Source organism: Blennius ocellaris (genome assembly GCF_963422515.1).
Source record: "Blennius ocellaris genome assembly, chromosome: 11".
In the NCBI taxonomy this organism is placed as follows: Eukaryota; Metazoa; Chordata; class Actinopteri; order Blenniiformes; family Blenniidae; genus Blennius; species Blennius ocellaris.
This window is the reverse complement of record NC_137660.1, coordinates 5,569,228-5,633,999: the sequence shown is the minus strand read 5'-3', so window position 1 is coordinate 5,633,999 and position 64,772 is coordinate 5,569,228. Positions and strand designations below refer to the sequence as shown.

The 64,772-nt window shown below is 44.0% G+C and overlaps 3 protein-coding genes across 4 annotated transcripts; 2 read left to right on the top strand and 1 right to left on the bottom strand.

Annotated features, from left to right (window-relative positions):
* Positions 1-11,895: 11,895 nt before the first annotated feature.
* Positions 11,896-21,382, top strand: LOC308136968 (uncharacterized protein; the record flags this gene model as incomplete). The annotated part of the gene is made up of 13 exons (XM_080505524.1): positions 11,896-12,060; positions 12,153-12,209; positions 12,866-12,952; positions 13,047-13,148; positions 13,243-13,422; positions 14,372-14,462; positions 14,557-14,654; positions 15,237-15,440; positions 15,581-15,691; positions 17,774-18,008; positions 18,395-18,583; positions 20,466-20,626; positions 20,828-21,382. 13 exons carry the CDS (start codon positions 11,896-11,898, stop codon positions 21,380-21,382), a joined length of 2,235 nt encoding a protein of 744 aa, XP_080361650.1.
* Positions 21,383-30,544: 9,162 nt separating this feature from the next.
* LOC308136288 (GRAM domain-containing protein 4-like) lies at positions 30,545-56,148 on the bottom strand. 2 transcript variants are annotated; one of them, XM_080504566.1, is made up of 20 exons: positions 55,989-56,148; positions 46,536-46,825; positions 46,347-46,452; positions 44,893-45,013; positions 44,750-44,817; positions 44,501-44,633; positions 44,382-44,407; positions 44,125-44,216; positions 43,944-44,035; positions 43,711-43,759; positions 42,666-42,737; positions 42,540-42,583; positions 42,182-42,291; positions 40,983-41,137; positions 38,578-38,725; positions 37,813-37,906; positions 36,091-36,181; positions 34,154-34,222; positions 33,070-33,224; positions 30,545-32,660 (listed from the first exon to the last, which is right to left on the bottom strand). In XM_080504566.1, exons 2-19 carry the CDS (start codon positions 46,719-46,721, stop codon positions 33,120-33,122), a joined length of 1,761 nt encoding a protein of 586 aa, XP_080360692.1. In that variant the 5' UTR covers positions 46,722-46,825; positions 55,989-56,148; the 3' UTR covers positions 30,545-32,660; positions 33,070-33,119. The 2 variants fall into 2 exon arrangements, with proteins under 2 accessions (XP_080360692.1, XP_080360691.1); XM_080504565.1 differs by having other exon boundaries at positions 46,536-46,773.
* An 851-nt stretch (positions 56,149-56,999) lies between these two features.
* On the top strand, positions 57,000-63,260 carry LOC308136846 (cytosolic 5'-nucleotidase 1A). The gene is made up of 6 exons (XM_080505376.1): positions 57,000-57,154; positions 57,789-57,902; positions 57,998-58,133; positions 58,213-58,335; positions 58,421-58,533; positions 61,664-63,260. Exons 1-6 carry the CDS (start codon positions 57,119-57,121, stop codon positions 61,901-61,903), a joined length of 762 nt encoding a protein of 253 aa, XP_080361502.1. The 5' UTR covers positions 57,000-57,118; the 3' UTR covers positions 61,904-63,260.
* The last annotated feature ends 1,512 nt before the right edge of the window (positions 63,261-64,772 follow it).

Here is a 64,772-nt window from a genome sequence, read left to right as displayed (position 1 = left end):
ATTTGATCTGGCCTCTATAATCTGCTGGGCCCTCCCATCTGTAACACCTGAAACCTGATTGAAACAGGCTGAAATCCTTTCCAGAGAAAACCTCCACGAAATTGAAAAGATGAAAACCAACGTAATGCCTGTAATGTGTATAACATAGATCAGTAAAGTCCCATTCTATTTCTCCTGCATCTGAGTGTCTTTCTCCCCGTCGGGGGACTCATTACATTGTGGTGGACGGCAGCCCAGTGTTTTTATTCCGTCTATAAAAAGTAGCATCAAACATAACAAACAACGCTGCTACAAGAAGTAGGAAAACATGAAAAGTGAGATTCGGATGAGTCCTCGTGTTGACCTTTTGGAGGCAGGCTCGAGCTAGCCACCATGCTAGCCACTCCGAGTGGGTGAAGCAGAACAAGTACCTTTTCCTGCAGCTTTAAAAAAAATTTACTATATATTTTCTAGCGCTTTACAAGTATACATTAATTAATGCACTTGACAAGCTTATTATCTTATATTGATGCAATAATATCCAACTTTTAAGAAATTAACCATATATTTTCCCGGACGTCCAAATGTATCTACGGTGGTATAGCTCAGTCGGTAAGGCAGGCGTTTCCCGTACCGCATGAGACGGGATCGACTCCAGCTATATCCTACCTTTTATTTTTTTTAATTGGTTTTTGATTTTGATTTTTGGCAAGTTTTACAAATATATATTAATCAAAGCACCAGACAGTCTTATTATCTTATTAGCTTACTAAGATTTCAAATGTAAGCTTTAAGGCCTGAAGCTAATACTAGCTTCAATGCTAACTCCATTGATGTTAGTGTTAGCTTCTATGCTAACTCCTTTAGCTTTATTTCTGACTTATTTAGCATTAGTTCTAACTTATTTAGAACTAACGCTTTACAAGTATACATTAATTAAAGCACTTGACAAGCTTATTATCTTATATCGACGCAATAATAATCAACTTTTAAAAATTTAACTATATATTTTCCCGGAGGTCCAATTGTATCTAGGGTGGCATAGCTCAGTGGGTGAAGCAGTATGAGACGGATCGACTCTGGCAGCCGGTGGCTAAAGTCAGGAATAAACCCTACCTTTTTTTTTTATTATTGGTTTTTGATTTAGATTTTTAGCAAGTTTTACAAATATACATTAATCAAAGCACCAGACAGTCTTATTATCTTATTAAGATAACTTTTGTGTGTGTGTGTGTAATTTAGTTTTTTAACCTTTCATTTCCCAGACAAAACTGGCCCCTTGTTAGAAGCACAAGGCCTGTAGCTACGTTTTCATGTTTCATGCACAGCTGGGTTGGTAGAACAGCGGTCTTCTGATTGTAAGGTTCTCAGGTCAACGCTCTCCTCTGACCGTTCATGTGAACCACCATCACTGAACCCCAACATTTAACTGATCGAGCCGTCGTCTCGCAGTCGGAAGGTTCTGGGATCGACAGTCTCCTCTGACTGCCGAGGGTCACCTGATCGTCTTTTCCTTTCAGAGTCGTCGTCGGGAGAACGTTCCCTGCCCCGCCACTCTGCCCGTTCTCCTCCATCTTTCTACCATGAGCAGGACCACGACGCTCCACCACCGTGAGGCTCACCAGCAGCAGCGGCATCCCGCCAGGTCCTTGGAAGACCTCGTCCCGCATCTCACCGGGAAGCGAAACCTCAACCTGCCCAAAGCGCGACTGCGTCACGACGAACAGATGGAGCAGGGTCCTGTGTGGGTCCACAGTGGTAAGTGGTGCATTGCTAAAAAAAAAAAAAAAAAACTGTTGGAGGGAGATTGAATGGATCTGCTGAAATGAGTAACTATCCTGACATTTCTATCAACCAGCACAAGTTTATTCAAAATCACAGTTATTTATAAACGTATAGAAATTAAACTATCCTTGCTCATTTGTACCTTCCTAAAACTTCAAATCCTTCTCAAATAAAGGTCGTGTAGATTGAAGTTTCATATTATCTGTTTATATAGTTCATGTATTTGATACACTAAAGGCAATAAAACTGCATAATAGCTTCTTCAGATGTCATTTTATGCTGTCTAAGTTGACAACAATTTGCTCAGCCTTTTCCGAAAGAAGTCTTAATTCAATTAAATTAAATTAGTCCTGTTTTCACACTTTTATCCTTCCATTTAGAGATTACATTACTGATTCCATATTCTTATATCACTTGTACTTCGGTTGGAGCAGAGACTTCTCTAAACTTTGCGTTTGGGAGGTAAAAAGTGCAGCTCTCACAATAAACACTTTGTCTCCACTTTGACTAACTAGATATATTTAGCATTTTGCTTCCATCACATTTTGAAATTCTTTTATACAAACATGCATGGGAGGAAATAATACATATCTGTAAATAATCATAAATCTGGATTTAAAACAATCCAGTATGGCGTTCCCCAGGGATCCATCCTCGGGCTGCTCCTCTTTTTCTTGTGTATAAATGACGTGGTAAATCCCTGGAACATGTTACACAAGTGTTTTACAGTCGTCAACATGACAACGACAGACGACCAGCTTCAGCGTGTTTGAAATAGTCTCAGGAGGCCCTTCTGTTTGCCCACTTTGGATTTGTTCTCGTTTGATGAAAAAACGCAACTGTGTCCTTCAATTCCTATGAATTAAATTAAACTTATTAAAAAAAACATCTGATGTCTGTAATTCCTCCTCTCATCTCAAATGGATCAGACAGTTAATGACCTTCCTTCAAGGTGCGACTGTGTTAAAATATGAACCTTCGTGGCGGTGAAAAGATGCAGAGTTTACCTGAAAACACCTGCAGAGCGACTCACCGGTGAGCAGCTGGAAGCAGCGACGATCCTCGCTGGTGATGGTCTGATCAGGTGAGGAGGAATGAGGAGGTGGAAGTTGCCCCGGTCCCCAGATAGGGTAAGAAAGAGAGAAAAACACTTTGCGCGCAGCTGCGCACCGCTGGATGGAGGAAGAGGAGGACCCGAGCTGGAGGCGCGCAGCGCGGATGAGAGGACGGATCCTGTCCGGGAGGAAGCGAGCAGCTCCGACTGGGAGTGAATGAGGCTCTAAAACAGAGAGTCAGTGGAAAGATACGGAGAGCCGCTGCTGGAGTTTCTGCCTCTGACCGGACTGCTGCCGCTGCACGACTCACAGAGGCGAGACAGCGACACCCAGTGGCCTTCGGGGAGAACGCAGGCTTTTTCAAACCCGTGGCTCTTCAAGTTCAAAATAGGATTTTGTAAAGAGACTTTGTGTCTTAATTGTCTTTGTTTCATTTGATTGAACGTTGACTTTCCAAACTTGGTGTCACATCCAAGGTTTGCGAAAGATGGGTCTGAAATGAGTAAAACTGCTCAAAGGAAATTATGGGGATAAGAAAGGATTGGGAAAGAGAGAAAATGTGAAAAATATGTATTTATAAGAAAGGGAAAATATAATTTTAAATGAAAAAAAATAGTTTTACCATCTGATATGATAACAGGTGTGTTTGAGCAGGGAAACATCTAAAATGTGCAGGACCGCAGCCCTCGAGGACCAGGATTTAGCTGGGCTCCTCACGGGACTGTAATCTCTCAGCAGGCTCATGCCCAGCCCAGCTGTGTATTATTTCAGTTTTAATAAATCCTCAGTTTAAACCAGGGTAACCCCTGGTTTAAACTGAGGATTTATTAAAACTGAAATAATACACGGCTGGGCTGGGCATGAGCCTGCTGAGAGATTACAGTCCTGTGAGGAGCCCAGCTAAATAGTGGAGCTTCTCAACCTCAAGCACCTCCACCTGGTGACCACAGCTGCTCCCAATCCAGACCATTACTCAGCCGACCCTCCCGTCTCTGAACACCACCGCCTGAAACATGCTGCAGAGGAGAGGAAACACACCTGCTGCACTCTGACCCTCCTGGGAGGCTGCAGAGGAGCAGGGCGCCATGGGCCAGAGAGCTCAATGGTGAGAAAGACAATGGCTGAAGGAGCGAAAACAACTGCAGGAGCTAAAAAAAAACTAAATAACAATAAAACAGGTCGAATACCTGAAACAAGTAGTATAAAAACTAACTAGAAAATATGAAATCAGAAGAAAAAGAGGTGAAAAGGCCAGCAGATGGCGCTCTTGGTTTTATGACTGGTAATACAATGTGCTTTCAAAAGTTTGTTGAGCAGACGGCGCCATCTCGTGGCTTCAGAAAATCAAGACTGGTTGATGAAGCTTCATTTGGCCATCACGAGTTTCAGGCCTCCGAGTTAAAGAAAATAAAAGTCCACATGAAACCATTCAAAACAAGACAAAATGCCTTTAATTGTGCTCAAATCCAGCAGATTTGAATCAAACTCTTCTTTATATCAAACATGTGAGCAGCGACGTGAAGAAGCAGACGAATGGGGTCTGACGCAGGACGGATGAGAGACAGAATAGACGTGATCGATCAGGATGGTCGAGTTTCTTTAACAACCGGTGAAGCGGGAGCTTTTTATTTTGTTGACATGTTCAGAGCCTCGTCTGAAGACGTGTTGCTCGTCACCAGCTGACTGATTTTGACGTTTCCTTGTTCTGTTGTGTTGTTTTGTGTTCTTGTGAGTCTCTTTTCCACATTCTGGTTGATGTTCCTCCTTTCTGGTATTAAAAGATCTGCCCGTTTCCCCAGTGTCTGTTTTTTGCTGCTGTGTTGGTTTTCTATGATGGGGCTCAGGTTTTTCTTTTTCTTCTAAAATAGATCCGGACAAGGAGCGGTTCAGAACTTCAGAGGTGAACAAACACAAAAGATGGAATCATGGAAATCAGAAGACAGACGACGACGAGCGAGACGAGGGGGACTTCACCCCCCCACACTGCGGGGACGCCGTCCTGCAGAGACTGTCCAGTCAAGTTACCTCTTGACTTGTTTTACTGTTTTACTTAAAGAAAAGAAGATTCATTGTATATTTACAGTGGACGTTTAGATACTGTCTGAAAATGCTCCAATTAAAACATTTGAAAAGAAGTCAAGTTAACTAATGACCTCAAAAAAACAAACGGCTGTCGTTGTACTCAATAAAAGATTCGAGACCCTAATTAATATCCATGGCTGTCCGGGTCATCAATGAAGAAGTTGTGTATCTAATTCCAAAATAAATGGCTGTAGCCCATTGAAAACAAATGTGGCAACTCACAAATTAATTTAAAGTGTAATGGTCGTGCTTGAGGTGAAGTGTGAGGTAATGACGCCATAATTAATATTTCCAATATTTTGTTACCCACATCGCATATCTCGAAAATACAATAATTGTTATTATAGAAGGAAACGTTTACGTTTAGAGTCTTAATTCTATTATGGGACAATAACAGAAATGTAAAGTCTGTTATTTTAAAATAGTTTAAGTGTTGAACATTTGAATTAAATCGAGGAAAATTATATCATTGGCAAAGATTTTGCATTCTTGACTCAAAGCTACAGCTGAGAGTTGGCAAACAGGAGGTTTCCATTATAATTATCAAAATATTTGAGAAATCACTTCAGTTATCTAAACCAGTGTTTTTCAACCACGGTGCCGCGGCACACTGGTGTTCAAGCTTCAAGGTGTTTTATTTGTCATTTCAACAGTAAAAGCCAGGTTTCACAGTGTAATTAAATTCTTACTTTGCCGTCTACCCTGGTGCCGACATACATAAATAAATAAGTATATACACAAGAAAATAGAATAATATAAAATAACAGAGCAGTACAAAACAGTGCAAAATATTAGTCAGAATTCAGAAGCTGTTCAGAAGTCTGATGGCAACGGGGAAGAAAGAGTTTTTGAGTCCATTCGTTTTGCATTTCAAGCTTCTGTACCTCCGGCCTGAGGGCAGGAGCCTGAACAGTCTGTGTTGTGGATGGGGGGGGGGGGTCTTTTAATACAGAGGCAGCTCTACTGTGGACCCTGTGCTGGTAGATGCTCTGCAGAGAGGGCAGTGGTGTTCTGCTGATCCTCTCTGCAGACCACTGCGCTCCGCCACAGTAGTGCTGCCGTACCAGGCTGTGATGCAGCTGGTTAAGGTGTCTCAACCACACAGCTGTACAAGTTCCTGAGTATCCTGGGAGACATGTCCAATTTCTTCAGCCTCCTCAGGAAGTACAGCCGTTGTTGGGCCCTCTTGACCACCTGTGTGGTGTTGAATGTCCAGGTGAGGTCCTCTGATGTGGACACCCTGCTCACCCTCTCCACCTCAAGCTCCCGGATAGACAGTGGATGATGAGGTCTCCTCTCCTTCCTCCCGTCCACTATCATCTCCTTTGTCTTGTCTGTGTTAAGGGAGAGGTTGTTGTCCTCACACCAAGCCACGAGACCAGCCAGTGGCTTGGTGTGAGGACAACAACCTCCCCCTTAACACAGAGATCTAGTCAGGTGTGCCATGGGAAACTATCTAATTTCTCATTTTTTCTAAAAAAAACATTTACTCTCACAGCCGCTGTCAGGTGCAGAGTAATCGTGTATAAATACTGTGGCGAGCGCCAGAAGAACTGCTCTGAGCCGAAATTCTATTCTGCCAACTGTACACTAGAGGCTCTTGTTTTGACATGAACACACGCAACCGGAACTTCATCACAGGATGAGACTCCACACAACACATTTGTCACTCATGGTTGCACACCAACACCCAACAAACCAAACCAAACTAGACGAAATAATTAACTACAACTCGTAATATAAACAACCCACCACTGCCTGTCCGAGAGAATAAAAGCTACCTAAAAACCACAAATAATGTCAGTCATCGTCAGAATCAGTCTCTGACATGACAACATGGCAGATCTTTGCCCGCAAGCAGGGGAGCAAAACAAACCAGATTTCACCAAACTGAACTACGTCTTCAACTGAGATCTGTCTGGCAGTCGCACTTCACTGCTGGTTGGTCAACAGGCACCATCTTCCCAACCATCAACTTCCACACAGCTTTTCTTATTGAGCCACAGACAAAGATGTCGCCTCACTGAATATCGCTTGGTAAAATATCGTTGGGAGATGAGCTATTTGTAGAGATTAAAGGAAAGGTTTTACAAATTATAACACTGCCAGAGTTCATAGATGTAGTTGTTCCGTCAATTTAAAGAGTTTTGTTCTTATTTAGTGATCATTTGTGTGGTGTCTACTAACATACTATTTATCTTTGGTTTTTGTTCTAGTTTTTTTAAGTTTGACGTTGACGTACCACAGATTGACGAGACGAAGACTGAGGGACGGCGGGAGACATGAGGAAGAGGAAGAGGAAGACTGCAGCACAGCCCAAACGTGTCAGCAAGGTCAAAACTTCCTGCTTCACTTGTTGGTAAAAAAGAAACTATAGTTTACCTTTAAGAATGACTAAATGAACATATTGATGATTGACTGCTGATATTGTCAAGAGCTTCAATGCTTCACATTTGGGTCACTTGGATCATTTTCTCATAAATCTGATTGGCAAATAAACATTGATGTCAATTTTACGATGCAACAATTACAACACTGCCAAAGGTGAAGGGATGTGAACAAGTTGTGTTGTAAATGTAGTTAGTTTCAATGTCCTTGTTTACTCGTCTCATCGTTGTCAAGCATAAATGTGAACCAGGACATCACCTGTTGATAAAACTCGGAACCCGGAAGACAAGAGAAGAAAAACACCTCAACAACATCGTCATTAACTCTCTTTACTGCCACGATCAACTAAGATCTTCTTTTGAGATTTTGACAAAACCGATAAAAGACGATTTTTGACAAAAACGATAAAAGACGATCCTGTCAGAGAAAAGTCTTCCTTGACTTCCTGGCAAACTGTGAGGGTTTTATGGTGGGTGAAAGTCCACAGCCGCCATAAAGGCGCCGATAAGCCGGCGGAGCAGCGACGGATCATCGTCAGAGCGACACGAAGCAGACATGGAGGCCGTCTTCACTGCCAGCTCCGTGCTCGGCCTTCTGCTGCTGGTCTTACAACAAACCTCCACAGGAGCTGAAAGTGAGTAGAATGTCTCCGTTTGTTTTCATATTCTGTGTTGACACAAACAATATCGTTGTTTTGAAAACACAGAAACTAAACCGTGAAGTCGAACACATTTGTTACGTACGTTAGAGAATCCAGTCAAATGGGAGGATTTCATTTAATTCAAAGCTGGAGAAGAATCACTGAGGACGTCTGTCCGTGTTCTCCCACTGTGCGAGAAATCAAACAAGCGGGGACGTCTTTCTCCTGTTCATTACTGTTTTTAAGAGCCACTGTGACGTGGATCTCCCGTGCTTCTGTTTGATGCTTCCCTCTCTGACTGTTATGAAACATAGTACAAAATATTCTGCTGGCCTGTTTCTCGATTATGGTGTGACAAGGACCAGAGTGTCGGTGAAATATATGTAAAGTACTTTTATTGTGAGCTGGAGCCTCTTTGAGGGAGTGTAGAGCTCAGTCGTCAGGCAGGACGGGATGACGGATCAAACCACTTATATGGTGTTGAAGACCAGCCGACTCATCCACAGTCTCCAGAAATGTTGTTTTTTTGTTTTGTTCCTGCTTCCTGAATGAAAAGATGTTATCAGGGGGGTGGAGTGACGATGTTCTCAGCAGGGCGTCTTTGTTCCGCTCAGATGATAAAACGAGAGGAAACAAGTGAGGGCAAGAAGGACCAGGAAACCTTTATGGTCCCAGAATTCTCTGAGCAGAACTCCAAGATCCATGACTGCTAAAACAACTGGAATGACTGATATGTGTGAAACTGTAAAAACAGGATAAACTGAATATATCTCTAAATCTTTCCAGATAGAATGGTTAAAACTGATAAATGGTTCTAACAGACAGAGCTGCTAAAATAGCTCAAACCGCTGAAAATCTACCAGCCTCTACAGCAAAGTGTCCAACATTTCTTGTGATTGTTTTTCACTTTGCCTCGTCAACCTGCGCCCGAATCAGACGCTTGGGTTTGGAACGTTTGGTCCTCGGGCCAAATGTTTGTCTTGTCGTAGTTTAAGAATTCAGCTCGCTCCAAACAAATAAGCAGGACATAAAGTGTGAAAATAGCAATGAATGCTGCGACACATAGCTGCAGTTCTACATTTGTCCACTGGAGGTTTCATTCTAAGCAGAGGTCAAAACACCAGGAGTGACCAGCAGATGGCAGCACCATCAGAGGTCAGTGACATAAACATGGCATTATCACAAGCCAAATTAGCTTCAGCATCAAATCCATACCATGAAAACTCGAAGGCTGAAATTCAGACGAGACAGCTTTTTTTTCTTCAATCGGAAATTTCTGGTTGTTTAGATTTTGTATGTAAATGTGAATATTTTCAGGATATTTTTCATCCTGAAATTGTGTTGGCGTCCTCTCCAACAGCAAGGACAGTTAAAAGTTTTGTGATATCGCTGCTTGTCAGCAACACGTTCATTTTCACAGAAAGTCCTTGGACCTTGGACAGCTTTTTAAAACGCCGGTGACGCTTGGTGACGCCGCCCAATAACCTCAGTCAGTCTACCAACTTCTCTTCCCTCTCCGCCATGCTGTGGATCTTAACATCCTGGGTGGTTGCCACCATGCTGACATATTCTGCCACACAGCTGGTGAAATACAACCACTGCTGCGCTGCAGATTGCGGTGAGAACATTAAGCTACTTGGATCCTACGCAGACCATGATACATCCACAGAAGAGCCCACTGCCAGTTTTTTTATTGCCAAGTTGGGAGCAGGAACTCTACGCCATCCTTCTGGTGCGCCGGTCATACTGTCACGCTTCCATCAGAGCGCCACCTGTTGGAAATAATGCACCTGGAAGGATCACAAGGCTGCTGCATGCTAAGTGGGACAGAAAACCTGGAGTGGATTCCACACTGCTCAAACCTTTCTAAAAGACTCTCCAACATCTCTCACCTCAAAATGGAACTTTTGTTTGGATCTTCACACTCCTCTTATAACCAGAACTCTGTCTTTTTCACACTCAGCGCCCTGGTACTCCTGCGAACTGCCGTGACCTTGAGTGGCGTGCTGAAATATCTGCAAGCAGCTCTTTTCTACAGTAAATCATGTCCTCAAAACTTAGTCCCAAACACACTTGGAATACTCAGAGGAACAGATTCCTCACCTTTTGTAAAACCAAGATCGACAGCAATCACACTCATCTTTCCAGTAATCCAGCTCCAGCTCTGAGATCGTCCTGTTCACAGCCCACAGTCCTTCACCCTCTTCTGTGCTTCCTGGAAGTCTCATGAAACCTGGACCCCTTACCCACAACAATGATTAAATCAAACCTCCCTGCCATAGCACCCTCGTCACAACAATAATAAACCTTTCCCTACAGTCTGGCCAGGTTCCATCTGCACTCGAAGCAGCGATTATTAAACCACTGCTGAAAAGAACCTTCTTTTGACCAAGAAGTGCTGGCCATCTCCCACTTCCCTTCATTTGTAAGCTGTTGGAGTAAGCAGCTGCAGCTCAGCCTCAGGAGCATCTTCATCGACACGGTCTTTATGAGAAATTACAGTCAAGTTTCCAGACTTCCCACTACACGGAGCCTGCTCTGGTCCGTGTCACCAATGGTCTTCTAATGGCAGCTGATGCTGGCTCTCCTTCCCTCCTCATCCTCCTCAACATGATAGCAGCATTTGACATTGTGGACCTCATTCTCCTGAAACGCCTCCACAAAGACATTGGACTCTCAAACTCTGACTTGGCTTTGTTTGAATCCTACCTGTCTGGGAGGACCCAGCTTGTCAGCATGGGTACTATAAGGTCTCACAGTCTTCAGGTTACCTGCGGTGTCCCCCAAGGGTCTGGACTTGGCCCATTTCCATTCATCATCTACATGCTCCCCCTTGGTCATGTTATCGGCCAGTATGGACTTTCAACTGCTATGCTGACGACACCCTGCTATACCTGAAAAGTGATTCATTGTGTTCAACTGCTCTATCATCGTCATCATCATCCTTGTCATCATCATCGTCATCATCATCCTTGTCACCATCATCATCATCACTCCCAACACTGACTGCTTGCCGAGAGGAGATAGAGGTCTGGATGAGTCAAAACTTCCTTCAGCTGAACTGCACAAAATCCGAAGCCATGATTACCTCCATCTTCTTTTTACTTATTTACATTACAATAACCATTCAGGGTCCCCGTCTCATGTGTCTTGGAAAGCATTCCACCACCATCTGGCTCCATCTATGAAGCTGCAGTTCCTGCTGTCCTCTCCAGCCTGGTTGAAGGCCTTGTTCACACTGCAGCGAAAGGCAAACCAACCCTGATGTTCTGCTCACAAGTGACTCATATCCGACCTGCTTTGTGGCCGTGTAAAAGCTCTAATTCAGATTTTTTTCACACCAGACCCAGGCCTCATTTCTATGTTGAACCAATTCAGATATTTTTCTTTATGATATATGTTCTTTATTACACATATAATAGTTTTAGGGTTTTAACATGATTTCTACACAGGCTGAGATTTGGGATGATTTTTATTGAGATGTGCGAGTTTGACCTTGTTTGGGCTGGAAACTGTGAGTCACATCTGGCAACCCTGGTGCTGACTGCCATGGCGTCCATATTTACTTCCATAAAGATGTACTCTGCATCACTTCACACCGTCTACGGGACATGCACTCTGGTGCAGGAAACTACCAGGTCCGATTACGTTCACACGCAGTCTGATCGAAGTCGCATTTAAAATGTAACATGAATGATCATGCAAAAAAACCCGAATCCCAGCAAAAAAATTGTAATTGAGCATCAAGACCTGCAGTTTGAACAGAGCCTTTATAAATAGTGAAAAAGCAGTCCCTTTGTCCACATGGTCCATCAAAAAGCATTTATTGGTGATGGTATTCAAACTTCTCGGTTGGACAAGGTCCTAGAACCAGTGAGAAGGTTCACAGCACTAACAAAGCACAGACAGAAAAGGGACAGTATCATTCATGACAACTCTTTCTGTTCATCAGTATGTTCTGTCAATATGACTGTGGACTTTCGGGAGAACAACATAGTGGGTGCTGTTGTGACGGCTATCACGGTCCAGGACGGAGTTGTCGCTCGCCTAAACCCTGAAACCAACAAACCAGGTGAACCCTTCACTCTAGAAAGGAACCAGCTGATCGCTGAAAAGGTCTTGGACTACGAGGTAACTTCAATCATAACCGACAGCTACAGATTCAAACTCAGTGCTCATTCAAGGTTTGACTTGAAAGTGGGCTTTGTTTTTTTTTTTTGCAGACTAAGAAATCTCACACCGTCAATGTCATATGTGAGGACACAATCAATGGAGGAGAGGTAAAAATGTTACTGAATCCTTCCCCCTGACTCTTGAGATGACAAACGATTCTTTCAGAAGCTCTGCTGGTGGTTGAAGACGTTGTTTGCAGCCATTCAGGAGCTTCTAAAGGAAGTTTCAGATGTTGCTCATCTTCCCCTATATGTTTCTCACTGTCTGATTTCCATCCCTACTGATTTCTGTGGCATTAAAATGTTTATTGGCATTTTTTGAAAATATTGGCAAAATTGCTTTAGTGCTTCTAATGGACAATAGCAAGCTGTTGATAAGGTTGCTTTAAGACTTAAGAATTGTGCACAGGCGCTTTGATACATTTCTCAAGTACTAAATATTGCTGTCCAAATTTTCCTACGAAACTTGTAAAGATTCCGGTTCCTAATAAATCAGCTCTTGGTAGCTGAAGTCATGTTGGACAGGTCATTTGGTTTTAAACGGGAAAAGCAGCATGAAAGTTTGTCACTAAAAACGAATTGTCTGTGTTTTCAGCGTACAATCGTCTTTGTAGTAATTGTGATAAACGTAAATGATAACCCTCCGGTATTTGAGCCCAACACATACACACTCGACATCAGTGAGGTAAGAGTCCTTGTCTTCTATAAATTATGAGACATTATCCAGAACTTTTCAGTCAGTATGAACCTGATCACCCTTCTAGATGTCTACAGTTAATTCACTTGTGGGCAGCTTCCCTGCAAAAGACTTGGATGACTCGCAGCTCACCTACACACTGACATCCGAATCAGTAAGTCTTTAGTTCAATATTCCTATAAACCTCTTGTTATGTGGACTTTGGTCATAGCATCAGGTAAAAGACATGCTTCATTCACTGTCTGCAGAAATATTTCAGACTGAGGGCGCCGAATGCCCCTGACATCTTGGTGAATTCACGACTCGACTACGACACGGGCAGAAATGACCAGCTGGTTCTGACAGCTCATGTGAGAATTCCTTCTGCCTGATTTCACCTATATTTTCAACTCAGAGAAATCGTGTGACTTTAGAGCTATGGTCATCAAACGTGTCTTTTTTCAGGACTCTCCTTTGGTGGGGGGCGAACCTTCTTTCACTGCCACCGCAACCATCAATATTAACATCTATGACTCAGACAACAGGCCTCCGTGGTTCCTGCCATGCACGGTGCATTTACTGGGTCTGGACAAAATCTGCCAGAGTGCTGGATACACCGGCTCGGTTGTCTTGAATGAGCAGCAGGTGAGTCGTTCCCTTTATGGTCTCCACTCTCTGGCCTTCGGTGGCTCGTGTAGCAGAAGTATTCAGGGATAACGACCAGGCTGTTTGGGACATCCTTCCCTGCTGTTAAGTGACCATGAACCCGAGGCAAATATGTTTCATTCAGTGAGACCAGAGCTGATATTAACTAAGTCCATAATGAGAAGTAGTAAGTATAAAGTTCTGCTTGGTTTGCTTTCCCACCAGCAACCAGGACACCAATGCATTGACCCAGCCAAGTAGTATCAACTAAGGACCTGATTTACCAAGATGTTCTCAAACATATTAAAGCGTTACAGCAAACAAATCTGAAATTGCCAACAAGAAGAAAAAGAAACTCAATATGAGAAATGATCTTTTACAAAGTCAAAACTGTATGAAAAAGAAAGGCAAGAAAAGATCACAACTTATTCAATAAAGATTACAAGACTTAAGAATGTTGTTCAACATGGAAAATATACTATAATAAAATCCACAAATAAACGTTGAGATGAGCCAGATGAGGAAATGAGTCTCAATGAGCTGGTTTACTCTCCTTTTCAAAAGTGTCAAAAACAGACACCATGCAAACCTTCTAGCAGATGGCATTGCACATCATACATAGATCTACTACAACAAACTGCTTTCCTTTTATTGCGATCTTGAAAGCATATCCAATATTCCATATTGATGGAGGGGCTATACTAAATTGATTTTATGTGTGATTTTTATGGTGCAACATCAAGTCTGCAGCAGTTTTTATGCATGCAAACCATGAGCTCTAAATTGGCTTTTGATAAAAACTTCTAAGCTGTAATGAGCGTAAATGCTCCTGACTTTGATTCTATCAGTCAGTGAAGTAGTCAACCAGACAATGTCCTACAGCAGACTAACACCTCAATGTTTCATTAAAACTGCTTAAAAGATGTCAGAAACGTTTGTTCCTCTGCAGGCTGGAGTGTTACCGCTGAAACCAGAACCCTTATATGCCATTGATGGTGACTCTGGAATAAATGAGGAGATCAGATATTCATTCCTAAGTGGTAAGAGACTAAAGTCATGCAAAAGAGCCACCTGTTTTCTGAGCAGATGACCTGTTATCTTTATGTAGAAGAACTCTGTCTGTGTGTGTTTCAGGAAATAAAGGCGGCTTGTTCGAGATCAATTCAATCACAGGGAACATCACCATGCTGAAAGCAACTGATGTGCTGGGAACCATCCAATTGACAGTGCTGGTAAACCACTGATTTGATTCAATTCAGTGTTATTTTTATAGCACCAAATACAACCCAGTCATCCCAAGGCAGTTTGACAGAGAAAAAACAAACACTTCTATATGAGCAAGTAGAAAAGACAGTGTAAAGGAAAAACTGCCTTATAAGGAAGAAACCTGTAGAACCAGACTCAGAGGAGGAGAAACCTGTAGAACCAGACTCAGAGGCCAAACCTGCAGAAGCAGACTCAGTGGAGGAGAAACCTGCAGAACCAGACTCAGAGGCCAAACCTGTAGAAGCAGACTCAGAGGAGGAGAAACCTGCAGAACCAGACTCAGAGGCCAAACCTGCAGAAGCAGACTCAGTGGAGGAGAAACCTGTAGAACCAGACTCAGAGGCCAAACCTGCAGAACCAGACTCAGAGGAGGAGAAACCTGCAGAACCAGACTCAGAGGAGGAGACTTTCTGCTGTTCCATAAGGGGTTGGGAGATAGGAGAGTGTAGCGATTCAGACTCTGGTTCAGGTAGGTGTAGGGATTCCCTGCAGGCTTAGAAACAAGACTGCTTGAGGATTCCTAAAACTGAGACTGTTTACTCTCCCAGGCGGCCCAGATGACAAACAGTCATCAATTTGCCACCACCACAGTTACCATCAGCATTCAGGAGAAGAGCCTGCACCGCCCTCAGTTTGAGAAGCCTCAGTACAAAGGCGTCATCAGCTCTGTGGGTAGCATGGTACTGGACGTGCTGAACACGGACATGCCACTCCGGATCATCGCTACAGATGACGACTACCTTCCTGCTAAAGTAAAACACAACAATCAAAACAATCAGATGTGTAGTGATGCATGCTTTACTTTCCCTGTTACCGCATGCTGATCCCTGATGGCTGCTGGAAGCTTTCAGGTGTACGTTGGTGCAGCACTGACCTCTTTATGTTTGAACAGGGCATAAATCCTCACATCACCTACACCATCACTGGGAGCAGCGCCTTCGCCATTATGAACAGCTACGTATTCATGATGGAAAACATCCCCGATGCCACGCTTTCTCTGCAAGTCAGTTTCACCAAACTTCTCAAAGCTAACACAATAACATATGTGGAATCTTTTGCTCTTAAAGGGGTTATATTATGCAAAATTCACTTTCTAAAGGTTTTCCAACAGTAATAATAGTCCAGGAACGACGCCCCAGAAGTGAAGAAATTGTGTCCTCTCTCTCTCCCTGGCTTGTTTCAGTTTTTAAAAAGTGTGTTGCTCCAACCAGCCAATCAGGAATCAAACCCTATATAGTGTCATCAGGTGGGTGTGGGGTGTGGGGTGGGGGGGGTTAGCCAATCACAATCAAGGTCGGCTCCTGCCCTTTGACTCCTCCCACAATCAGGCAGATCTGCTCTGGCACCACGAGAGGAAGTACTTCCTCCTCTTCCCAAGATGGGCGTGTGTGGGCGGAGCCAGTCCAGCTCACACAGACACAGCAGATTCTGAATGCAGCTCCTATGATACAATATTCAGTTATTATCAGTTCAGCAGTTATTTCTTCTCCTATCGGAGGGAGTGCAGCAGTGGCTCTCAAAGTGTGGGGCAGGTCTCCCTTGAGGGGCATCAGAGTGACTTCCTCCCACACCTTCAGATCCACTGAACCAGACATGAACAAATGACGACACCTTGTTCCAGTACAGAAGGAAATGACACGACTGAGCAGATCAACACTTGTTAGTTAATTAGTTAGCGCACCGGCTGATGAGCTTGCAAGGCAACTTGTGTCATAATAGTTATGTGTTTCTCTTCTCTTTCTAATGATCATTTTCTGGTAGACTCACTGAATCCTTTTGTTTATAGGTGACTGCAATAGACACAATGAATGACGAGTCAGCAACGAGCGAGCTCATCTTGGAGGTGAAAGCAGGTATGATTCAAAACTGCAGAACCAACACAGGGATGTTGGGAAATCTGGTTCTCAATCAGATCGTCCAATCAGCATCCTGTATAACATGCGATCCGACAGAGCTGTTGACGGACTCATTTCATCACGTCAAGTGTTTCATTGTCGACGCACTGCCACCTCTGACATTATTTCATTGAGAAGTCAAGTGGAAGAAAGCCTAACTCCTGAGTTCTTGAAGATTTGGTTCTTTCACTTGGAGTTTTGCACGAAATTGGGAAATCAACTGTGGCAGCAAAACTTGAGATTATTTTGACCTGAGTATTTCTTAGCAGAACTGCTGTGAGACCTGCTGTTTACCGTCTCTTTACAGGACAATGATAACTGGAAGTTGCACCATTTTGGGGGTTTCGTTTCAGACAGCAACATTTTTAGAATGATCGCAGTATTTATCATTTTAGAAAGTTGTGTTTTCTCTGTCTACATGGACATTGAGAGCAGTGTGCTTTAAAAGCATTGTGCTCTGTGCAATAATTCAATAGCTTCCTAAAGACATTGATATTTAAGCAGACAAACACAACAAAAGTTTGTCATTTTCACTTCAAAACCCTGGTATCTGGATCTCAACCACAGTGCAGACTTTGGCAGCTTTGACTGATGGAGTCGGACTCACTGCTGTCAGTTGATGCTTTTGACTTTGGATTGCTCTGTGGCCGGTCGACTCCAGCATCACAAAGAGAATCTAGCTCAAACACATCAATATAGCCCCATTTCCACTGCACACAAAGTGCAGGAATGGAATGGTACAATCTGGTACGGTTCAGGTTTCCACCACAAGAATTTGGGTTTTTCCACAAACAACCACTCCTGAGGTTGATGTTTTCCGCCACCCTTCCATTGGGGGACTCATGACTGAGGAGCTGTGTGCTGATTGGTCAGTGATTTACTACACACCCTCAATATTTTAATATGTGGATGTATGAATCCTCTGTTGTTAATATATTCAGTTTTGCACTGGTTGGGTTTTTTTTTTTTGCTGCGCAACTTTCATGTTGGTCCCCAAAGAGCAGACGAGGCAGGGACGGAGACTGCGACTCGGGAGCAGACACTACGGCCATAACCGATGTTCTACAGAGTCCGCTCGTTGCGTCACGTTTCCCATTGCGTCCATACACGCGTCCATACACGGTGCGCCGGGACAGTGAAGCTGTTCCGAGCCTGCGTCCGCGATCTCTTCCCCAACGTGAAAGTTGTAGGTGCTGACCGGCTTTGAGACACCGGAGTGGCTGTGGTGTCACTTCACCGGGGGGACATTTGCTCTCTCCGAGGTTGTGGCTGTCATGTCGCTGGGGAGGCCACTGCACCGGGGAGGCCACCGCACCGGGGAGGCCACCGCACCGGGGAGGCCACCGCACCGGGACGCCACCGCACCGGGGACGCCACCGTGCCGGGCGTCCCCACCGCACCGCGTCTCGCTGAACCAACACGGAAGTTGCAGCTGCTGCTCTGTGGCTGCAAAAAAAAAAAAAGTTAACTAAACAACTAGTGCAAAGCAGAGGATGTAAACAACAAGAACAACAAAAAGAGAGGATGCATAAGGTCCAGATCTGCCACTACTGTTGCAACATCACATATCAGCGGAGCTCTAAACCCCACTTACATTTTAACCTACTTTCTGTGGAGGAAACGCACCAGATTCACTCTGCCTTACTGCTCCGTATCGCTCCGTTCCATCCCTGCACTTTTTGTGCAGTGGAAATGGGGCCTGTCTGTCATGTTCTTGCTCATAAATCATTCCAAATTGCTTTATGAGCAATCTCAAAGTTCAGAGACCAACTAAGTGAAACAGCTCAGCTCAAAGTGTGCTCTCCTCCCAGGTGTCACTTCCACCACTCTGCCACCGAGCACACCAGGCACGACTTCACCCTCCACAGGAGAGTCCACCACCAAAAGTCCCTCCACCACTGCCACTGATGGACACACCAGCCCCAGTAGGACCTCCATCCCCAGTGTGTCTCAGCCCACTAATAATCCCACCCAGTCCACTGCTGGCAACGGTCAAACAGGTGCTCACTTGTTTTGTTTTTGCATTGATCCTCAAAGTCACATGGTCTGAGCTCCTGTGTGTCAGCAGGCACACAGACAACTTTCAGAGCCAAAGTGATGAGTGATGTCGAGGTCATGAGCTGAAGAACTGATCAACCACAGAGCAATGCCTGTGTCAATCTGCAACTCGCCCAGGAGTCTGCTGCCTACAGCGTTAGCTCCTCTCTAATGGCTCCCTGCAGCTTTCATCATTTATTTAACTGTGCATTTTTATCATTTTGTTTTAAGCAGCTTTTGTCTCTTATTGCACAACAAATTTGACTCTTAAATAACTGTCAACTGACATGGCTAACATGTCACCAAACAACAATAGGTCATGGTGGAAATGCTACATTTCTAACTAAATTTTAAGTTGTAATTATAATAATAAAAAAAATAAAATCTAAACAACAATTTAACATGTGGAATGCCTAAAATAGTTCAAATTGCTCAAACAACAATACCAGCTAAAATTGCCGACATGGCCTCCCTTCAGGCCTTGAAGCTCATTTTGACTGTTTTCACTGCTGTTGCTTTTACGTTCATATCTCACTATTTAAAGTGCTTGTCATGGCTATTTGGCGTCCCCTTTTTCAGCACAACCTCACCTACATGATTCTACAAATATTTCTTTATTTTGACCCACTGGAAGAACACACTGAACCGAAAAGCACAAACCCCCCCCCCCAAAAAAAAACCCAAAGAAAATGTTCTGCATTTCTTTCAAATTTGGTGCCAAGAAGATGTTTATCGAAATGATTTCACAACTGTCAGGTCATTACACAAATCAATGTGAAACGTATAAAAATCTACAACAAATTCAATATAATATATAGACCATTGTATAAAGTCACCATTTTGACAATACTAATGATTTTACCTCGAACTCTTACAAAAAAAGTTACAAATTATGTGTGTAAATGAGTGTTCACGCGACCGGCGCACGTTCTAATTAGTAGCGGGGGCACAGGCGGTGCCCCCCGGCTTGTGATGCCAGCTGCTGGGGGGTACAGGTTGGCATCTCTGGCTGTAAAGCTCCGGATAGTGTTTATAAATAAGAATTTCCATGATTTTCTCCACTGTACCATGAATGACGACACATGCAATCGACTTCTCACTAAAAAAATTCCATTCTATGTGACACGCTAAATCAGCGGTGCTTCATGTGCCCAGACACCGGCGAAGTGACCTGTTTTCGGTTAGGGGGTCCAAGAGACCTCCAATGGACGGAAATCCACGATTTGCGTCTGTATTGCACCTGAAAACACGGGATTTCTCCACACATCGAGATCTCTGGTCCTCTTGAGACACACGGTCTTGTTTGTTTATAAATAGTCCAGCGGGCAGGGTGAGAGGACGTGACATAGCGAGCAATGCATTTTGGTTCATAAAGAAACAAAGCAAATCAGAAGAAGCAGACGCAGAAAGCAAGACTTGGAAAGTATCTCGCGGGCAGACGTTGGGTAGAGAGGAAGACTGTCATTGATATCTGGTCTGAATCGGATATATCACGGTTGTCTGTGGCTACGCATTAGCCATGAGCTAACTCGCCTAGCCACCACAGGCTAAAGTGTTGGGACTTCCAGTTTCGGTCCAGACCAATCAATGGGCCGTATTTCTTCTTGACTTGCTCTCTGGTCAGGGTTTGTTTCGGGCGACAGTGCCCCCAAACCAGCAGCTGGTGAGATTGCGTGACGTTTTCCAAGCGGTTTGATCCGGTCTCTAAAGTGAATGTGAATGTGAACGCCAACCAAACCAAATGGGGGTGTGAAAATTCTCAACTGTGGTATTGCTGTATTGACATGTGAGATGCTGCAGGTTCTTGAGGTTGACCCTCATGCACTCTGACCTCAGCCCCTTCAGTGTTCGGTGAATACGGGGCGGGCGACATGGCGGCCCTCGGAGCCACTCTGGGCATCCTGCTGTTCCTGTGTCTGCTGGCCATTGGGCTGCTCATTCGCCGGATGACGAAGGGTACAGCCGACTCCAAGAAGATCTATGAGGCCAGCGTGTTCAAGAGCTCTGTAAGTACATCCATCCACCTCCTGGACTTCTTTCAATGCTGCATCAGATCGGACATGCAAACTCAGCTTGCTAATTTTCAAGCCACTGAACACACAACTTTTTGAAAATGAAGGCTCGTTTTGCTTGATGTCACACAAGCGTTCAGACCAGCAGCTCAGCTTTTTGGATTTTAGCTTCTGTTCTGTGTTCTACCTCTGCAGCTGCATCAAGACAGTCCGAAAGAGGGCATCCAGTACACCAACGAGGCCTTCCAGCACGACGAGGACAAGGGCAACTCAGGGTCCAGGGGTCCCAGTAAGGGTCTTGTCTTGGCTCCTCCTGAACCTATGAAGCCATCGTGGACCGGCCCTACCAAAGAGGCAGTCTTGAAGTCATCCGCGCCGCTACACGCTTTGCTGCCCGACGACGCCAGTGACGCCAGCTCGGACAAGATGGACAATGAAAAGGAGGTGAAGCCCATCCTGACCAAGGAGCGGCGCGTGGAGGAGGGCTACAAGTCCGTCTGGTTCAAGGAGGACATCGACCCCAATGCCAAGGAGGAGGTGGTCATCATCCCTGACAGCAGGGACCACGACAGCGACGACAGTGACGACAGTCATGATGGACATGACGAAGACAATGAGGATGACGGCGACAAGAAAAAAACCTCCAAGGTGACATTTGTTGACAGCGATATGGACAGTGGACTCGGGGTGAAGATTGAAGATCCTGCGGAGGACTCAGACAGCGACGATGGAGATAATATCCATCTTTGAGGGGGGGGGGGCACCCAAGACACCACCAAGCCAAGATTTATCAGAAGTCAGGCCTGGACCACTGAGCAAAGACCTAGAACCCGGACTGAACGTCTCATTAACAGGTTCCAGAAACCAATCATCATTTCATCTCAGTAGCTTCAGGCTTAGCATTCACACCGTTAGGACATACAACCTCACTAAGCTTGAAGTCTCTTTGTAAATATGTCACAATTAAAGAAATTGGACTTTATTAAAGATTATATAAAGACGTTTGGTTTCACTGGAATGATGCTGCTTTTACTGTATATTTGATATGTGGAGAGGAACTGGCAACCGAAGAGCGACAACAAAAATCAAAAAATGACTCAAAGTAAAATGGCTAAAGTGGATCAAATGCTAGAAACTGCTAAGTAGGGCAGAGCAGATCAAATGGATGTTACTGTAAAAAAAAAAAGTATAATACAACTCAACCCCATTTTAATCATTTTTAAATTTCATAATGTCAACAAAAGCTAAATATAGTAACATGATATGTGCAGGTCTTTCAGCAGCATAGGCTTTATTTTGAGGTTTAGCATTAAGTTTTAATGATATTAATTGGAAACTGTGTGTGTGTGTGTGTGTGTGTGTGTGTGTGTGTGTGTGTGTGTGTGTGTGTGTGTGTGTGTGTGTGTGTGTGTGCGTGCGTGCGTGCGTGCGTGCGTGCGTGCGTGCGTGCGTGCGTGCGTGTGTGTGTATACCAACTATAGTGAAAACAATCCTGCATATTTGTGTGATTATAATATCAATCAAATGTTCCATCATTGTGTAATAAGTTAATCGTATCTTATGTGTTTGAATTCATTGTAACGTAGTCGGTGATGTCATGATGCTGTCAAAATTCATGCGTTAAGGCTGATTAATCTGAATAAAAATGTGAACCCACCTGCAGCGCAGAATGACTGACAATTCTTGAAACGTCCCTGGCAACACATTTCAGGCAGTTTGTTGGACGAGACTTGCAAAAGGGAAGCTAGTCTGTAGTGACTCAGACTCTGACTCAGAGTTCATCAGCAAGTTAGCCCTCATTGGATATTTGAGGAAAAAACACTCAAGCTGGAGCAGTCAACCAGCAATTATTTTAGGAGATAAGCCTTAAGCGGCAACAAGAGGTATATTAACCCGGATCACGTCTTACCTACAGAAAACCCCAAACTAGAGAATTTAAAGCTGAAACAACAGGAAGGTAATGATAACCCAAATCCCACTGTGCGGCAAGAAATTAGGAAAATACAGGGTGAAATCAATATTATTTAGACAAAATAAGCTCAGAAGAATTAGTTTTCCTGAGACAAAGATATTATGAGGTGGGGGAAATCTGCAATGTGTCTGGCGTTCAAAATACACAAACAGCAGGAGAAAAGTACAATATATAAAATTAAAAATCCTAAACCTGTACTAGACACCAAAGTGGAAAAGATTCAGGAACTTTTTGATGTCTTTAACAGGCACTTATATTCACAGCCTAGCCCTTTGGAAGGGAATTGCATTGATGTTTTTCTGAGCTTTCTAGTCCCCCCCCCCCCCCCCCCCCCCCCCCCCCCCCTTGTCCTGCTTGGTAGCATGGGCAGGCAGAGGTCAGATCAGTTTCTCCTCTTGCAAATGGAAGAGACTTAGAGTCTCCTCGTAGAGTTTGGGGGTGAGGGGGGTGGGGGGGTGTAAGGGGATGGGTGGGAGACAACATACAATACCATTGTTAGTTCTACATATATTATTTACAGTTACCGCACTGATCCAAATATTTTCCAACTGTTAGATTAAACCAGCCTGAGCAGTTCTATCTAGACAGTAACATGATTTTCTAGATGTATTGAATCAAGTATTAATCTACTTCATGGAGTATTAAATGAAATGGTGTGTTGAAACAGCATTTTGTCAGGGGGTTAAATTGCTAATTGAAGTAGCCACTAAATTAATGTTTGATATCTTAGGCCAATTTGTAACAATAGCTTACAATTACAATCAAAGTGAGGAACAATCGGCAAAATATGCCTTACCTTAGTACGTGAACCTTGAGTTAAGCACATGCACAACCACAATGAAAAGCCATCATCAATGGAGCCCCAAAATCACGAGTCAACATGACCGAAAAAAAGAGATCGAGCTATTTTCCGCCGATTGAGTTGGAGGTGTTGATGCAGGCTCAGGGTGAATATGGACATATTTTCAATTGTCGGTGCTGTTTCTGCAAAGGAGAGAGAATCAGCATGGGTTTGAACATACCGTACTATTCCATTGACTTATCATTTCACTGTGCTCATCATAGTATGAGGTTCTGAATATTAATAGGAACAAAATCTGATTTACATTTAGGTGCAATCCCACAGGATCACACATACTTTTTAAATTGGTCCTAGCTGTTTCAAGTTTACTTCCCTTCGACAACAATCCAATCTGTCTTTGAACAGGTTTTGTATGTTTACAGGTAGCATTTTATTTATTGCTGTAGGGATTTACTACCTCATATGGATCACTATTTATGTTATGGTTGGCTATCGATAATGATTAATAATTATCAAAGATAGTTATTAATAATGTTGTTGAAATGTAATCTGATCTGTATCAGAACCTCGGAGCTCCACCTGTCGTAACAGGAAATGATAGCCAATTCAGTTATATCAGTCTCATAAGATATACTAAACAGTTAATCAGGAATTTGAATTAATAGTTAAATTAATTACAATTACCAGAATTAACAGTAAAGCTTGAAGGATTTTGGAGTTCTTCACACAGAAGAGGTCGACATTTCATTCACCGTTGTGCTCATTAATAAAACAACAAGTATGATTCCAAACATTATATTTATTAACAATGAAAAGAAATAAAACACAGATTCTAGCTACCTATATACAGCTGGGTGTGTGTAGGTGCATGTGTGTGTGTGGAGAGAGACAGAGAGAGAGAGAGTTGGAGGGAGTGTGTGTGTGTGTGTGTGTGTGTGTGTGTGTGTGTGTGTGTGAGACGTGTGATGGAATTACAAAACAAGATGGCAGATCACAAGAAACTACATTCCAAATGGAGGTTGTCAGAGAACAGGAGGTCTGTCCGGAGTCTCGGCCATGTGCTGGAGAACAATGGAACAATAGAAGCTAGCTGTAGCATCTGCTTCCGGTGTGTCTCTGCTAAAGGACCATTTCTAGAATGAGTTTATGTGAATGCGATTTGACTTGTAAAACTTCAGGAGTCGTCAGATGGTGTTCAGTTACTGTGTGATGTTGTCTTTGATGTGATATGTGTAGGATTGTGAGTTAACGAGTTAGTAAAGCAAAGATTAGCATGTAGACCCTGTGTCTGTGGCAGAGCTAACGTTGGTTTACAGGTTGACAACTGCTCCTAATATCATTATCAATAGGACTCAATCACTGTAACAGAATCAACACATCTTCATAAAGTTAAACAGTTCTATCATAGCATCAGGTTGAACTAATCTCAGGTAAAGCCCAGTTGTTGTTACCACTTCCTTGAAGGAGTTCGGTTGTTGCCCTTGCTGGAAGGGAGTTGGTGTCTTCTCTGGTAGTTAGCACCTCCTGCTAACTGTGGTTGCTGGTTCTGCAGGCTGAGGAAAGGAAGATGAAGTTGGTGTTTCAGGAGCTGTCCTTCTTTGCAGCTCCTGGTTGCCCCTTTGTTCAGACTGAGGATCTGGTCGCTCAGGTCTGTGATGGTTTTCCTGCTGGTTCAGGAAAAACACAAAGAAGTTCTGTGAGGCGTCGTTTCCCTGGTCCCGTCCTGGAGGAACCGGGTGGTTCCCTGGAGAGCAGACTCTGGGCGCTGGTCTCCGGTCCTGGGAAGGTCTCCTCGGAGTCTTCGTTGCAAGAGAGGAGTGGAGGCCCCTGCTTGCAGGCCTTTGGTGTTAGCTGTGTGCTAACACTGGATGAGCTGCTCTCCAGTAACTCACCTCCTTGGAGTTTGCTTTGCAAGAGCGAGATGGAGGCTGGCTGAAAGCCTTTTGTCCACGTGTGACTTCAGAGGTGTCAAAGCCTGAGAGCTTCAACCAATCAGTGACTGGCTGAATGCATGGGGGAGAGTCTTGAGCAGAAAGGGGGGGGGGAGGTCCTGGAGAATGTCCCCCCCTTCCCCACTCTAGGTGTGAAAGGCCATCACATTCCTGGGTCAGAATTCATGTCATGACTGCGTCTCATGACAAATGAATATTGTCTCTCCCCAGAAATGAACAAACTTTCTGTGGTCCTGTGAGATCCCAACATTGCTTTATAAATTATTTGTGCCGTCTTAAATTCTACGATGATCCCTAAACTTTAAGGTGTGTAATTTTAAAAACAGGACATTAGTGTGTTCATAATATACTCCCGTACATTATTTACTATACAAATTGTTCTTTTTTGTATTATGCTTTGTGAATGTAAGGTTGTTTTACAGGTATTTCCCCATGCTTCCACACAGTAATTTAAACATGGTTACACCAGTGAACAATACAGAATATACAGTGCTCTGTCATTCACAACGTGCCTTGCTTCCCCATCACCCCAATGCCCCACGCGACTTTTGCTCTCACATGTGTTATGTGGGGTTTCCAGCAGATTCTGTGGTCAAGAATCACACCCAGAAATGTATTCTTAAACACTCTTTGTATTTCAACATTATTTATCATTACTTTTACTTTTCCAAACAGCATAAGTGTGGTTTTATTTAAATTTATTAAAATCGAACCAAGCTTTTAGTCGACTCATTTCTGCTGTGACCGCCTCAAAAGCCACTGCAAATTTTCCCCATCATAAAAAATATTGCTATTATCTGAAAATAACATGAATTTTAAGACGTTTGACACCCTACATATATCATTATTATACAAAATAAATCATTTCCGACCCGGAACCGACCTCCTGATATTATTTAACATATTCCATATGCCCTTGATGTTATTTTTATTATCGGTTACTATTTTATTATAATAATCATACTTGCATTTCCTCATCATTTGCCCATGGATGTGAAATCACATTAAATCACTTAATTCTGACTATATAGGGTTGCTTACTGCTTATGAACATTTTACTCAGGATTTCCTTGACTGTTAACACATTTTATAAGCAGACTGGGATCTGTGCTTTTGTCCGACACAGATACAGTACGACAGAACAATGCTGCAGGTTGCAGGGTCTCTTATAGTCCTGATACTCGGGATGAGCGAGTACACCACTATCTGGATCTGTTCAACCCTCTAAATGATCATTATTCGTATCTGTACTTGGAGTGGGCGGGACCTTACCCAGAAGTGGGTGTGGTTCAAGTGAGACTGGGTGGGGCTTAAATCGATACATCATTTTCACAAACACCTTATCTCCTCTCACTGTGTGCAGCTGTCACAAAGTACTTGCTTCTTGCTGTGACCATTGCACACAGGGGTTAGAAACTGCATTTCCAACAGCAATCAGTGGCTTTGCGATTTTTGTTTCTTGGACACAACTGGCACCTCTTCCTCTTCTGCTGGCCCTCTGTGCTTCTTTCCTGCGGCCGGATCACAGCAGTTTTTGTCCCTCCACACCTTCCCATAGCTTCAGGGATGTCAGTTGTAGGGCCGGGGCACCTTCCAGTCGACGCGTCATGTGAGGTGTCACAAGCTCATTTGAGAGCTCTGTGAGGAAATTCGGGGTGCTGAGCCCTGAAAAAGGAATAGGCATTCAGAGCGGTCACGTCAATGATGTTATACCAAAGCAACATGGGCCACCTCTGAGTCTGGCATTTGCAGGTGTAGTTGGCAACCGTGGTAACCATCTGGTCCATAGTATATACTCCTCTTTTGGTCTGGGCGTAGAAGAGGATCACTGTGGGCTGTCTTCATCCACCATCTTGCTGTGGTGCATCGTGCTCAGGACCAGGGGCCTCATTTATAAACGTTGCGTACGCACAAAAGAATGCGTACGCCACTCTCTACGCAAACCGTGGGATTTATAAAAAGAGAACTTGACGGGAAAATGTGCGGTCCTCCACGCCAACTCTGACCCATGCGTACGCACATAACTGGGGGAAGGAGAAACTGCGCCACTGATGGCAGAAGAAAGAAACGGGAGAAACTGTGTGAAACTGATCGTGTAAAATAAATAGTTATATGACCTCTCATATATGGACAGTGTATTTGCAAGAAGTGGATAGTAAAAAATTTAATTTCTACAATGAATAAACAAACATACTCCCTGGAGTGCACACGGGAAACATATGATTAAGACAATAGTAAGACAACAGTAGGGCAAATGATGTTTGCACTGATATGAATGCAGTGTAATATCCTATATCATATAGCCCATATAGCAGTGTTGGGCGCAGACTGGAGGCCGGCGCTGTACGTGATGGGTGGCTTCTAGGTACGGATAATTAATGTGGAAATCCTGAGACTTGCAATTTTGTACTAGTGTTTAACCTGTTCAGCGACCTTGCAGGCGACAGTGGAGAACCCTAACCCTCAAGCGGTGGCTGCTCACCCCTTTTCCTAACCCACAAGGCGCAGAGGAGAGGACCTAGAATCTGCGCCACAGCCAGGCGCGCAGTATTGTGGTGCGCACCATCGGGCTCCTGAAGGGCAGGTGGCGGTGTCCCCCTCCACCTCCGTCACCACTCCACTCAGGAGGGATTCCCCGATGATCCCCGCCAGTGTTTCCTCCAGTGGGGTGAGCTCTGGATGGCCCGTTCCCCCGCCCGGGGCACAGACGCTCTGCCTGTGTGACGCCAGGTGCTTTTTTGCGTCTACTTTGATGTTGGACCACTTCTTCTTCACGTCAGCCACACTCCGACCTTCTGAGGCCACAGCATTGACACCATCCGCCACATGCTGCCACTCTAGAGCCTTTTTGGCATTGGTGACCCCAACACTGTGTCCACCAAATAATATCGCCTTCCTCTTCTCCACCTCCCCGACGAGAACTTCCACCTCACACTGGGTGAAATTGAGTTTCTTGGCTTTTCTTTCTGCTTTCGGCATGCTTTCCGTCATGAATCAATATTCATGAGAGGCGTTCCTCTGAATATTCATGGCCAAATATGGGCGTGGTATGACCCGTACACAGGTGCGCCACATGTAGAGTGGATTGTGATTTATAAAGGGAAATCGGCGTAGGACGTGCGTGCGCACTGTTTTATAAATCAGGATATTTTTGTGCGTAAGCACTTTCTGTGTTTCGTGCGTACACCAATTTTGACGTCAATCCTACGCACAGTTTTATAAATGAGGCCCCTTAACACAATGTCCCTTTTTTCTCACACAGCTGATCATGGTCATGTTGCCACTGAACCCAAATGCAGTGTCGTGGACTTCTCTGGACGTGGAACCCTTCATGACTGGAGGAATGTCTGGCTTGTTCTGTCGCAAAGTTCCTACAATATTCAGAACCTTCTCCAGGAGACGCTAAGCAACAGGCACACTGGTGAAGAAGTTTTCAGTGGTGATGTTGTGACCTGTGTGCAGGCCCGCCCCTCCCTACACACAGAACACGCGCTGTGCGTAGGGCCCCGCGATCCATGGGGGCCCCCGCTTAGCGCAAGTGAATTGAATTTCCCTCGGGATCAATAAAGTATCATCATTCTCTGCAAATGCGCAAAGGATGCGCGTGCATTTTGCCGAGAGGCGCGTGTAGAGCACCGCCACCAAGTCAGCCTGAGGCAGGAGAGAGAGAGAGAGAGAGAGAGAGAGAGAGAAAAAAGAGACGCTGATGATTGAAAACGCGAAGCGTCACCATCTGACCAATCAGCGGTCAGATGGGCCGGCAGGCCGTTGTTTACAGGGAGAGGGAGAGGGAGAGGGAGAGGGAGAGGGAGAGGGAGAGGGAGAGAGAGTAGAGAGAGAGTAGAGAGAGAGAGAGTTGGCTTCCAAAGGTCAATACGATTCGGGAGCTAGCAAAAGAAAGAAAAAGTCAAGAAGAACAGTCAGAGGCTGGTGCTTCACTTGAAGGTGGGATGTTGTTGAAATAAAAAAGAAAAAACTAAACTGTTCATGCCACAAAGTTTTTTCAGACGTGTGCATCTGTAAAGTTATTGTTCCACTGTTGATCTGTAAAGTTCTTGTTCCACTGTTCATAGAGACTGTTCATTTGATTAGTTAGTAATTGTAATTTATTATTATTATTATTATGTTATTGGAAGGGGGGCCCCAAAATAAAATCCTGCTTAGGGCCCCCACTTGGCCTGTGTGTCTGAATCCACTGGAGAGTCTGAGTCAGTGCTGTTGAATTCCCAGCAGGGGCTCTCTCTCTCGCTGTCCCAGGGCTCCCTCCAGAGGTTGCAGCCGATGCAGACATCACCTCACACACGGATGAAACTAACTGGTCGCTTAATAAAATAGTCCAGGAGACATTTTCTGAACTCAGGCGTGCGGCGCTAATGCCCTCAGTCACAGCAGAGAGAAGACGCCGCCCCTTTTATTTTAGCAGTGACCGCGGGAAAACAACATACATCACATGTGCTCAGTAAGGTCATTACGAGTGACAGACATCGCACTCCAACAAATGCCTCTGACGGGCTCTTCATCCGCCCTGGATCATTTGTATGGCGAGATCCACAGGGATCCTGGCTGACATCCTGGCAGCCATGTTTCTTTTGATAAATTAAAAAAAAAATAGGACAATGTTTGAAATGCACAGAAAACTATAAATGTAAAAAAACTAGCTAGTATAACATTAGCCTACTTTTGAGTTTGCTCGGTCAGCGACAAAGTGTGCGTGTTAGCCAACAATACTGTTGGCTACTGTTAGCTAACAATACTGTTAGCTTTCAGTGCTGGGATATTAAAAAAAAGTTTGTTTTGAAAAAGGCCGTTTTTTTGGTTAATGTGATATTAAGTCATTTTATATAAACAAGTTAACCACATATACATATATTTTCACTCATATTCTTCTTTCTCGAGTCTGATTGCTCATGCAAAGAGAAATGCAATAAACAAAGAATGCACATTTAATCGTGAATAATAGAAATGAATCCATAGCAACCCTGTGATCAACCGGATTAAAAAACAGTTTGACAGCACTAACTGCATTTGTATGTGTGTGGACATTGGGATGTAGGTGATATCAGCTTCAGTATTAAATGTTCAAAGCTTTAAAGATATTCTGAGGTTTTTCCCACTTTTTGATTGAAGTCGACAGCAGGAGGCTAAAGGACGTACTGCACAAGAAACACACACATCACCAGGACACATTTCATTTTAATTGCATTTTAAAAAACCCATCACATTTGAATAACTAATTAAATTAAACATTTAAAAACGTGTACACCATATTGATACCATTTTATAAAAACCCTCAAAATGTGAAAGTCATACAAGTCCACTGAACAGTTACAACACTGTAAACAGAAAGAAAACCTGAGAAACCACCGACACAAAGAGAAGTCAAGAGTAACAGTTTTTAGTTCGAATGAGGCAACGTGGCAGAACAACTGGCAAGAAAAGAATTTAATTAAATCTATGGAAGCAGAAAAAAAAACGAAAAAGCCGATTGAACTGGTCAATTTCAATTGAATTTAGCTAAAATGGCGGATTTTAAAATGGCACAGTTATCTAACCAGCTAACAGAAATATGTGGCTAATTCATACAATGATTCGTGTTTAGGTTGACGCCAGTATTACAGAAAACAGTGGATTTACAATTAAAACTGCAGAAAGGGAATCAAACTGTTACTGTCTATTGACCACTGGTCTCACCAGGAAATGACTAACAAACATGTTTTATCTCTTTTTGTAAAATCCTTTGTTTGTTTGGCGTTAGATTCAGCTTTAGCTAATTATCTTTAAGGTAGATAAACTAAACTGTTGCTAAAGAGAATCAGTGGTACTTGAAGCAAAAAAACATTTTTTTTAATCATCAGTGCATCAACAGGAAGTATATAGAAGGATTTCACATAATCTTGGTTAACTTCAGATTAATACGTAGAGAAACTAATAACATTAATATTCTTTTTGACAACTGTAGAAGATACAATGTGGACAGAAATGTTTCCTGTATTATGGATTTTTTTTTTAGGTGCCTGTCGTTAAAAAAAGAATCCATAACCTGGATTTAGAACAACAAAATGAACACAATTCAGTTTCCCGTCTGATTTGAGTCCAACACGCACATGGCATCTATAAAAATATGAGGCCGGTGTAATATTACAGGCAAGATGATGCTGGATTCACTTCATAGTGAATAAAATTATGATTGTACAGTTAAGAATTTTAAAAGACCATATAGTTCCCAATAGAAGAACACCGCCTAAAGGAGAGCGCCGCCCCTTTTCAAAGAAGTGGCGCGCGAGAAGAAAGAACAAACCTCAGAACTTGATTAAATATACTTTTCAGTGGATGCCAACATACAGAAAGAGTCCATTAAAGTTTTCTATTCTCAGTGCAGCTCTGCTGGAAGCTCGGTGTGCGGCCCGCCTCGCTGGCTCCCAAAAAGCTCAAACAGTAGAATTGAAAATACCTTTATATCCACAGATGGCAGGTATGCGCTAGTGCGCGGATTACAGAAATACTTCTGCGTCAAAAAAGGCACATGTACGTGATTACCACATTTTACACATTTCTTTTTAACTTGCACTCCCTTGTTCCCAATAGACGCGCACCCTGAGGCCTGCACTCCCTCATTGGGCATCTATTCGGAACTATACGGTAACAAAACGAGTGGAATACACATGTTGTCAGCCTGCTTTAGTGAAGGGATGGCAAGTATTATGCTTAACTGAGCCACAATGCGACTTGAGCTTTGAACAACTGCAAATACCTGAACCAGGGAGTCATGGAAACATCTGTACCAGTTACGTGAACACCTGCAGGAGACACATGCTAGGGAGTCACGGTGTGCTTGAGATAAGAACCACTGAAGAATTGTATATGAATTATTTTGCTTTCTCTGGATGCAACATCTCACACAGAGTTTCATCATATATGCGATGTCGGATTTTGCTTGGAAAACCAAATTGACCAATTGCGAAAAGACCAACCCAATGTCGCGGTGAGGCCTACTAGCAAGTGTCTCCTGCAGCTGTTTCACGGACCTGGGACGGATGTCTTCATGACTCCCTGGTTCAGGCATTTGCAGTTGTTCAAACTACGAGTCACACTGCAGCTCAGTTAAGCATAATGCTACGTGGCTAGCATTAGCAGAGCTGATTCTGGTCCACTCGCTGGGAGTTGAACTGGTGTTTTACTCTTTGGGGTCTGATTCGACCTCTGTCTGGCAGGTTTTGGTCCTCGGTCCATATGATTGACACCTCGGCTCGGAATATTTCTTCAATGGTTTCTTGTAGTTCTGTGACCATTTATGTTTTTAACCTGTGAAACAACAGAAGTCAGAAAAATGTGTCTATTCAAGGTGTGACTTTTAACTTGAAATTTCCTTATTTTGTAGGATTATTGTTCAAAACATGAACAGCTCATTCAAAACACAGAAAATAGAAAACGCCTTGGTTGGTGTCTGGAATGTACATGTTCTTCCAATTCAGTACCAAGTCCAGGTGATTGTACTAGGAATACTTTTACAGTGCTTAGTTTGTGTAAGATTTTAATGTTAGCATAAAATATGATATAAACTAGTTATGAGGAAAATAATCTGCTGGAAACTGGCATAAATGACAAAACATCTGACAACTCTTACTCCCCCAAAAAATGTGTGAATGGGAAGAAAGTGTTATTTTCAGAAAACGGATGTATTTTGTCAAAGTTATCAACTTGTAAAAGTTACTTTTAAAGGAGGTTTGTTAAGGCGGGATCCTGGATAGCGAGGGGGCGGGACTAAAGGTCCGGGCTGGAGGCGGACGCCGCGGTGACCACCATGTACTGGTTCAAGATGGCATCGAAGGCCTCGTCTCTGTGCATCATCGCTCCAAACACCATCGGCTGCAGGGGAGCAGAGCAGGACACAGATTCTTTACAACCAATCAGATTTCAGCTGATCAACTGGCACAAATCTCAATATTACATGTGGAGTTCCTCAAGGCTCATCCTGGGTCCACTTGTGTTTAACACTTTAGTCGACATCAACAATCTAGATGAGACACAGATTGATTCTCTGACCAGGAGACCACGACCCAGTACAAGCACTGTGAGGGGATTGAACACGGCGCCGTTCAGATGTGCCAACAACTTCAGTTTTTGGAGCCAAAGATGAGAGATTAAATGTAAATGTGCTTCAATTCAGTCTGCAAAGCTCATGACCTCTGACCTAGACTCATCGAGAGTTAAAGGACTGATGACTCAGCATTAGTCTTTATGGATCCTCACAAACACATCAGTCCAGTTTTCATGTGTTTGCACAAACTTCCTGTCACACAGAAAGAAGATTTCAAAATAAAGCTACGAGTCTGCTTGTAGTCTACTACTCTAAAGTTTGGAATGGCTTCGAACTAAATATGTCTGCTGTGATGTTCAGATTCGTCCAGAAATCTCACATCATCTGTTCCAGAGTCAGATCCAAACATTCAGAAGCTGGTTTTAGTTTTTGTGCACTAAATACTTTGAACAAAGTCCCAGTAAACTGCAGGATGTCTCCAACTCAAGAGTTTTGTGATGATGTTTCAGTCTGCTGCTGCTTTTCAGTAAAAACTAAATATAATGTAGGTTTCACTGGATCTTTAACTTTTCTGCTCTTCTTTTCAATTGCTTTGATATTTTCAACAAGATTTAAGTGCTTTTATCATTGCTCTCATTATGCTAGGTGAGGAAGATTCGAAGGGACTTATATCAACAAGTGAACAAATTGAGATTCTTTCAAATTGTACAAATAGTTCATTTAATTGAGATTTTCTGCCCAGAAATGATGCTCTGACCTTTATGGTGGATGGAGTCGCAATGGAAATGCCCATTCCAGATCCAGGCAGGACTGACAACACTTTGTACTGTGAGGAACAACAAGATATACAGAAAAACATTAGGGAACAGAAACCATCTCAACAGAATCTCATTGACAATCCTTACTATTTTATGTTTATAAAATAAGAACTTTACAAGAAAAATATTCAAAACGTCATTTTAGAGTAAAACGTGGGGAATTTCCCACATGAAGGCGAGACTGGAAGTTACAGGTGGCTGAACAGGAAATTAAGAGGTTGGACAAGAAGTAACAGGTGGCGAGACAGGAAGTTTAGAAGTGAACAGGAAGTTAAGAGGTTGGACAGGAAATTAAGAGGTTGGACAAGAAGTAACAGGTGGCGAGACAGGATGTTAAGAGGTGAGACAGGAAGTTAAGAGGTTGGACAGGAAGTTAAGAGGTTGGACAGGATGTCAAGAGATTCGACAGAAAGTTAAGAGGTGAGACAGGAAGCAAAGTGGTGAGACAGGAAGTTAAGAGGTGAGACAGGATGTTAAGAGGTGAGACAGGATGTTAAGAGGTGAGACAGGAAGTTAAGAGGTGAGACAGGGTGTTAAGAGGTGAGACAGGATGTTAAGAGGTGAGACAGGATGTTAAGAGGTGAGACAGGATGTTAAGAGGTGAGACAGGAAGTTAAGTGGTGATACAGGAAGTTAAGAGGTGATACAGGAAGTTAAGAGGTGAGACAGAAAGTTAAGAGGTGAGACAGGAAGTTAAGAGGTGATACAGGATGTTAAGAGGTGAGACAGAAAGTTAAGAGGTGAGACAGGAAGCAAAGTGGTGAGACAGGAAGTTAAGAGGTGAGACAGGATGTTAAGAGGTGAGACAGGATGTTAAGAGGTGAGACAGGATGTTAAGAGGTGAGACAGGAAGTTAAGAGGTGAGACAGGATGTTAAGAGGTGAGACAGGAAGTTAAGTGGTGAGACAGGAAGTTAAGAGGTGATACAGGAAGTTAAGAGGTGATACAGGAAGTTAAGAGGTGAGACAGAAAGTTAAGAGGTGAGACAGGAAGTTAAGAGGTGATACAGGATGTTAAGAGGTGAGACAGAAAGTTAAGAGGTGAGACAGGAAGTTAAGAGGTGAGACAGGAAGTTAAGAGGTGAGACAGGAAGTTAAGAGGTGATACAGGATGTTAAGAGGTGAGACAGAAAGTTAAGAGGTGATACAGGATGTTAAGAGGTGAGACAGGATGTTAAGAGGTGAGACAGAAAGTTAAGTGGTGAGACAGAAAGTTAAGAGGTGATACAGGAAGTTAAGAGGTGATACAGGAAGTTAAGAGGTGATACAGGATGTTAAGAGGTGATACAGGATGTTAAGAGGTGAGACAGAAAGTTAAGAGGTGAGACAGGAAGTTAAGAGGTGATACAGAAAGTTAAGAGGTGATACAGGAAGTTAAGAGGTGATACAGAAAGTTAAGAGGTGATACAGGAAGTTAAGAGGTGATACAGGATGTTAAGAGGTGAGACAGAAAGTTAAGAGGTGAGACAGAAAGTTAAGAGGTGAGACAGGAAGTTAAGAGGTGAGACAGGAAGTTAAGAGGTGAGACAGAAAGTTAAGAGGTGAGACAGAAAGTTAAGAGGTGAGACAGAAAGTTAAGAGGTGAGACAGAAAGTTAAGAGGTGAGACAGAAAGTTAAGAGGTGAGACAGAAAGTTAAGAGGTGATACAGGAAGTTAAGAGGTGTTACAGGAAGTTAAGAGGTGAGACAGGAAGTTAAGAGGTGAGACAGGAAGTTAAGTGGTGAGACAGGAAGTTAAGAGGTGAGACAGGAAGTTAAGAGGTGAGACAGAGTTAAAAGATTGAGGATGGAAAGCTCCAGTTGGACAGAAGCAGGTGACGATGACCCTCATGATTGTTGCCATATGAATCTAAGTGCTCAGGTCTTGAGGCAGTGACCTTCTGGACGTCTGTGATGTCGAGCAGCTTGATGACTTTGTTCCTCTTGGAGGATCCGGACCTGGAGCTGGAGCTCTCGAAGCACAGGTAACTGAGGGGCACAGCAGAAACCCTGTTCACTCACATTATTACACGACTGAGACCAGAGTGGCCTGGAGACCTGTTGTAATCTGGTACACGTCTGACAAAGGGGCAATTCTCCCAAAACGGTTTGCTCACGGGCTCCACTCAACATCAACTAGAACCTCACAAATTAAAATCCAGTCCAAGTAAAATTGGGTGCAGGATCATCTCTGATTGAACACTCGTACCATGTTTTGTCAGCAAGTTTTTGTTTGATACAAGAATGGCTAGTTTCATAATTACCTTCACCAACCAAAGTTGGCTGAGGTTATGTTTTTGTCTGCATTTTTTATTGGTATGTATGTGTGCATACAACCAATTTTTCGCAAAAACAGCTCCCTGAATTGCAGGACATTTTCAGGGATGATTTGTTATCATCCAATGGCCAATCGATTAGATTTAGGGACGGTGACCGCCAACCACTCCTGAATAAATCCGCCAAAACTGTGAAACTGCTAAAAAAAAATGTCCCATTTATCTCACCACACTAAATTTCCTTTGATTTTTGGATTTTTTTTGTAAAAACAGCACTAATACATCACCCAGTAATGTTTTTAGCGGGTATTTGCAGCCTCTCCATCACCTGTTTTCCATAAGAACAAGTCGCGTTTCACTCAGTGATGTAACTTCCTGATCTACCTAGTTAGCATTGATATGAGCTAGCATGCTCGTGTTGATAACTCGGTTTCACAAAGGTATGCACTCTACCAAGGACCTGTTCTAGTGTATTTAGTGCAGTTATGACATGTAAAAAATCGTAAAACTATTATATGCATATTAAAAGACATGAGTTTCTACAGAGATTGCGATATGAGCTTGTTTTTATTGAGGTGGACACGTTTTAAGTTGTATTTGGGCTGGAAACAGTGAGTCAGATCAGGCAACCCTGGAGAAGACACGACTTTACAAGTACCATGTGCTATAGTTTAGAGTGGATTTATTGCTATGGCTGTAGAAACGCTGTTTTTCAACCAAACAGTTGCAAACAGAATCTGACCCAGACGGAGAGGCTCCTGAAGATGGTGAGTTAAGTAGATTGTGAATGCGTTACTTAGATGGTTCATTTGTGTTATTCTAGTTACTACCAAGTAACTAACACTCGCTCCTGTAAGGATAACTGTTATGGTTCTTCATATTGTACTGTATTTATTCAGTTTATCAGTAATCTGTGTCAATTTGTATGTACCTGTGGGAGGGTAAAATTGACACTACCAGAAGGAGTGGTTATGTCTCTGTATGATGTCATAAAGGGAACAATTCTAAATCATCTGTATGAGCACATATTTGCTAAAGAGTCGCGCAAGCAAATGGGGGAGATGATTTCAAAAACCATTACAAAGTACATTTTACATAATATGGGACCTTTAAAACATATGAAGTTTTATACGTCAGAAACTAATGGTGTGAGCTCTTTGAATGGGTTGCACGTGACACACACACACACACACACACACACACACACACACACACACACACACACACACACACACACACACACACACACACACACACACACACACACACACACACACACACACACACACACACACACACACACACACACACACACACACACACACACACACACACACTACTCACTTCTCGGTGACGTAGAGGACTCCGTTGCGGATGTAGTCCGTGGGCGTCTTCCTGTCTCTGTTGATGAGGCAGCAGCGCCAGCCGTTCTCACAAACTGAAACAACCACACAATGCTGAAGTCGTGTCTAATATTAAACAATATAATATTATTATTCATTTTACAGGATAAATCTGAGACTCATTGTGCAAGATTGCAAAAAAAAAGACTTTGAGAGCTTCAGCTATGGCCTGACTTTGCCTGGCAGGACCTGGTTCAATTATGGAAGTATCCCTGATCCTCCTGGAAATATGAATTTGATTCAACTAGACCTGGTTACACATGTAATGTGGATATAAAGCTCACACAATTACCACTACATGCATTTTAGCAGTCTTCCATGAGTGTAAACATGAAGAAATACGTGTGTATTTGTATAAACTGGTGGAACAGCATCCCTACAGTGAAGCACAGTGGTGGCAGCATCATGCCGTTTCTGCACTTTGGATGAAAAAGAACAAACCACAGATGGTAGATTTGTGGGCAAAATTGCCATTTTAATGAGACTATATTGCTAAAAGAAAAAGGGATGTATTTTATGACCATATCTTATATAAGAACTTCGAATACAATGTGGTAAACTGCAAATCTTTTAGCATCAAGATCATCAGATGAAGGTCTCGTGTCACTTCATCATTTCAACATTATGTCACGAAACAAAAAGACGCCATCGTCCTACACTTGAATTTATAGTCATATTGTGGCGTGTGTGCGCTGCACTGGCTGACCTGTGAGAGGATGCTCGCTCTCAGGCAGGCTGAACACTTCGTGGAAGGCTCCTCTCTTGGTGCTGTAGTATCGCCCGCCATCCTCGTCCCGGCCAACGCCCAGAGGAGCTGCGGCGGCGACGCTGCCTCGCCCCCCCGCCGCAGTGACCTGAACACGTGCAGGATCAGTAAAATCAGCGAGCTGACAAACAGCTGCTGGCAGAGCCCAGTGATGAAGCTGGTGTCAAATTACAAGGCCTCGGATGCGCAGCGTTAGCGGCGTTGGAAAAAGGAGCTTTTCGTCAAATCTCCAGTCAGAAAAACATTTCCTGAAGTACTTTAAATACCGAAGCCAGTATCGGGTATCGGGTCCAATACTGCATGGAGTGAAAGACCCCTGATACAACCTGGTGGGTATTACAAGACATGATCCATCAGCAACATCAGCAGCTGGTAGACTACAGAGGATGAGGGATGTCCACGGTTTGGAGAATCTTTAATACTAAGAAGAATGGCAAAAGTAAGAAAGACTGTAAACTATGTTCTGCCAAAATATCAAGCGGAGGAGAAAGATAGTTGGTACAACACCAGCAACTTCCTCACCAGAGACATTTGGACCAGCAATGTTTGCTGGATGTCGCTCAGTAGTTTAAAGTCCTAGTGAAATGAAAATTCGACCTCCAAAACACTCTGGCTGTCGCTTCGCGGGACATTTTTTATGCCAACTGGCCGAAGGGTAAAATGTAAAAACACGGCAATCTGCGAGAAAATAGCCGATAAACAGCGGTATTTTCTCTGCTGGGCGGAGCTTCTGACAATAATAGAGTGACGCCCAAGTTGTGTTTACATTATGGAGGGTCAGAGTTTTGACGACGAAGAGGCTGAATTTAACCATATTTCATCATCATCGGGTGTTTCAAACCCAGTGATTGATGAAGAAGACACAGAAGGTGGTTCTGCCATCGGTGACCCCGTCTGGAACATGTTTGAGGAAGCAGAAGACGCTTCGTCCTCCATTCGTCCTCGTCTCCTCGCCTCAGCAGCCGCCAGTTTGACGGGTTTGACAGGACCAGCAATGATTGCTGGATGTCGCTCAGTAGTTTAATGGCTCAGTGGATCAGGAGGATTTTAGTCAGAGCCGTGCTACATGCTACATGCTACATGCTAGTTTCTGGGCTTAAATGATTAAGATATGCCTGACAGACTCATGAACAGCGAGCTGCAGCGTGTGTCGGTACAACAGCAAACTCGGTCCCTTTGCCAACAGTCTTCAGTAGCATGGCGCCGTGCGTAGGGAGACGCTACACATCCTCTGTTACAGCAAGTTGCAAAGGACTAAGACTTGTACTTTAGAAAAGTTGTGTCGCCGTATCCCAACGTTTCAGCCCACCGATGATCCTATTGTGATTATTACCCATGTTTAAAGTTGACTATGTTTTATTTATTGGACATGAACAACTTAAAAGTCCACGTCATTCCGTCTTACCTGAACTATGCTGAGAGCCACATCACACAGGCAAAAATGTTCCTTGTACCTGCAAATATAAAGCTTCATCCTGGGGGGTGAACTATTGCGGGACTGGGGTCAGGACGTAGACCTCTAGAGGAGCGAGGACCAACACACAGACCTGAATAGTGAGTCTACTGAACGCACCACTGACCTCTACTGTACAGAGACTGTATAAATACACACCGCTGGATCCTACCTGTTCACATTCAGACGGCTGAGAGAGAAAACACACACACATACATCAGTTCCACACAGATCAGTGTGTACTAATTATTTTCGTGTTCATCACACTCCAGTGTGAAAAGTCCTGTGCTGGTGTCAATAGAAAACATGCTTGATTCTGATAATATACAAGAAAGATAATACAAGAAAATGAGTCTATCGGGAAGCGTTTTGGCTTTGAACAGATCGCCAAGTTGGATTGTTATTGTTCTCCATCCATCCTTGTAACTGAGTTTAGAAATGTGCTATAGAAATAAAGTCACTATTATTCTTATTATTACTCAGGCATGTGCAGATAAACTGTTGACTACAGCCATGGTGGACATGTACAGTAGCAGTGTTTCAGAAAAGTTGCGTTTATCCCCAATTGGAAGGTTTTTGATTTTCAATTGAAAATGTCATACAAACATTAGGATGATAGGTGGAATAGAAAAAATATATAAAAACATGATTTATCCTTTTGAGACTGTCGTAGTGGAGTGCTTGATCTGAGCCCTGAGGTGCCTCAGAAAACTGTGTGTGCGTGTGCGTGTGTGTGTGTGTGTGTGTGTGTGTGTGTGTGTGTGTGTGTGTGTGTGTGTGTGTGTGTGTGTGTGTGTGTGTGTGTGTGTGTGTGTGTGTGTGTGTGTGTGTGTGTGTGTGTGTGTGTGTGTGTGTGTGTGTGTGTGTGTGTGTGTGTGTGTGTGTGTCTGACCCGTCTGCTCAGCGTGGTGCTGCCGCGCTCCTTCAGCTGCAGGTCGGTGGGCAGGTTGGTCCAGATGATGAACGGCGTGTCGAAGCGCTGCCGCAGCTTAGGACAACTTTTAAAGATGAAGTCGACGATGAAGAACTTGATCCCTGCGTACACACCTGAAGAGACGAACAGCCGGTGGGCTTTGATCCAAACTCAATATAGAAGGTGAATTCAAATTTTGGTGGATGAATGATGGACAAAAATATATCGTATATTCCCATGTTTTCTTTAGCACTGAGTTGATACAAATCTCTTTCATCAGTCAGCTCAAGGCACTTTTTCAGAAAAAAAACTAATCATTTAGAAGTATTCAAACTGAAATCCTTGCAAAAACTAATTGATTAAAAAAAAAAAAAAAAAAAAGTGGTTAAATGGAAAAAAAAAAAGGCACAATCAAATATATTGCGAAGGATGTGGACATGTGAGCACGTCTAATCCAGTGGTCACTTCCTCCTGTCATGAGTGTTTTGTCTTCGAACATGATGGAAAAAGCTGCGAGCTGCACCGTCCACAGGCCGTTAGTGCAGAAATCAACTGAAAGGAACTTTTTCTGGTGCAGTGAGGTATGTATATAAAAGAGTCAAATAAAAAGTGTCGTATACATGACAACGTTTTCAAGTGGAAACTGAAAATCTTGTTTTGGATGTCCGTTTACGTGACAAAGGTGCTCAGAGCCACTGAAAACAACAACAGAAGGTGGAAACACTGTAAACATGTTCTTCTGCACATGGACAAGAACAATTCAGTGTCTTGACTCCCAGTCTACGTTCTCCTTCGTTGTCTGTCCGTACAAATGTACGTGTACTTCCATTGTTCATGTTTAGAGCATTTTGGTGTTTTGGTGTGTGTGTGTGTGTGTGTGTGTGTGTGTGTTCATTACAAAATCACAACAGCACCCACTAGTGGACCTACTGGAAAACAACATTAACAACATTATTTTCGGTCGTTCTGCCGTTTCCATGTAAACAGACATCGCTTTCAAAATGTTGCTGTGTAAATGTACAACTTTTCTGAAATGAAAACATAAAAACTAAGCCTTTTCACTTCAAATGTTGATATGTAAACGGGGGGCCTTTAATGTGTTTGTACTTAATCAAAATCAAGCCATTATATAGAGTATAATAGACAGAACCATGAATGTATTTAAATGTGTAAAGTACCTATAATGAAGCCCAGCAGCTGGAAAGGAAACAGGCAGGAGGAGACGAAGGCCACCCACAGGCCCACGTACAGCTTCTGGGTCAACTCGGGCTGCACCCACATGAACAGACTGCACACACACACACACACACACACACACACACACACACACACACACACACACACACACACACACACACACACACACACACACACACACACACACACACACACACACACACACACACACACACACACACACACACACACACACACACACACACACACACACACACACACACACACACACACACACAGTGACCATTTCATGACCATTTCCGCTTTCTACTTTGGAATTACAAAAGCAAAGACACTCACTTCTTTATTTTTTCCAATCTGTTGGCCATCCTTCCAAACAGATTCTGTGAGGACAAAAAGAAACAAAAGTTGTGTTTGGGGGTGTGACCGGTGACTTAGAGCCCGACTGTGTCCACAATGAGTCACCTGAGCTTTCTGAGCCACGTCCAGAACCAGCTGGAACTTCTCAGACACAGTCAGGTCTTCTTTAGGAGGCTCCTGGACAAGAAGAGACCATGTTTTAATGTGGATAAATACCACATATTTATCAGGTTTTGTACCATTAGCTTATTTGCTAGATTATTGCTTATATGTGAAATACGCTTAATCGCCCTGAATGCATTAAAAAATTGTGAAGTTAGTGAATGTTATAGCTTATTTTTCTTTCAGAATTTTTATTAATTTTTTCAAATTAAACCCAGCCTTAATCTTAGCCCTTTACACGCTACATGTTCATCATAATATGTTTGTTGGAAGTTTTCTGGCTGTTGCCCACTAACTGGAGTTAGTTAGAGACTCCTGATCTGGAATATCATCAGAGTCCCTATTGATCATTTAAATCAGTGTTTTTCAACCACTGTGCCGCGGCACACTGGTGTTTCCGCGAGATCTGGTCAGGTGTGCCGTGGGAAATTATCCAATTTCACATTTTTTTCTTTAAAAATAATTTGCTCTCACAGCCGCTGTCAGCTGTGAGAGCAGTGTGCAGAGTAATCTAGTATAAATACTCTTCGCCAATAGATGGCAGCAGAGAACTTTGCCGTTGAAATCGAAACTGAAAGACGTCAGTGTGGTTCATCTCCACCTCCTGCTACCATCTTGTATCAAAGTACTGTGTCAGTGACAGTGATGGAGAAGTTTTTGAAAAGGAAGAATGTGAACCAGGATCTCAGCTCTTCATCCATCAGGTCCAGGTTTCACACTGAGGGAGTCACAATTTAAAAAAAAGAAAATGGTAAATACTTTTTTTCTGTACTTATTCGATTCCTGTTGATAAAACTTTGATGAGAAAGACTTTATATTGTAAATAGAGGCTACAGAGTTTCACATTTTAACATTGTCGGTGGTGGTGGGGTCCCTCGAGATTTTTCCAAAGAAAAAAGTGTGCCTTGGCTCAAAAAAGGTTGAAAAACACTGATTTAAATGATTCAATAAACAAGCGTGTGTGTGCGTGACCTGATGGATTCCTCACCACCGGCTCCGACACTTCAGGGACGATGCTCCACTGGATCCTCCAGCCTCTGGCAGCATCAAACGACACACAAACACCATGCAACATTTATCACGTCATTTCACAGATATTTAAGAATCAATGAGCTCAGTCGTATGAATTGGCAGTACTACTCTATACTGCAAGGTGGCGCAGTGAGACACTTCAGCTGCTAAAGCGACGTCTCAAGAACAGGCTGGATGCTCGTGACCCACCTGGCTATGAGGTAGTTGAGGGAGAGGCGGAGGATGGCGAGGAACAGGAACATGGGGATGGCCCAGCCGTGCCACGCTGCGTACATGTAGACCTGAGGAAGACGTCAACGCCACACAAACACGCTGCTCAGCCATTTCATCGCAGATCTGTGGACTTGTGTACTTCGTGATTTGGACTCACGATGAAGGCGATGCCTGATGTGTAGACGGAGTACCAGCTGGATAAGGCAGTGAGGTTCCTCTTGAAGTTGGTCACGGGTCTGAATCCTCGTTCTGGAAGCAGCAGCGCAACCCAGAAATCACACACTAACAATTCATCAGGACAGACTGAGGCTGCAGGATAATGGTGGACGGTACAGGAACTGAAAAGGTCTGCTGATATGAATTCTACAATCTGTGAAGACTTTACCAACAGGATTCACCACAACAAATACTCACTGAGCCTTCTCATGTTTTCTGTCAACCTGTGGATCCGAAGCCACACAAAGACGATCTTTAGGTTCCAGACGCAAACAAGCTCATCACAATAAAAGACATTCTGCAGGATGGCTGCTCACCTCTTGGCGCTCAGCGGCTCCTCCGTCTCCACCGTCGTCTCCTCCGGTTGGAAGCGGAAGTCTTCCATGTAAACGCCAAATCGTTCGTAAAGCCATTTGAGGCAGCTGTTGGACAGACTGTCCGTCTGCTTCTCTGAAGATGGAAAAGTAAAAAGAAAGAAATAATAATTTAAACAAAAAGGAAAAGAGAGACTGAAGCTGAGTGAGACGGTGTGGAGCACACACTCACAGGAAGGGGGCGTGGCTCACCTGTACTGCTGCCTGGAGTGGGAGGAGGCGGCGCAGGCTTCGGTGTTTGAGAAGGCGAGTCCTCCAGCCTGTTGATTAAAAAGACTTTCCGTTACTCCGGGTCCGGAGTGAGCTCCTGTACCGGCGAGGTGGCCAACCCTCACCTGGACCTCGGGGCCTCGTTGAACTTCTGCTCGAGCTCGGCTCGTCTGCTGCGCTCCTTCTCCAGCTCCTGCTTCAGCGAGTCCACGTTGGATTCCTCCCGAAGTTTCCTCAGCTCCTCCTCTGAAACACAACTGCTCTGGTCACATGGTGCTTCCACTCATCTTTCCCTCCCTCACTTCCTCAGGCCTGTCCAGCCTTCTCATCTTGAGATGCAGCCCGTCAGCCTGATGCTGCCACCGCCGTGTCTCGCCATAGCGGTGGGAGGAGCCACGTGCAACTCCTCAGACGCAGCGTGTCTTAAAACCTGCGAAGAGTTTTCAGCTGAAGGCCTGAAACATCTTTATTCTTATCAAACGTATTTGAAACTCGACATGAAGCAACACAGAGGTTTAAACTCGGGTTTCTCTCACAGTTCACAGGCTCTTTAGTCATAAAGGCTGTCAAGGTGTTTCTTTCAAAGATATTTGTTTTATTCTTTATATATATTTTCTATATTGTCTTTTATAATTAAGGGAATTTGTAATGTGCATACAATATAAAAAATGCCCTCCTTGACAGGCTTGATCCTCCTGCCTACATCACAGTGGAAAGCCCAGTTTGCATTTAGTCCTAAATTCAACAACTTTAATGTTGTTGAAGAACTGCTAAATAAGCTATTTTAATTACGAGCTGGACAGCTTTGTGAAACTATTGACAGTGAACCAGAGACACAGCAGAGCCTTTGGGTGTCACTCCCAGTTTGAGGTGCAGTAATTTCAAGTAATTTACTGATATTGTGGCTTCTTACAGGCTGAATGTTTTGGTTATTATAAGACAGGTTTGTATTTGGATGAATGCACCGCAAGCCTTGGGTCCCCAGTATCAGATGCTGAAGAGAGACATTGACTTAAAATTGGACAGACTATTTATCCTCGGGGGAAAATTGCAAAAAAATGTCTTGAGTATTGATAATTGTGTGCTGAAGGTGGTTTGATATATTTTATTAAATTACAATCACTTTGGATTTCCATGCCTACTACATTTGTTATATATACACTGTATATATATTAAAGTGTCTGACTGGCCGATACTCCATGATACGCCTCAGTAGTATGTGCTTTTTTTTTTGGATTCTCTGCATGGCCCTGGTGTTTGGTGAACTGATGACATGTCCGGGATGTACTCGGACTTCAGATCAATGTTTACTGGGATCAGATCCATGTGACCTCAACTTGGAACAAAAAGCTGATCGATGAACTGACGAGTAGAACTGATAGCAACAAGAGCAGAAGATCAGGTCACATGGTTTCCAAACGCTCCTCCATTAAAGCTTTGACAGATTTATTAACGCCAGTGTGTGTGTGTGTGTGTGTGTGTGTGTGTGTGTGATAAATATTGATGATTCCTGCTGCTGTGTGAATGCGAGTCCATCCTGACCATCAGAGTCCAGGCAACTGAAGGTGAAATTGCTCACGTAGGAAGTGTTTTTCCAGCAGAGCGATCTCCAGGTGACCTTTGACCTCGTTCAGATCCGTCCTGGACTCATCTTGGAGCGCTGCTGAAAACGAGGCCGTCGCGGCCTGAACACAGAGAGGTGGGAGTCACTACGAGCCGCTGAGAGCAGCAGAGTGCAGACGGACCAATGAGAACCGCCGTCCTTCACCTGAGAGTCGCCCGGCTGCTCCCCGTCCACTTCTCTGGCCTCCTCCGAATCTCGGGCCGACAGGCGGGCCTTGGTCACCGCCTCCTCGCCACATTCCGTGTCCGACGTGTTGGGCGACTCGCTCAGGTCCAGGAAGTCGTCCCGCTTGGAGCCACGGAAGCGGATCCTGTCCAAGCGCCTCAGCATGGTGACGGGAGGGAGGGAGAGCCACCTCTACCTGAACATGGCCGAGGCTGAGCTGCAAGGCGACAGAGGAGGCGTCATCAGGAAGTGATGCTGTACTTCACCGTCTGCAATCATATCAGGCCCCATTTACACAACAGCACTTCAGGCTCGTTCAGACCTCTAACGACAAGTGTGACCAGGCACCAAACCACTTCCTGAGGTGTTCAGGAAGCATCCGACCACTGAGGCTTGGTAGTGTAAACAGTCATTGGGAACGGCGTTGTGGCAGGAAAACACATCATCAGTGAGCACCGTGTTCTTGTTGAAGAGAATGTCCCATCTGAGTTCTACAGTCTTTACTACTTTCCAAAAGAAACTATGGAAAAGAACAGGGACGTCCGAGTCTGAAGGTCTGCAGAGACACTGACGCTAAAGCCTTCAAGCTACCAGTGTCCGCGAGTGTCCGCGAGTACTTTGCAACGTCAAGCTCGTCAAAATCATCAACACCCACAGTGTAAAACAGAATGCTACCGGTCCTTCATCCCAACAGCTGGTAGGATATTTAACAACTCACTGTAAATGTCCTAACATTCTCCTCATGGACCGGTTCCATCTGCACGGAGAACATCTCAGTTCCTACCTATCTACACTATGTGTATACCATTTCTGTCATTTACTCTATTTTTAGAGGACTTCTTTTTTTACTGGATTGTTTATTCTTTTTATTTTTTACTTATTCTATTTTCTTGTGCTCTTTTTTGCCCCTATTTAGATTTACATATGTTTACATATTTTTAATTCTTTCTTTTTATAATTCTGCACCTTCTTACCGTGAGCTGTTGCAAGGTTGTGTTTCCCCCTGGGGAGGAATAAAGCTCTACTCTACTCTACTCGCCCTGGACGCCAGTGTCTGCTGCGACCTCACGGTGGTGGAACTGCACACAGCCCAGATTTTGAGGCCTCACGTCCTTTGCACAACTGTACGCGCTGACTGCGCATGCGCCAGAGCTTGTGGGAGGAGATCCTGTGTCTCCCCGTCTGAACAATCACAATTTAAAATCCAATCCAATCCACCTTTATGTATATAGCACATTTTAACAAAATAAAGAGCAAATAAAGAGCCACACGGCTCAAAACTCCTGAAGTGAAAGATAAAGTACTTTAGGAAAGGTGGAGAACGCCGGGCAGCAGAAGTGGAGATATTTTTGGGATTGTTACGTTACGTTGTCGAAAGCACACAGATGTGAGCTTGAGTGAAGCATGGCCACTAGATCTGATTAATCGGTTGATTATTTTTCCGATTAATTAATAGAAACATTTAAAATTGTAGGACCAGTATATATTGAATGAACCAAACATCAAATATGTTATGATTATTTAAAAGCACATAACTGAACTAATACAAAGATGTATACAATATTTCTACATATATACACATGTATACAAGATAATTATTAAAAAAGATTTAATGTACTTCAGGGACCACATACAGTCCAGTTTCATCCTGAGTGACCAGACTGGTAAAATATTGATATAATAACCTTTGAATTTACACTTCAAAGTTTTTCTTTGTTGTGGTCATAGTGTATGGAATGAAATTGTCTATATTTTTGCAAGATCAAACAGCGGTATGGAGCAGTAAGGTAAAGCGTAATCAGAGCCAAATGTGGTGTTTCCTCCACAAAAAAGAGGTTAAAAAGTAGGCGGGGCTTCGAACTCCACAGATATGTGATGTTACAACAGTCATCTCAGGCGGGGCGGCAGACCTTGTGATTCCTCTGTTGTTGTTTACATCCTCCGCTTTGCACCGGCGGCGAACTGGTTAGCTCAAGCGCCGAGTGACGCATAAATCGCGCGACACGACGAATCCATTATTAAATTTGTTGCCAACACTTTTAATAATCGAATTTAATCAATTCATTATTGCAGCCCTAATGGCCTCAATCGTCTGCATCCCGCGGTCGCTCTCGTGACACTCGTGGACATTGGTAGCATGGAGAGGCCTTAAAGGCCGGTTCTTCCTCTATCACAGGGGTCGGCAACCTTTAATGCTCAAAGAGCCATTTGGACCCGTCTTGCTCTGTACACAACTCCCAAAGTGCCACACACATTTTATTCTGACAGTCCCACCAGTAGACCATGCCAGGAGGACACGACACACAAAACCTTCTTCACTGCTGGTTGACAACTTACAACTAATAAACTAAACTACATGAACTAAGCAACAAAAACACAACACAACACAATTATTAGCAACACTACAAACCTAATATAACCCCCAATAATTACATTTAAAACACGTCAAACAGAAGCTCCCATAATGCATTGCAGCTCTCAGCTCCTTTATTGCTGCACATTATTAAAATGGAAGATAAATGTGTGAGATGTGGATTGTTAGAACCATGAGTGTGATGGTGTGTCTTTAATGTCCTGTAGTTGTTGTGTAATTCACTAGAATGTTCCGTCACTCTCAACAAGTCTGTAATCAACCTCCTGGAACTGTCGGCTTTTACTGTGAAAGGTACAGGAAGCTCCCAGCTTCAGACACCAGTTGAGCCGCTGTCATGACCTGCAGCCGCAATTCTACGTTCTTCATGCTTTATTGTTGTAATGACGTCACATCGCTGCGTCGTTCACCACCCTACATTTTACCACTCTTTGTAGGGACTGCGCTCTGGGTGGCCTTGCCTCCTTACGTCCCTCTCTGGGTGGCTTTGCCTCCTTACATCCCTCTCTGGGTGGCTTTGCCTCCTTACGTCCCTCTCTGGGTGGCTTTGCCTCCTTACGTCCCTCTCTGGGTGGCTTTGCCTCCTTACGTCCCTCTCTGGGTGGCTTTGCCTCCTTACGTCCCTCTCTGGGTGGCTTTGCCTCCTTACGTCCCTCTCTGGGTGGCTTTGCCTCCTTACGTCCCTCTCTGGGTGGCTTTGCCTCCTTACGTCCCTCTCTGGGTGGCTTTGCCTCCTTACGTCCCTCTCTGGGTGGCTTTGCCTCCTTACGTCCCTCCAGGATGAACTGCAGTGGGACGGAGGCTCAAGGAGCCACAGTGGAGGGACCAAAGAGCCGCGGGTTGCCGACCCCTGGTCTATAAGAACAAGAAGAAAGTCCGGCAGTGCAGCTCCTCCACCGTTCGGCCAGGACGGTCGTCACTGCCAAAACAAATTTGACGTCATTTTGCTCAGCAGGACCTCGCACTGCCGGACTTTCTTCTCGTTCTTATGGGTTCAGAAAGGGCGTCTGCAGGAGCCTGGAGAGCGGCCTGGGTCTTCATTTGTTGTGATGACGCCACACACATATGCAGCGCAGAACAACCTGCTCTAAACATTAACAATGGGAGAACACGGACATTCGTGTGGACAGACGACCAAATTGGATTGTTATTGCGATGACTGTCAAAATAAAAGTCCCAGGAGAATATGGGCAAACGAACTGCAATGAACGATTTACCACGGCGGTGGTTCACATGCACAGGAGCTGCATTTCCACCATCTAAATGGAGACGGAGTCCGAGCATTTGAGAAGTTACCTTTTCCTCTGTTTCCATGGAGACAAGGGCAGAGTGATTTTTAAAAGTTCCACCGCTGGCCTGCTGTTTTCAAAAAGTTGCATTATCAGTGGTTCCGCACAGCGAGGTCAAGTGACTGGACACCCACGACGGACCACAACTTTTCCGTTTTCACGAGTAAACATTGTGTGAACGGGGCCGAGGTGACAGGTCACACATCTGCAACCCCACTGTTGTCGCTCCACTGCATTACATGGAATCAAACATCAAACTCAGTTTGTTAAAAGACTGGAAAGAGAGAAAAACTCCTTTCTCACTCATTTAGCAGCATGCAGGAGCTTCTGTTTATTGAAAGAGGAAATTTCAACACACATGGGAATGTGGACACATAATCAGACATCATCGTCCTGCCTGGTAGGGAGGACAGATTCAAACCTCAACAAAAATGCAGCATTATAGAAGCTCGTGGACTGTAAACCAGTCTGTACATGACTTCAGCTGGATGAAGCATTAAGCTGCTGAAAGTGAACAGATGCACTCCTCACTGTTGGCACCAACAGTCCAGTTAATAGCTACAGCTGACGGGGGACGGCCGTCAGCGGGACAACCGTTAGCAACTAGCCCTTTTCTGTTATTGGAGCAATATTCTGTTCACCTCTAACATCTGGAGATAATCTTTTGTGGTTTACTTTACTAAACTATTTTACCATTAACACAACATTTACCATACCATTTGCACAAACATACATTGAACAATATTACATAACACTGTTAACCCACACTGTGTGTGTGTGTGTGTGTGTGTGTGTGTGTGGTTTGACAGCTTGTGCCTGAACACGTCTGAGGACCGGTCAGACCACCTGAGATGATGTCACAGCTTTTCTTCAACGATCATGTATACGCGCGCGCGCACACACACACACACACACACACACACACACACACACACACACACACACACACACACACACACACACACACACACACACACACACACACACACACACACACACACACACACACACACACACACACACACACACACACACACACACACACACACACACACACAAGTCTGCTTCTCATGCACTGATTATACTTGAACAGCTCAATAATTACTATTCTGCTCATTCTATTGTTTCTTTTTCTTTTTCCTTCTTTTGTTTCTATAGTTTGTCCCTCCTTTCTGTTTTTACTTTCACCAGCGAAGGTTAGAATGAAGGTTCCATTCACATCCAGAGGACAAACCACACACACACACACACACACACACACACACACACACACACACACACACACACACACACACACACACACACACACACACACACACACACACACACACACACACACACCTCATTGATGAGATTGTTCTGTTAATTATCAAAATCAAGTTGTTGTTGTTGTGTTTGTTTTTATTTATTTGTTTTATGTCCATACATGTATGTATGTATGTCACGAAAAGGTCAAAAGTCTATTTCCACTATAACGCAGTCAGTTTTAATCCGACTGACATCAAACCAACACCAAAAGGTTCCGTTTTCAATTCCTCGTCCGCCGACATGCCACATGATGCAGTGACGTCATCACATTGGTTAGCAGTTGAGGGTCAAAGAACAGTGGGGGGGGGTCACACAGAAATTGTTAAATCTGTGTCAAACAGTGACAACATGAAGCAATTCAAATGACCAGAACAAGTGATGGAATGATTGGTGTGGGGAATTCAATTCAATTTCAATTCAACTTTATTTATATAGCACCAAATACAACACAGTCATCTCTTGGTGCCTTTAACAGAGAAAAGAGGAAAAACCCAAATTGATCCACATGAGCAAGCAGGTTTATTTGCAACTGTGGAAAGGAAAAACTCCTCCAACAGGGAGAAACCTTTGTAGAAACCAGAGTCAGAGGTGGCGGCATTCTGCTGCCATAGGATAGGGAAGACGAGAAACAGACCCTTGTCCAGGTAGAGAGAGGTAGGGAGAGGTAGAACGAGGGGGAGAGGGAGAGTTATAGGGCGAGAGGCGGGGGGAAGAGAGGAGGAAACGATAGGACAGATAAGATAGTTTGAGTAGGAGGAGGTAGAGCGAGAGGTGGAGAGAGTCGAGGGGAGTGCTAGTAAATAGAAAAGATTTGAATCTGGCCTTAAAAGACTGTTTCAGCCTCCCGAACTGAAACTGGGATCTTGTCACTTATTGACCACTTGTTAGGACCGAACCTGCACTGCCAACACTGGTATTATTTTTTACTATAGTATGTACTTTATAAACATACTGTACATACTTTATTGTACCCCCCCATCATAGTTTAATTTCCTTGTATTTCATCTTACTGTATATTTTGCTCCCCTTAGAACTTATTATACTTTATTATAGTTTGTGATTTTTATCTTATTTTTTAGTCCTATTTTATTTTATTTACTTATTATTACTCTTTACTGTAAATAGTTTTGGTCCTTAGAGTTCTTGATAGTCATTGTATATAAGATACCTCTATTCTTGTCTAACTGTTTGCACATTTCTTGTCTTTCCTACTCATGAGTCCTTAAGAGCAGAATGTAACAAGTACATTTCTCCTTTGTGATCAATAAAGGCTTATCTTATCTTATCTGATCTGGTTCCACACAAGAGGAGCCTGAAAGCTGAAAGCTCCACCTCCATACTACTTTTACAAAACTTGAATCAAATAAACTTGTAATCCATTGGTTTCCATGGTGACAATTGCCCGTTCTCGTGTATTCATTTATTGGCTTGTATGTATGAATATGACCAACTTTTCGCAAAAACTACTAACCCAAATTGCACGAATGTTTCAGGGATGATTCGTCATAATCCAAGGACCAAATCCATTAGAGTTTGGGATCAAACGGCTCCTGGGGAGGCAAGATATTTCCTCCATTGTGGAAACACTGGAGCTGCTGTTAGCCGTCTGCTAGCACACTGTGAACTCTGCCCCCCCCCCCCCCCCCCCCCCCCCCAGCCAATCACAGGCCAACTCACTGTAACGGTGCATTCATGTAACACAAAAGAATGGGAAATAACAGAACATCATCATTTAACCTCAACACTGCAAGGTTAACGGGTTTGTGCTCCACCATGTGTCGGCTTAGTTTCTTACTTTATTTGTTCTACACTTTGTGGGTTTATTTTGTTTCTTACATTGCTTGGTAGTTTCTTACTCGCTTCAATTTTGTACTTTATCCGTTTTAGTTTTAATTTGAATATTTCCATTCATTCTCACGAATTGAATTAAAAATGTGAAACTGTATATTTTGCATCTATTATACATGAACTGAAACAAGAGAAACTTAGTCAAGAATATCAGACATTTAAAAACAAAAACTCCTGTTCCTCCTTTAAGCAGATGAAAATCTATTAATCCGTTAACATGAATGTGGAAGTACGCTTGATTGCAGATTTCTAAATATCAAAGGAAATTGAGACTAATTAGAATTCATCTACAAAACAATGTGCAATTAACTATTTAAAAAAAGAATGAGCACGGTAAAAACAAAGTCAACAAAGTGCTTCTGAATCCAAGCTGATGTGAACCAGAGGAAAGATGGATGGATGGATGGATGGATGGATGGATGGATGGATGGATGGGCAGGTACAGGAAGGTGTTGTTGACCCACATACTTTGGGAGCCCGCTGTTCTAATGTGGATGAAATAATGTGAGCTGACCCGATTAAGCAGCAGAAAACTGATGGATTAACCCACTTAAAGATCGTTCACCCTGACAAACGCTGTGGCCTCTCGTCCACTTCATCACCAGGAAACCTGCACCTCGGTGAAAACGCTTCACGACCCCAAGAACCACGACAGAAAGGCAACGGAGAGAGGAGAAGCTTCACACAACCTTCTGCTCATGTAAACGATTAGTTCTATATACTAGACATTTATTACAGCTGCAGATATCTCAGAGCATTTGTCAGTTTATCATCTGTATATATGCTTGTGCTTTGTGGAGACATTAGGACATCATTAATAAACGATAATAAAATACGTAATCTTTTTCTTCTTTTTTTTTTTAAGTTAAAATAATGAAAATATAGCCAAAGTTGCAAAGACTTTCAATGAGGGATGGGGCCGATCCGATCCAGTATCAGTAGTGGGTTCCGATATGAACGTAATTCACGGATCAGAAATTTCCAATCCAACCTGCTGAGATTTCAGATCCATGAAACCTCGTCTGCTTTACTGTTGCTGAAATGACTCCTCTCCTCTCCTCTCCTCTCCTCTCCTCTCCTCTCCTCTCCTCTCCTCTCCTCTCCTCTCCTCTCCTCTCCTCTCCTCTCCTCTCCTCTCCTCTATCCTCTCACCCCAACCGGTCCGCAGAATGCCGACACCTCTGAGTCTGGTTTCTACAAAGGTTTCTTCCCGTTAGAGGGAGTTTTTCCTTTCTACAGCCGCAAATAAACCTGCTGGCTCATGTGGATATGTTGGGCTTTCCTCTTTTCTCTATAAAAGCACCTAGGAATGACTGTGTTGTATATAAAAATGTTTTTTTTAATTAAAAAAATCCCTGTATACAAAGGAAATAAACTATTTAATAAAATATTCAGTGTAGCTGATGAACATATTCAGAAACACGATATGTTTCACTAACATTCTAAAATGTCCTGAGAAGCTCCAGAGTCACAACTTCTTCTGGAGCTTCTCCTTCTGGGTCACATTCTGCTTCTTATTGGTTTGGTTGAACTGTGTTTCCCCGTAACTTAGCGACAGATAGAATGTAAACAATGGCACATGCCATAAGGAGAAGAAGTGCTTCCTCCTCTTCCCAAGATGGGCAGGTGGGCGGAGCCAGTCCAGCTCCTGAAACCAGCAGATTCTTGATCAAATATTCAACTGGCTAAAAATCAAGGACAAGCTGGATTTGGGGCAAAAAAAATGTGAATACAATGTTTGTGGACCAATAAGAACCATGTGAAAGTGTTGAAAAGTTGTGTGATATGACTCCTTTAAGGAGCCGGCAGCTGCCACGCCCAACAGCATCAGCGTGAGCAGCTACTAGCAACAGCAGCACAGCGGGTTTTCCCACACGGCGACTAAAGTGAGTAATGTGATATATTCATACAGTAGGAGTTGGACAAGCAGCAGCTGGACGGCTGGAGCAAGAATGACTCAGTGAACGAGTTAATGAACGTGACGACTCGCGAGTCACCATTCAGTAAAATGACTTACAGGTTTTGAAGCTCGGTCATCACACACAGTACACCGTACAGGACAGTGTGTAAATACACGCCACGCTCAGCCATAGAGGACTCGTGTTGGCGCACAAGTGACACTGCGCCAGTGGAACGCTGCCTTGACAATGGCGGAGAGAGGAGTGCGTGAGTGGATGAAGGGGGAAGAGGACGAGGTGAAAAACTAGAAATGTGTATTAGAAGAGGAGGAAGATTCAGGATGAAGATGATATACCTGTGAAAATTAAGAAGAAAAGGCAACGGAGGTGGCATCCGTTTTGGTTTGTGAGCTGACGGAATGAGTAAGTAAACAAGAAAATCCCTCCAATCACACAAGACTTTGACTGACAGAAGCTGAGTGGAGACCTCATCTGTTCGCTCAGACACCAGTGTCAGAAGTTTCAAGGCCTTAAAAGGCTTCTGGGCCCCGCCCCCTCTCCTGGCGACAGCCAATCAGCTGCATCCTACCTGCGGACTTCATGGCAGCCCGGTCGGTACCCGCCCGGCCGCGGGACTCCGGTTGAGCCGCCAGGTAACCACAACCTGGACGACGTGTGACTGAGAGGGAGATTCGAGGACAGACGACAAGTTTCTCACCGTGGAAGCGAAGACAAAGCAAACTTTCCCCGTCCTCCGTCTCCTCTGGCTGGCGTTAAACCCGCTCCGAACTCCCCCGACACCGTCCCCAGAACCGGGACTGTTCTCTACACACTCTCCTAATCCAAGCCGGACCTTCACCGAGCTCAACCGGACCCTGTTCCTCCACCTGACGAGATAATCACCGGCTGTGGGCGGGGTGCACCATAGACATACACACATAGAATCGACCAGGACATAGACATTCACACATAGGACACATTCACGAGATATACACAGATAGAATCACAACACATAAAACTACTTAGAATTACAGAATCAGTCAAACACATATAGAATCACAGGCAAATACGCATACAGACATATAATCACGACACAGTCAACGAGAATCGGACACATAGACATACGCACATAGTATCAACAAAAAATCCGACATACATTCCATACACACATAGAATACATACACATAGGCATACTCATATATTCTCTCAACATTGCCATGCACACAGTACCACAGGCAACGAGACATACATATTTTCTACTTTTTCTGTGTCTATGTTCATTTCGTCCATTTATTTTGCAGCTACCTATGGCAGCTGCAAATACATAGATTCAATTTCCTTTCTACATCAACCTTTCATCCTTAGTCTATTTAATCATGTTTTTGTGTCTACTTCATCTAAACTATGCGTCTAATTAGTCTATGTCTATTTATCCTTTTATTCTTTGTCAGTGTGTCTACTTATTCTGTTGCTTTATCTATCCATTAGCTACTTATTCTATGTCAATGTGTCCACCTATTCTATGTTGATTTATCTACTCAATGATGTCTATGAACTTATTCAGTCTGTATTTGTACTTACTATATGTTTATACGTCTATATGTATCAATTTTCAATTATCTATGTTTTTATTATCTATTTCTTTATGTCTATGTTGGCCAGGCTCAGCCTGAAGAGGAAGTGACGGAATCACGCAGTCACTCAAGATGTTACGTCACAGGAACCAAAACAAACCGCTGAGGAGTGAGGCTCCTAATTTAGTTGAAGTTTGCGATTAAGCGGCTGTATGAGGGACACAGGGGCAGTAGAACAACTCAAAAGCTTCAGAACTTCACCGGAGACGTAGCCATGGTCTCTACAGTCCGGAATACTGACGTAAAGCAGGTAAGACGTATGGAAAAAGAAAATAGTTCCTGTCCAGTGGGACTGAACGGAACTATCCCGCCCACCAGACTCCGTTCTGAAAACAAATAATCCACCCAAATTTCACCTTTATCCAATAAAGTACCAGAGTGATTCAAATGTGTGACAGAACGCGTGTTTTTCTTGAAATCGGCACTAATGGTCTCGCAATAAAGCCCGCGTTTGCACCATTTAAGTTATTTAAATAAGTCTTTCTTCGTGTTTGAACTAAAGGGGAATTGATAAAACTTCACGAAATATTGAGAAATGTAAAATAACGTGTCGAGCAGCTGCTAAATAGTAACTTTGGAGACATGCAGAGGGTAAAGATGGTACTGTTAACATTTATTCTATGCTCTTTTGGATCAAAGTTACTAACGTTTCATAAAGACATGCAGGACAGCAATGCATGCTGGGATTAAGGACAGACCAGCACACCTTTAAAGAAGTTCAGGTTAAAAAAAGACATAGTCAAAGAAAACAAGTGGAATAAACTTGTGGAAAATGGACAGATATGTGCCGTTTACTCATTAAAATTGAACATTTTAAGGTACTATAGCTGTGTAATTGTTAGAATCACATCTTGCACATTCACACTCTCAACTCTGTGTTCCAGAAAGATGCTGACCGTGCGGTGGTTGTGGCCGTCGCGTCTCACGCTGTGTTTGAACCGGGGACTGAGGACAGTGACGGTCTATACAGACCTGGTGTGGCCTTCCCCCTGCTGCAGGTCAGAACACAGCACCCACAAACTGTGTGTGTGTGTGTGTGTGTGTGTGTGTGTTGTTTCACAATGATCCCGTGGGGCCTGCTGTTTGAGTGCAGGCTCTGCAGACGGTGAACCAGTGTCTGCTGCAGGAGAACCAGGAGGAGACGCTGCTGTTCGACGTGCTTCTGATCTGCACCGACGCCCCCCAGCGGCAGAACCATGAGAACATCAGGAGCAGCACCAGACATCATGGTAACACCCCCCCCCCCCACACACACACACACACACACATCCAGACCCCCCCGCCCCAACTCGCTGCCCTCCTCTGCAGGTCTGGAGGTGGGGAGGTTCTGCTTCGCAGGTCAGGAGGACTTTGCGGAGGCTCTGCTGGAACATGGCGTGCTTCTCTTTGTGTCCACGGACCAGAGCGAGGTGTCCACAGCGTGCCAGAAAGGTCACAATGCTTTTTCCTGCCTCCAATTCTCTATGAAGGACTCACGTGTCATGTGTGAGGTTTTTCTTCTGAATTGCGGTTCCAGGTGTTTTCTCCGCGCTGCTGGACGAGCACGCCGCCTCGGCACCCTCAGACCAGCTTCGGGTTCTGTTCTGTGGGGACGGAGCTGTGATGTCCTCCAGTGGACAACCTGCTCAGGTACAAACAGCAGCCACCTCCTGATGGCTGCACCTTTGATGTCCCTGACGTTCCTCTTGTCCCTGACGTTCCTCTTGTTCCTCGTTCTTCATGTTCCTGACGTTCCTCATGTTCCTGACGTTCCTGACGTTCCTCATGTTCCTGACGTTCCTCATGTTCCTGACGTTCCTCATGTTCCTGACGTTCCTCTTGTCCCTGACGTTCCTCATGTCCCTGACGTTCCTCATGTCCCTGACGTTCCTCATGTCCATAACGTTCCTGACGTTCCTCATGTTCCTGACGTTCCTGACGTTCCTCATGTTCCTGACGTTCCTCATGTTCCTGACATTCCTCTTGTCCCTGACGTTCCTCATGTTCCTGACGTTCCTCATGTCCCTGACGTTCCTCATGTCCCTGACGTTCCTCATGTCCCTGACGTTCCTCATGTTCCTGACGTTCCTCTTGTCCCTGACATTCCTCTTGTCCCTGACGTTCCTCGTGTCCCTGATGTTCCTCATGTTCCTGACGTTCCTCATGTTCCTGACGTTTGTCTTGTTCCTCATGCTTCATGTTCCTGACGTTTGTCTTGTTCCTCGTTCTTCATGTTCTTCATGTCCCTCATGTCCCTCATGTTCCTCTTGTTCCTGACGTTCCTCATATTTCTGATGTTCCTGTTCCACGTGTTGCCCATGTTCCTTTTGTTCTTCATGTTTCTGACATTCCTTACGTTCCTGATGTTCCCCATGTTCCTCATGTTGCTCGTGTTTCTCGTTTGAGAGTTTCCTTATTACAATTCTATATTCTATATATAATATACTACTATTACTATATATTATACTATTAGTGTGAGCTATTCCTTATTTCAGACTTTCCTCTGAGGAGGGCGATTGTTCAGCCAGCAGGTCGGAGTCACGTGATGCACCTGAACGCATCACCAATGTATGAGCAGCATGAAGCTCCTCGACCTGGAGAAATCCATAAATCAGCCAAGTCATTGTTGAAGCAAAGTATTTGAAAAAAGGCTTATAATCGGGAAATCATGGTAACCACTTTGTGAATGACTAGGTTTTTGTAACGTCCACATTTCTTCAATACTGTTCTTACTTTCTGATTTGTATTCTATTTATTCTACTGTTATATTTAACCCTTGCTGCTACTGACTGGTGGTCACTAACGACGTTTTGTTGTTACTGCAATGACAGTAAAGTTCTCAATTCCTCATTATTCCTTATTTTTCAAGGATTGGATTTCAAATTATCAAAAAAAAAACCCAAAAAAAGATACCAGTTTTGAGTGATGCCTTCAGGTGCATCACGTTAGTGCTCCTTCTGACGTGCACGGCAGTGCCAAAGTGTCCAGTAGGGGGGCGTTATGTGCACAAAGAAGACGATTGTTCACGACAAACAAAGCCATATGGTACTATATTAGATATACGAAACATATATCAAATATAAATTAGAAATATGTACAACTACATCGTACAGGATTTATTTTCTCCAAATAATTCTTAAAATGTCATCTGTGGACGTGTTGTCCTACAATCGTGAGCATCAGCATGAAGCATCGTTCCTCCACACGTCTGCTGATTGGTAGAGACGCCAATATTAAAATATCCCATCTCCTGTAAACACTCCCAGCCCGGATTGAGAAAGTTTTCTGTTGTGTCACAGATAAAGGAAGCTCATAACTTCTGAGGGCCGTGGAGCTGCGGCTGCTATTCCTTGTTCTTCGCTCCATTATTGTTGCTAAATAACCTTACGTCCCTGCGTCGTTCACAACCCACCTACATTTGACCCTACTCTTTGTGCCGCCTTACCGTACTGCCTTACCATACCACCATACCGTACCATCTTACCATACCGTCTTGCCGTACTGCCTTACCATACCACCTTACTGTACCATCTTACCGTATCATCTTGCTGTACCATCTTACCGTACCATCTTACCATACCATCTTACCATACCATCGTACCGTACTGCCTTACTTTGATGCCTTACTGTACCGCTTTACCATACCGCCTTACTGTACCGTCTTACCATATGTCTTAACGTACAGCTTTACCGTGCCACCTTACCATACTACTTTACCATACCGCCTTACTGTACCGTCTTACCATACCACCTTACCGTATCATCTTACCGTACTGACGTACCATACCACCTTACGGTATCATCTTAAAATACCGACGTACCATACCGTCTTACTGTACCGTCTTGCCATACCACCTTACCGTATCATCTTTCGTACCGACGTACCGTACCACCTTACTGTACCGTCTTACCATACCACCTTACCGTATCATCTTACCGTACTGACGTACCGTACCACCTTACGGTATCATCTTAAAATACCGCCGTACCGTACCGCCGTACTGTACTGTCTTACCATACCACCTTACCGTGTCATCTTACCGTACTGACGTACCGTACCACCTTACGGTATTGTCTTAAAATACTGACGTACTGTACCATCTTACCATACCACCTTACCGTATCATCTTACCGTACTGACGTACCATACCACCTTACGGTATCATCTTAAAATACCGACATACCATACCGTCTTACTGTACCGTCTTGCCATACCACCTTACCGTATCATCTTTCGTACCGACGTACCGTACCACCTTACTGTATCATCTTACCGTACTGACGTACCATACCACCTTACGTTATCATCTTAAAATACCGCCGTACCGTACCGCCGTACTGTACTGTCTTACCATACCACCTTACCGTGTCACCTTACCGTACTGACGTACCGTACCACCTTACGGTATCGTCTTAAAATACTGACGTACTGTACCATCTTACCATACCACCTTACCGCATCGTCTTACCGTACCGACGTATCGTACCGCCTTACCGTACCGCCTTACCGTACCGTCTTACTGTACCATCTTGCCGTACCGCCTCACCACACCCCCTTACCGAACTGCCGTACCGCCTTACCGTACCGCCACGGTCAGGGATGAACTGCAGTGGGAGGGAGGCTCAAGGAGCCGCAGCAGTGGAGCAAAGAGGGTTCTGGCCCCTGGTCAAGTAGGAGTTGTTTGGTCAGTCCTGCACTTTCCCTCTGGGGTTGCTGGTTGTAAATCCAGCATGAAGAAGTTTGTTTGCCCGTAAAGTGAAAGCTGTCGTCTGTCCGCAGAGCTTCCTGTCTCCGCTGGGTGAGCTGCGCCGGAGGTTTGGCCTGCTCCGCAGCCCCGTCTGCATCAGCGTGTTGACATCGCACGGCGGCAGGGAGCACTGCGCCGCCGCCCTCCGCACACTCCGGGCATACGGGGTGGAGGCGGACCAGGCGTACTGCCTCGCCGGGGCCCCCAGGGGCCCCATGCTGTCTCTGCTCCGGCCACACCTCCTGCTGAGCGACGCTCACCAGGACGACTGAAGCCCCATATACAAGACCAAGCTTTGGGCTCCCTTGAGACGACAACGCCGCTCGGAGACACTGAGAACGCCCCTCTTTGAGAACGTCCCTCTTTGAGAACGCCCCTCTTTGAGAACGTCCCTCTTTGAGAACGTCCCTCTTTGGGAACGCTCCTCTTTGGGAACGCTCCTCTTTGAGAACGCCCCTCTTTGGGAACGTCCCTCTTTGAGAACGTCCCTCTTTGGGAACGCTCCTCTTTGAGAACGTCCCTCTTTGAGAACGCCCCTCTTTGAGAACGTCCCTCTTTGAGAACGTCCCTCTTTGAGAACGTCCCTCTTTGAGAACGCCCCTCTTTGAGAACGCCCCTCTTTGAGAACGCTCCTCTTTGAGAACGTCCCTCTTTGAGAACGCTCCTCTTTGAGAACGCTCCTCTTTGGGAACGCCCCTCTTTGGGAACGCTCCTCTTTGGGAACGCTCCTCTTTGGGAACGCTCCTCTTTGGGAACGCTCCTCTTTGAGAACGTCCCTCTTTGAGAACGCCTCTCTTTGAGAACGCACCTCTTTGAGAACGCACCTCTTTGAGAACGCCCCTCTTTGAGAACGCCCCTCTTTGAGAATGCCCCTCTTTGAGAACGCCTCTCTTTGAGAACGCCCCTCTTTGAGAACGCCCCTCTTTGAGAACGCCTCTCTTTGAGAACGCTCCTCTTTGAGAACGCCCCTCTTTGAGAACGCCCCTCTTTGAGAACGCCCCTCTTTGAGAACGCCCCTCTTTGAGAATGCCCCTCTTTGAGAACGCCTCTCTTTGAGAACGCTCCTCTTTGAGAACGCCCCTCTTTGGGAACGCCCCTCTTTGAGAACGCTGTGACTGTGCTTCTTTGGAAACTGGGGGAAGCTTTCCTGAAACGCTGCTGCTGCGCCACCGCTGTTAGTAGTTAGCAGTTCTGCACATGCTCAGTAGCTGGCCAATCAGAACAGTGCTTCCTGTCATGACTCCCAGTCCAGATTCTACTGGACTTGGTACTTTTATTTTGATATTCACTGCGTGTGTGTTTTCAGTAAAACCACATCACCCCCTAGTGACTGAACATTAAAACTACCTTGTTTTCAATGTTTCTGGAAACAGACACCATTTTCTAAACAAATGCTGAATCTTCTGGGATGAGGATATAAAACCGATGTCTTGAAGCGTTGTTGTGTAAATGAAGCCTGAGGACTCAGAACAACCAGAGGATCTACTTTTACTTCCTCTTCTTTGTGCTTGTTAGGCAGTGGGTGTTTACCGTCATTTCTTTTTTTCTTTTTCTTTGTTTGGACAAGATGGTGTAAATTTCCCATTTCTGTTCTTTTAATGCCACAGAAAATAAACATTTTGTAATGCTGATGTTTTACCTGAATCTTTTTAAATGCACGCACATGCAAGCTTTAGTCACATTATCTTAACAGAATCATTTGTTAAATGATTCAGATATTTTTTCCAGAAGATTCTGAGATTAAAAACACCAATGAGACTTTTTCTTTGATCTCCTGTAAGCCGTCTTCCTGGTGGTATTTATCACTGTAATGTTACATCCTGGCCAGTAGGGAGCAGCAGAGGGATTCCATTCACAAGTAGCAGAGGTGAAAAGCTGAAGCAAACATGGACGATATTTAATGAAAAGGTTGACAAAGAGAATCTGAAGTGAATCGCACTCAAGACTTCTGAAACTCTTATTCATTAAAGATCACATGCTATATATATTCATCTTGATTGGACACAGCTCTTCTCATAACGGGTACAAATATCCTCAATCATTTCTTTCCTATTCACTTTATTCTTATAGTGATTTTTCTTTTCTTTGCATCATTAAACATTAATCTTGACTTTGTTTTCTTTCCTCTTGTAAAGAGCTTCTGGATTCTTCTTCAGGTCTGAGGTGCTGTGATCCTTTGGTGGGTTTTCCTGACATTTTACACACACGACCACCAGTTTGATAAAGTTCAAAGCAAACTAATGGGATTAAACAGATTTGTCTAGAGCCATCATCACTGTTTCTGTAAATCCTGTCTTTCATGAATCATGAAATGAATCATCATGTCATTACATTGTGTCTTTATTGCGTCCACGTCTTCTTGGACTCTGGATATTTAAAGCTTTCTACTTTTTTTGTCTTTGATGCTGCATCATTCATCCAACCAACACCAAGCCGGTTCTGCTGACTCTCTGACTCACAGGGAAAAGTGTGTGTGTGTGTGTGTGTGTGTGTGTGTGTGTGTGTGTGTGTGTGTGTGTGTGTGTGTGTGTGTGTGTGTGTGTGTGTGTGTGTGTGTGTGTGTGTGTGTGTGTGTGTGTGTGTGTGTGTGTGTGCGTGCGTGCGTGCGTGTGTGTTTAGACGGACTAAAAAGATCAGGTCAATACTTGAAGTGTTGACATTCTCGATTTGATGAGAGGCCTGTAAAGGGTCAAAGTGAATAATGATGGAATTATTTTATTTGTCCTTTATTTGACCAGAAAATTGTGTCCACAGTTCAGATAAATCTTTCTATCGACAGTGTTTTAACATCACAGCTTTGGTTTATTTGATACCGTCCTGTCTTTCAGTCTCCTCTTAGAATGGTGCTTGGAGATTGTGGAAGGTTTAATGGCTTCCAGAAAAGTTTCAGTCTTCACTCTGAGGTGATCTCCACTGAGTGACTGGTCACAGGAAACATCTTCTGCTGGTCTAAACGTCCTCAGAGCGCAGCAGCGTTGCAGCTCACCATCCTGGAGCCAGCACAATAGAAAAGTTGCAAATACAGTAATTGTGTCCGTGACTCAGCGGGGAGTGGACGCTGCCTGCTCCTCGTAGTTCCAGGTAGAAGCTGGACGGGAGCAACTTATTTCAACAATGTTCTTTCTTATGTTCACATAAGGC

Excerpts from the sequence above, each read along its gene's own strand:
- LOC308136846 (XM_080505376.1), top strand. The coding sequence starts at position 57,119 with ATGGTCTCTACAGTCCGGAATACTGACGTAAAGCAG. Across the intron at positions 57,155-57,788 it reads GGAATACTGACGTAAAGCAG|AAAGATGCTGACCGTGCGGT; the intron begins GTAAGACGTATG and ends TCTGTGTTCCAG. Across the intron at positions 58,336-58,420 it reads GTCCACAGCGTGCCAGAAAG|GTGTTTTCTCCGCGCTGCTG; the intron begins GTCACAATGCTT and ends TTGCGGTTCCAG.
- LOC308136288 (XM_080504566.1), bottom strand. The coding sequence starts at position 46,721 with ATGCTGAGGCGCTTGGACAGGATCCGCTTCCGTGGCTCCAAGCGGGAC. Across the intron at positions 44,818-44,892 it reads AACGAGGCCCCGAGGTCCAG|GCTGGAGGACTCGCCTTCTC; the intron begins GTGAGGGTTGGC and ends TTTAATCAACAG. Across the intron at positions 41,138-42,181 it reads GCTGCTGGGCTTCATTATAG|GTGTGTACGCAGGGATCAAG; the intron begins GTACTTTACACA and ends TCGTCTCTTCAG.